The sequence below is a fragment of the Alexandromys fortis genome, unplaced genomic scaffold (genome assembly GCF_014885135.2).
Source record: "Alexandromys fortis isolate MF-2015 unplaced genomic scaffold, M_Fortis_MF-2015_v1.1 scaffold_0, whole genome shotgun sequence".
NCBI classification, from domain to species: Eukaryota; Metazoa; Chordata; class Mammalia; order Rodentia; family Cricetidae; genus Alexandromys; species Alexandromys fortis.
In genome coordinates this window covers 42878930-42951018 of record NW_026067949.1, presented here as the reverse complement: position 1 = coordinate 42951018, position 72089 = coordinate 42878930, and the positions used below count along the sequence as shown (strand labels likewise).

Here is a 72089-nt window from a genome sequence, read left to right as displayed (position 1 = left end):
CAAATTCATTTAGTAATTCCAGTCTAAAATATAATTGAACATCTATCCCACTAAGCCAGCATGATAATGTTCTCCTTTATTATCCTGATGTTTAGGTTCTTCTCTGCCTCTTGTCTGTCTGTCCTGCCTTTGTCCTCAGTCATTGTCACATCAGTCTTGTAGCTGTAGCTTCACAGCTGTCTGCTTTATGTCCTGCTTAAGACCATAAAGCCAAGAAAAGGCAAAATGAAACTCTCTAGATTCATATGGTAAATTTATTTACAATTCCAGTAAGCTTTCCAAGGAAGAAATTTACCTTCTAGTATTAGTAGCACCACTCATTTGATAACTGAGATGACTTAAATAACTTAGGTCTATTACTGTAAAGTCATTCTGCAGCTCATCAAAGACACTGAAACAGACCCCCATGTGTCTGGTACATACATTGAATGTACACTGACAGTAAAGCCTAAAGTCTGGCATGGATTGGCATTATCTTCTAATAACTACAATAATATTTCCCCTTTTAAAATCTCTTTATTTAATATTTATATTTATCAAAACAACATGCACTGAGATTATAGTAAAATAATAACATATTTTACATAGTAAAATATGTCTTAGCTCCATCCCTATTAATGAATTATTATTAATGCAAATATTTTCATGTTTGAAATGTTTCTGGAAGAACAGTATTGATTTTAATCACTTATTTGTAGGCCTTTTATTTTATTCTATAGTAAGTATAACCACAATATCTCTGAAATGTCACTAGAAACTCCATTACTAAGTGCTCAGTCTGAATGTGGGGGGGGGGGGGGACCAGTAGCTGGAATTTTCGCTCGAGTGCTTTGCTTGCTTTGCTTTGCTATAACAGTTTGGAGGACAAGGATGTGGGTAGAATGCTTGTGTGCAAGCTAATTTACATGTTTTAACCTTGCACAACTGTATGAGCAAATGGTCACGGGAAAGATTAAATAAAACTAAAACAGAGAGCGTTTTTCAAGGAAAATCACGTCTAACACATACCACAATTAAGAAATCAGCCTCAAAGTTTGCGTGCGTCCCTTTTGTGACTAGATAGTAGCATCAGCCTTTTAGCAAGAAAAACATGACTCATTTTCCTATGAGGCCATTGTCAACACTCCAGTATTCACCAACGCATATTGTAGCTTATTTGAAACAAATATTTAAAAGATAAAGGGTGGGAGTTGAATGACTCTAAACAATCAAGGATGAAGTGGAGGTTTGTGTTTCTCCTGCAATGACATGCTTTCAAAAGTTTCAATTTCTATAGCTACGTCAGCACCAGCATGTTAAGCAGAGTAAGATTATTCAAGTGAGTCACGAGGGCTTCTTCGGCCTCTGTGCTGAATTCCTAGCTGAGTAAAACAACTAAGACAACAGCATAAAAGTCAATAGCATCATCTGTATTATCATGTGGAATGGTATGACTAAGGTTCTCTACAGGTGGCATTTTGTAGTTGTGATGTCCGATTCCATCTGTTCCACAATATACCCAAAGGATTTTCCTTTGCATGTTATTTGATCCATCAGCAACTACATCTTGTTTTCAAATGTCATAAATGTGTTGAGCAGACCAACCTAATAAAAACATAGTTCATCCATATAAAATAGCACGTTACTAGCCCAAGAATGTCATCACAATTAATTTAATTATTTTGAAGAGTGCTGAGAACTGGAATTGTGTTAGCTGCTTGAATTATTTGAATTATTTGTATTCACTTTTACTCTCTTTTGTAATCAATAATGAATATTAACTAAGTCTATACAGACAGGACATGAGAATTAACAACAGGCAATAATAACATTTATCCATTCATCATGTTTCCCAATAGATTTTATCGATACAGTCTGATTTCAGGAGATGATGTGTTAGTGAAGCTTATTTTCTTACTTCATTTATTACACTGTACTTAAAGCCTTGGAAAGTTGAATTCTCGTGGACATAAATGTTTATAATTACAAATTACATAATCTCCAATGATATTGTAGGATATTGAAGGTCAGTGTAAGGGGGGGGTTGTTCTTGCTCACGAGAATACAATGGTAATAATAGTCAATAGAGTTCAAAGGTATTTTAAATATGATCTTGTACAACTAAGAGGTATTCTCTTTAAAAGGTATAATATTAAAGTAATAAAGAGGCATTTCCATAAGAAATGTATTTTTAGATAGCCTTTCTTGATCCTAGAGAGAGAACAGTCGGGGAAGGATTTACTCAGTGCGTAGCTCCACAGTTAGTGAGTCACTTCTCTTGAAAAATTCAGAAAGGTTATTTGAGGCAACTTTGGACTAATTAACACAACAACACAGGTCTTGGTTTAACTACCCAGTTTATGTGTTAAGATATTTCCTATTCGTGGAAAGTTCTCAGAATTTTGCCTCAAAATTGTCTACACACTCACATTCTGAATGTGTGGAATTGCTCTTTAAATTGAAATATGATCAGGTTGATTTCTTTGAGTAGAATGCTATCTTTTTTTTTCATTTATTTTCGTTGTATATTTGTTCTTATGTTAAGAATGGAAATATTTTTATCTAAAACAATCAACCGCAGCGGCACAGTGTCAACTAATAAATTATTTCCCTTATATTTTTATTTCAATCCCCCTTGTCCACTTGTGTCTAATGTATATATATACTTATATATATAATGCATAATATATATTTGAGTAAATACTTTTTCATTTAAAAATAACTGATACACATTATGTAAATTGTAACCACACCATCAGATGTAGGAGACTGCTTGTTTGTCTTGGTCTCCCAGAATCAAAATCATCACACAGAAACTGTATTAATTAAATCACTGCTTGGCCCATTAGCTATAACTTCTTATTGACTAACTCTTATATCAATTCAATTCATTTCTATTAATCTGTATATCACCATGAGGTCGTGGACTACCAGCACATCTACCTCCGGCGGGCTCATGGCATCTCCCTCTGACTCTGCCTTCTTCCTCCCAGCATTCCATTTAGTTTTCTCCATCTACCTAAGTTCTGCCCTAGAAATAGGCCACTGCAGTTTCTTTATTCATTAATGGTAATCATAGCACATAGAGGGGACTCCCACATCATCCAGAGTCTTAATTTACTGCAGTTTAATACTATTTCTTTTCGTTGGAGCAACAGGCCTAACACAAACATGTTATAAGGTAAAAAAAAAAAAGTCCTGTGAGTGTTTTCTCATATGCAAAGTCTTACCTGTTTGTGACTATGGCTCAGAGAAGCAGGTGATTAATGATATGGAGACCATGTGTCTAGATCTATTTTTTTCCAAAATCTTTTCCAGCTCTTTTCAGAGGGGTGGATATTATGAGAAACTGTTCTCTCTTTAGATTCTACATAGACCTCTGTAAAAAACATGAGAACCTATGGTCTGGCAGGACCATATTCAGGGAATATTCATAGCTGAGAGTTTCTACAAATCTTCAGCAACCCTTGTCTCATACAAGGCATTCTAGCAGATTAAAGAAGATAAAGAGTGCTGGAGTCATGATGACAGAAATGCAAACTGTTTAGTTTAGTGGTTGTGGTAACTGATATACATGAAGAGGGTGATATGCATGGTCAATCTCAAGGATTCCCTTGCAGAAGCTTAGGAGTCACAACTGCTCCCTTTGAAGCTAAATAGTTATAGGGGAAATTGAGAGAGACGATTGGGTATGACTTTTGTAACTAAACACAACTATGTAGTCAGAAAAATAACAGGTTAACCTAATACTCTTTCTAGATCAGATTTTAGTACCACTAATAATAAGTGTACTTGGTACCTGAGACAGGATCATCAGTCCACAGAACTCACTTTCCTGATAAATTTATATAATTTACTTTTAGAACCAGACAACTAAAATATAATGAGGCATTGATAGATTACCTTCACACACTGATTGGATTAAAGAATAGTTAGTCCACAAATTTAGAATCCCACAAATTTTTTATATTTGGTTTCTGAGGGTCAAAAATCCTATTTTGAAAACCTGATAATATATTAGAAAAAATAAAGATATCAATAAAATAGTCATGTGTCAACCAAAAAGGGAAAGAGAAAGTTCACTCCTGGAGAAGATGAGATGGTTCAGAAGGTAGGGGCACTCGTTTGCCAACCATGATGACCTGAGTTTAATCCTCATAAGCCATAGGTCAAAGGAGAGAACTGAACCAACCCTCAAAAGATGTCCTCTGACTTTAACATAAGGGCTGTGAATATATTCACTTCTCACACATGATAGGTAGGTAGGTAGGTAGGTAGGTAGGTAGGTAGGTAGATAGATAGACAGACAGACAGACAGACGATGGATGGAAAGATAGACAGACATGCAGACAGATCTTTTAAAAGAAAATTATTCCAACAATGGCTATATATGTCTATAAAAATTTGAAATATGTGTTTTTAAATAAACACAAAAAATAAAATTTGAAATATGATGTTTTTAAGGCTCTAAAACAGTTGTGACAATAGACCAGTGTGCTAGAACAACTCTAAGTATATAACAGGAGGAAATTAACTGTGAGAGAGAAGTCCGAAGCTCTAAGGACAATGACAAAAAGTGATCAGGACTATGACTATTTTGGACATTGTGAATGTTAAAAGACTTGAGGGCTAGTCTTTGGGGGTTGTGAGAAAGGTTTATGATATAATGCGATTGTCTCACATGTAATCAACCATGCTTCAACAAAGCACAGCCAGTAAGGAATAAATGAAATCTTTCACTAAACAGGCACAGAGTTGAGTGCGGCATCTTATTAAAAATCTGAACAAGTAATGGATCTAAGTAAATAAGATGCAAGTCTCAAGCATCTTCAAGAAACACCTATGGGTGTTTGTGAAAATCCACTGACTCACTTACACATCTTTGAAGACAAAAGTTGCACAAGGACTCTTTGAAGAATGGCTCTTCTGCTAGAACACAGTTGAATATTGTTAATAGAGTCGATTTCAGACCACTGAAAGACAGAAGATACATGGTTTTAAGGAAACCCAACACCCCTTATGGTAGAAAATAAGCTGATTTAAATCCCAAGAATCCTACAGCATTTCTAAAATCCATGTATCAAGGTTTATACCAGATAGCAATCAAATTGAATCCTCAGTCATCTTTGTATTACTCAGGCGGCCACTGACTGCAAACACTTCAGGCAGAGGTAATTTTATACATACTTCAGAAGTGTCCAAGTTGCTTAACCACCAAAGGATTGCTATCGCTTGAATCTGTCCCTGTTGAATTAACATGTTGAAACCAAAATCCCCAAGGCAATGGATTTTGGCGGTAGAGATTTTGAGAGATGGGTAGGTCACAAAGGTAAAGCCCTCACAAAGGCAATAGATGCCTATGTTAATCAGACCTTTAGTCACTGAGACAAATGGCTGAGGGAAAAAAAAAAACAGAACTTCTATTAGAGAACTATTTAGTTTTGATTTATGGGCTCAGGGATTTTAATATGTAGTCCTTTGCTGTGGCGAACTCCCTGACCAGCAGGAAAGAACAGCCACCAGAGGAGGATTCTTCCCAAATCACGCTTTATTGGAGCCTCTTGGTTACAGGGAGAGCAGGAAGCGAGGGGCCCCCGAGCGCTGAGCTGCAGCTGCTCATATAGGGAGTCTGCCTAGCAACCTTTGATACTTCAACTGCTTCTCTGGAGACCCACCGGCTGGAAAGAAAGCAAACATCCTTGTCAATTACAGACCACAAGGAAGTTCCCCTGCAGGTCATGGGGAGTTTGGGCAGCTAGATCACAACAACTCACCCTGTTTTCTGGTGGAAGAACTTCAATCTCTAGTATGGTATCAAGCGAGGCCGGGGCCAAATGCCATCTTGTAATGGCAACCACTCAAATCGGCTCCCAGCACTTTGCACCATTGATTCTGAGACAACAATAAGGCAGAACATCATGGCTGTAGGAATAAGTGGCAGAAGTACCTTATTTCATGAATGCTAGCCAACATGAAAGAGAGAGACAGAAAAGATTCAGGAACAGAATATAATCTAGGACCCATCCCTGGTGTCCTCATTTAACCTAATTCCTCCAGCTAGACTCGGTCTTCTAAATTTTCCATTACCTCCCAAAATAGAACCACCTTCCAGGTATCCAGACAACTGAAACTTTAAGGAATATCTCATATCCAAACAATTAGAGTATCCTTATAAAAGAAACCCCACAAACACCCCTATGTCTTCTTCCTTGTTAAGTGAAAGAGATCAGATTGTAGTCTATTAAAAAGCCAGATTCTGCTAGAGCCCTAATTTTAGACCTGCCACCCTACAGAGGAGTAAAGAATCCATTTTCTGCTGTTTATGACTTCCTAGCCTGTGATATCTTCTTATAGCATCTAGGAGGGTTAAGAGCTGACTGATTCATCAAAAGCTATGAAACCTCAAGCAGTTACCAAGGAATCCAATACCAGGCTTCACAGACCTTTTTGTTATATAGCCCAGTCTGTTTTCCAACTTTAAATCTGGCAGTTTTAGTCCCCAAGTGCTGGAATTATTGGTGTACACCACCATGTCTGGCCCATGCCACTATTACTTTCTGAGTTTTTCTTATCTAGTCTATAGAAAGAAATATTGAAATATCAGAATTTAATTTAACATCATACACAGTGAGTAACCAGGATATATGGTTAAGAAACCATCTTCTCTAACCCTTTGTGGTGCATTCCACATGGTATCTCAAGAATCCACAGGAAAATGGAGCCTCAGTTACCTGCAACAGAATCCTGACCATCTTGGCTCTGTCCATAACTGCTTTGCTGCAATTAACCACTATATTAAGCATGACTGTTCTAAGTTCTGGCTTTCTTTCCTTTCCTGCTTCTGTACATGTGTGTCCTGTGATCATCTTACAAGTCATAAGTCATCTACCCAGAGTCTTTATCTGCACTGCATCTGCTCAAACTAATATGCAGCAAATAAAGGATATGCCTAAAGAGGGAATAAGCATGTCTCTTCTCTTCTGTTTATCCTCGTCCATCTCTAGTTTAGGAAGATGTACATTATGTGAGTCAGTTCAGAGCTACTGGCTTTGAACTTCGATTTTTAAAAAACCCATTGCCTACGTTCTACAGACATGAAAAAAATGGGAGTCTGGAGATTGTCCCTGTGATGTTATAGGGCAACTGGTTCTCTCCAGATACAAAAAGGCTACACAGTAGGGAAAAAATAAGTCTTTAGCATTCCCCAGGTGCTATGTAAAACTCCAGTGCCAAGTATGAACCTTATCTTATGGAATATTTAGAAAAGCAGGCATGAGAGACTGGAATGCAATTGTTCTTATAACATGAAATATGTTTCCAATGAGATTAAACTTGTCATTTGTGCAACTTGTATACCAAAAATCAAAGTACTGGATAAGCCTAATGAACTGTGACTCTCCCTAGCTCATGACTGTACACCTAAACAGCAGATGTACAGTCATCTGGGTGTGGACACCTAGATATTTGTTGAGATGCTATGCAGTTATAGCACAACCAGACTGCAAATCATAGCTGAGTGACAGGCAGACTATATTACATAAAAATACCCACATACAAGCCATAATGACCCCGAGGAATGGCTCTGTCTACAATTGCTTTGCTGCAATTAAGCATGACTGTTCTAAGTTCTGTCATTGTCCAACTTATTATCGATGACTTAGGGACTCTGAGACATAAATTATATTTGTTGTTTTCAGAGAGCTAATAAAGCTAGGGAAACTTGTCACCCGTATTCACGGGAACTCTGGCTGAACACATATTCTTAACCTCCTAATGTAGTTATTTGAGTACTGAAATGATGTAGATTCTTAGCCTTCTGGGTCTCTAGGACTCTGATAAGAGGCCAAATCTCAAAAACAAACAAACAGACAAACAAACAAACAAACAAGAAAGCTAACCAACCAGTAAACAAAAACCACAACAAATCAAAAATAAAGCAAGCAAGCAAAACCAATAGTCATATATACTTAGACTATTTAGTACTTGGATAAATAATAGCACAAGAGAGAATAGTTACAAAAAGTAAAGGATATGCCAATGACTGCTGCATGATTAAAATGATACAGGATGGGTGTGTTCTCTACACACACAAGATGTGTTCTCTAAAATTACCCTAAGAGTTGTTGAGTGTGAACTCTATCACAGGAATGTTGAGAGCATATGAGCATTTCCCTCTGTATGCAGTGATTACCATTAATGAATAAAGAACTGCTTTGAGCCTATAGCAGAGTAGGGCAGGGTGGAGCAGAGCTAGATGGGGAGGACTGGACTCAATGCTGGGGGGAAAAGGGCAGAGTCAGAGAGAAGCCATTGTAGTCCCACCAGAGATGGAGTCTGGAATTTTATCCAGTAAGCCACAGCCTGGTGGTGATACACCGCTTACTAGAAATGTTTAAATTAAGATATAAAAGATAGCCAATAAGAACCTAGAGCTAATGTGCCAATCAGTGATTTAATTAATACAGTTTCTGTGTGATTATTTCGGGGCTCAGTGGCTGGGAACCAACAAGCGACCTCCTACAACACATATCTAAACAATGTGTTCAGGAAAGCTGCATAAAGAACAATAAATAACCTTGGATCCCCAGAAATACTGGTTTGAGTAATTTACTAAAATCTGAGGTTGGATGCTAGGATCCAGAACTAGAGAGGACTGTCTGAACACAGTTGGCCAGTCGTGCTCTAGGCCATTCTGCTTATGATGTCCCAATGTAACTTTTCCAATAAACATTTTGCCATATTTTCAAGCTAGTAATTGAAACCTAGTGTTCCAAAGGCCTTGAAGCTCCCTAGTACCTCCATGAGCATAGGTCTCCCATCCAGTAAAACAGAACTGACTTGCTATGGCCTCAAATTGGGCAAGAGAGGAAGGTGAAGGAAGGCTTGACCACCTCACTGAGTATAATAATAGCCCACATGTGTGGTTCATCTCAGTGTGAAGTCATTGGCCGGGGCGTGGCTGAGGGTGAGCAGTATGACCCTGTTGCTGGAAGGCTTTATAAGGATGAAGTAGGGGGAGTGTGCTGTTATTTTTGCTGTCACTCAAGCTCTGGCATGAAGAGACAATGATGACCGTATTCGCCACATTACACATAGAGGTGCATGTATCAGTCATAAAGGGCATTTTTAGATTGACTCAAAAGGATAATGTCTAGATTTTATTCATTTAAACTTGAATTCTACAAAATAATTATTTTTGAACTTTAACTTCTTGAGAATTTGAGAAAAGGAGATAAACTTTAATTCATAACTAGACTCAGCCTAGATTGAACAGTAGTTACTCTTACACAGTGCTTTATTGTTTTAAAAATTATTCCTCAAATATGTGTGTATCTGTGATATACATGTATATTCATGTTGTAGTCAGTTTGTATAAACACTATACACAGACTTGTAAGTCCAGCTTTTTTTTTAAGGTGGACAGTAGAAATCGAACTCATGTACTTATACTTACATGGCTGTCACTTGGGCAACTGAGCCATCTCCTCAACTCTTGTTTCTCTAATTTTCTACTTATTATTTTCAACCACATTCATTGACATGATACTGAAAGTTGTAGACAGTGAATTGCATGTCTAGAGGGAGTATTACAGTGAGGAAATGGACTTGGAGAGGGGACCCTATACACCACTCTCCTCCTCATCCAACAGACTAGCTCACACCTGGGTATGCTGTGAGCTAGCCCCTTTTCTCTGTTTTTTTTTTTGTTGTTGTTGTTGTTGTTGTTTGTTTGTTTGTTTTGTTAGAACAGACTGTCTTGTATGCATCACACTTTTAGTTTCTTCCCAAGAATGTTGAATAATTCTGGGGCTGGGCTACACCATTAACTCTCTTTCAGCTTTAGGACACCAGCCTTTTCGGTGGTGATGAATAAGACTAAAGTATCAGTGACTAACAGCACAAACACAGACACGGCCAAAGCCTGTCTGAATGGAACAATCCCTCAGTGGCCACTTGTAACATAAGGGCCTGCTTGTTGGGTTTTCTGTCCTGCCCGGTTCCCACAGCTGTTAGGTCCCAACGAATCACACAGAAGGCCTACATAAGTTATAAAACTGATTGGCCCATTAGCTCAGGCTTTGTATTAGCTCTTATAACTTATATTAACCCATTATTCTTATCTGTGTTAGCCACATGGCTCGGTACCTTTTTCATCAGGGCAGATCACATCTTGCTTCTTCCATGTCTGGACAGGACTACTGAGAGAGCTTCCTTCTTCCCAGAATACTCCTGTTCTCCTTGCCCTGCCTCTACTTCCTGTCTGGTTGTCCCGCCTGTACTTCTTGCCTGGCTACTGGCCAAACAGCATTTATTTAAAACATAATTGGCAGAATATAGAATTGTCCTAAAATGGCCATTCCCTCTTGCCAAATGCAAGCAGTCATGAAAGTAATACCGTACACTCTCTTTTTAAAATCTACTTTTTCATTTTTCAGTTTATACTACAATTATAGCATTTCCCACTTTCTTCTCAAAATCTAAATCATACTGTTTATATGGTGATTTAATCGACTTAGTGTGTGTGTATATATATATACTATTATATATATACTAAGCATATATATTATATATAAGTATATATATATATAATTTAATTTAATTATATATATTAAAGCAAGACTTTGCTTTTATTTTCCATAATGAAAACCAGTTTTCTTGGAAAGTTGAGGATTACCCTCAGACGTTATGAAGTTTTCACGTGTCAATGATCCTTTAATTGAATTCTTCAATCTGTTCCACTAGTTTTTCTTCCCCTATCCATGCCACATAGTTTTAAATGTCTTAGCTTTGTAGTAAGTTTGCTATCTCATAGGCTATGTGTTTTTTTCACTAATAAATTCTTATCTATAACTAAATCTTTGCTTTTCTAATTTTATTTTAAAATAAAAACTGCCACAAAATATTATTGATATAATCATTGAAATTTTATATTGCATATAGAGAGATTGGTAGAAATTTTGTGACATTATGATAATGTAGAATCACTTTCCATTTCACATAACTTTATTTTTTTCTTGATGGCTTAAAGTATTATAATCTAATAATTAATTATACACTTATTCCTAAAACATAACATTAATTTTATAATTTTCTTGATAAAGCTTTTTAATGGAGTATAAAATACAGCTCATATTAATGATATATCCAGAGACTCTCATTAAGTCTGTTGACAACTACAGATTCATTTATCACTTTTCTTTCAAGCTAGTTTTCTCTCTTCTCTTCTGAAGCAGATCACACCTTGACTGGGATTGTTCAGTCATGCATGTCTTTGGGCCCCATTTAAACTTTGACCTTACTTGAGGGACTAGCTGGATTTTCTTTTCCTTCTTCCCAATGTGACCAAGTTGAGTAAATCTCCCCTTTCTACTTAAAAATAAAACACAATAAAGTAAAAATTAGTAATGTATATTTAAGAAGAATAATTTTCATGTTTAGAATTTTACATTTTTTTTAGATTGGCTTGTTAATTGTGTCATTTAAATATTCTCTTGCCTACAGATATATTTAGACATATAACGTAGCAATTACTAAGAGAGATGCATTAGAAATTTCCGCAATCCTTTCAGATATGTCAATTTCTTCCATGCTACTTATTTTGTATTCCTATAATTAAAATTTTCATATTTTGACATGTTTCCACTTCCTAGTAAATTTTTCAATTTTTCATTTTACTTCTGTAATTACTTTTCCTTATCTATTTGCCCTGGTCTCAATGTGTATCGTGTATACATAACAGGTATCAATAACAAAAGTATTTCTGCCTGTGATCTGAAATTAAAATATATAAAATCAGTATTTATTAGCAATAAATGCAGGGTTCACCTTAAAATTAGATATTTGATCGTAGCATCTATAAGTGATATAGTATAGTTGACTCGAAACCCTCTTATGTATCAAGGATATAAATTTGGATATTGTAATATAAAATGGGTTTTCTTGATTATTTACTTACATGCTAATGCAGCTCTGGGAGTATAACCTAGGTACTTACAAATGCCACACAATTGTTTTACTTCTGAATCCCTGCCCTATCCTGAGACAAGGTTTTAAGGGAATGATGCTCTAGAAGTCTATTCTTCAGTCTGTGGAGAAATGATGCTTCAACTTAATTTTTGGGAGATGAGCTGTGATGTGATATAAAAATTTGGTGTGAATTTCAGGCACTATCTGAGTCACAGTGGACAAATGACATACATATAAATCAAAGGGGAAGGGAAGGGGACAACTGTATCTGTGAATGATAGAGGGTGTTGAAGCAAAGGACACACATGTGAATAAGGTGAGCATGATGTGGCTGGGCACAATCCTGGGATGCATTATTTAGATTCTATCCCAGATGACATTCAATAGAGCAATATCAAGGAAAAGAATGACTCAGTGTAATGATGTATGCTTAGATGCTAAGCAGAAATCAAGGGCAACTTAGCTAGAAGGTGATGCTGTGGGGTGGCCCCAGGTAATTGCAGTTGATAAATCCCAAGAACACGGAACTGCCTTTCTAGATATCTCATCGCGGAACACATAAGCTCTGAACACCCTTCAGACCCAGCGTGTACTACTGCTGAACCACCTAGCCATTCCAGAGGCCTGACAATGGGAAGGGAAGGGAGGGTGAGGGAAAAAGAGGGGCAGACTGCATCTCCTTTAGCACTGTCTGGTCCTACACCCTAGAAGAAAACCTGCTACTGTGTTCTCCTATATAATTTCTTGCTGTGCTCCAAATGCTTACCCTTATACACAGGTAAGTGTAGCTGCCCCTCTGTCTTTTTAGAGCAGTTGGAGGCTGTCACAGAGATCCATAGCTAGTAGAAATTAAGTGACTATGAGGTTATCAAGACAGTTGATCCATCTACAATATAATCCTTGCATCAGGGAACATTGTGGAAAAGAAGATTGTAAGAGTTGGAGTACCAGGACACCTGTTGCTAGATTGTGACTCCTAGCTGTGCCAGGAATGTAAACTACATGAAATCTCAACAATATGGTTGCCTGAATAATATCTGTATAATAACAACACTGGTCAACATGCCTACTCAGAAATGGACAATCTTATGAGAACTCACTCCTAGATGAAGAGCTACGAGTTCTCAATGACTGATTTAGGAGGAAGAGGGTAGAAATGATATAATCATCTATAAAAATATCTCAAAAAGGAAATTTTAAGTTAATAAATGTCATGGTGAAGCTCTAACCATATGTCAATTTTAAGATACAGTTTTGGAGCATAACTAGATCATGAGGACCTAGGTCTTACAAACAGGGCCAGTGGCATTGTGAAAGGGGTTTAAGGGAGAACGCTTGCCTTTTCTATCAAAAGACACAGCCAGAAGCAAGTACACTGTAGAGGAGAGACCATTGTACAATATGAGGAGGAAAATGATTTTAAAACAGAATTGTTAATAAAAGAGGAAGCAGAAGTAAAAATTTCAGGAAATTCTCAGCCTTTTCATAAGAGAAAATAATAGAAAGTTTATTTTGGAAAGAACACAGATGTGCCCTCTTCCAAGGGAGATTAGCATGGACCAGGCTTATACACATTAAGAGAATCGAAAGGTAAGTCATCCACCCATGCAGGAGCTCAGATGTACTATATGCATGCCAAAAGAAGAAGAACAACCCAAAGTCATCTGGGGTATTATTAGCTGATGTCCTTCTAATCAGAAATCCAGAGAGTAGGAGTCTGGAGACAGAAGAATGCAGAAGCAAGAACTATTTCTGCAGTACTACTTTGGGTCAAATAGTTAGTCCATTGGTGTTTTCCTCGGGAGCCTCAAGTGTTACTACCATGTGCCTCTGCCTGCTATTTGCTGTACCAAGAAAAAGGACAGGGATGTGGCTGGCTCAATTTAATTTTGAAAGTATAACCAGAGAATCATGGGATCCAGGAAGTAAACTAAGGGTAGGATTGCTTCACAAAGCCTCATTAGGACAGTCCCCACCTGGGCACAGAGATAGGGTTGCTATCAAATCGGTTATAGCCACCAGCATATGTCTCTTTGTAGGCACAAGAGTCCAGTCATGACAGCGGAGACACATTGCAGAGCTGTGGGGGCAGGGCTTTTCAAAGCTCTGAAAGTCTAAACCTGCACAGCCAACCTTCAGGGGCAGAATTTCCACCCTGATGAGACCAGAAGGCGAGACCTCTGCCCCGTGATCCTGGAAGGCAAAATGAAACAAGTCAAAGTTTTTCAAAAGAGTTGAGATTGGATACTGCTTGCCTTGCTGTGTTTGAAAGCTGCCCAGGGCACTCCTTCCCTCCTTTCTGTTTGTCTCCTTTGGAAGGGAAATGTTTATACCGGGTCTCCCCGATCACTGTATTTCTGGGGTACATCGCATGCTTCATTTCAAAGGTCCATGGCTGAGGGCAGCTTGCTGCAGGATAAATCATCTGCAGTCTTATCCTTATCGATTTATGTGATGTTCAAAAGAGACTTGGGGTGAAAATTGGTCTGAGTTAAGACTTCTGAGGCTCTTGAGATAGACTGAGTAAATTTTTTATGTGAGAGGACATGAATTTTGGGGGACCAGGGTATAATGCTTGGTCGGCATGATTATGAGCCATCCCCTAACCCCTAGGTTAAGCTCTTTGGGTCTGGAAATTGATTAGGTCTTGAGCTAAGAGTCCCAAGGAATAGAATTAGTATAAGGGACACTTGCCCCTTCTGCCATACAAAGACGCAGCAATTAGGCGCCAAATGTACGTCAAGTATTTCGTGTCTCAGTACACGCTTCATGGGCGATGGCTGTGATGTTGAACTGCGAGCAATGAACTTCTGTGGTTTATAAGTCACTATGTTATGGCATTCTGCTGTAGCAACCAGGGTGGAATGAAACAGTAACAAATATGATCAAAGCCCAAACCCAACATACCACAGAGTCCAGTTTTGTTTTAAATGTGATGATGGGCACCTTCATCTGCAGCTTAGTTTTCTAGCATTGGATGGAATACCTGGATGACTGACCTACAAGAAGCAAAGACGTATTTTTCTTTTGGTGGTTTCTGTTCATGGTCACTTGACCCTGTTGGTTTGAGGTTGTGATGTCACACAGTGTGTGGCAAAGGAGACCTAATCCCCCTGCGGTAGCCAAGAAACAAAGAAGGGGTCCCAATATTCCCTTTAAAGAGAAACTTCCGACTATTGTTAGGAAGAGACACCTTGTCTGCATGCTTCTTCCTTTGTAATTTGGAGGATGTCTTATAGAGATGCTAATTCAGGCCTACATGACAGCTAGCACACAGGTAGATGCGGACGTGACAGAAGGTCATTTCACCTGGTTACCTAGCAGACAGCCTAATGTATTTTCCCACTCAACTGAGGTGATGGTATATAAACTATTTGGAGAATAAACGCGGGAGATCGTCAGGAGAAAAGACCCTGAGCTGCCCTTCCATGAAAAAAAAAAAAGATAAAGAGAAACTTCCAATGACCTTGATTCTTTCATTGACCCCGGCTTCTTAAAGGTTGTGTTCCCTCCCAATAGTGTCATGGGGTTGCAACCAATTCATTAACATGCAGGCCTTTGAGGACAGTGTACATCCAAACTATAACAATAGCTTTATAGTAGTAACCTTACTCAACTGTGAAATAATGACAGGTTGGAAAACAGGTTTGGATCTAACATTTAAATAACTCTCATGAATGAATATTATGTAAAATTTATGTTGAGAACGGGCTGTTCCCTACCCTGAATTGCTTCATATTGTATAGAACAATGGTTTTTCAGTCTATGCCTTGCCATGGTGACTGCATTTTGCAAACAGTGCCTGACTCCATTGTGGAGACCCAGGATGACTCTACACCTAGGATACATAAGCAATGCCATTTGCTCAGCATCATTTGTTAGGCACAGACTGATGAAAAGCATTCCTAAAAATATAAAGGGTGCCATGGTAGGACTTATCAGAGTAAACTGGGAATATAGCAATATATAAATGCACTAAAATTATGTCAGAAAACCATGCTGAGGAATGACTCTGCGGTTAGAGAGAACATGAGTTTGAATCTCCAGTGCTCACACAAAAAGTTGGGCCGGCCAATACTGGAGCCTAGTCCTAACATATCAGTGAGTTCCAGGCTCAGTGAGAATATCGTGTCTCCAATATTAGATGGATGGTGACAGAAGGAGACAAGGGAAAGTGACCTTTGTCTTCTTCATGCATGTGCACTGTCTTCCTTAGAGTTTCTATGGGTGTGAAAAAATTTTTCATGACCAAAAGCAATCTGGGGAAGAAAAGGTTGTTTGACTTACAATTGCATGGTGCATCAATGAAGGAAGTCAGGATAGACATTGGCAGAAGGAACCTGGAGGCAAGAACTGAAGCAGCTGTGTGTGAATATGTTTCACCTGATGCCTCAAATTTCAACCCAACAGGTATTTTATTTATGAACGTTCTCTCTGTGTTGCCCCAAGCTGACCTCAACTTCATGATCACCTCATCTCAGCCTCCTGAGTAGTTGGGATTATATTTGAGTAACCCCACACCTACACAACTAGCCGGGCTTTTCTTTTCTTCTTTTCTTTCCTCCTTTCCCCCCTTTGCCCTCCCTCTGTTTTTCTGTCATTTTTAGTTCACTGGGCCACTTTGCTGCTGTTTTTAGCACTCACTTATTTGTTTCCCGGGGTCAGGTGACATGTCTGTGTTGATCTATGAATAGGACTGAGCAGGTACCACAGCCGTGTGTGGAGGTCAGAGAATTTCTTGCAGGATCCGTTCTCTTTTTCCACCATGTGGATCCCAGGAATTGAACTCAGATCACCAGGATGGGCAGCAAGGATCTTTACCCACTGAGTCATCTCTCCAGCCCAAGCTACTTTGCTTTAATTTAAGAATTTGATTCATTTGAAGTTATCATTTATGGGTGTATTAGTCTGATTTCTGCTGCTCAGATAGAATATCATGACCAAAAAGCAAAGTTAGGAAAGAAAGGATTTATTTGGGCTTTCAGCTCCAAAGAGATACAGTCCATCATAATAAGGAAGGCATAGCGGCAAGAGCATGAGGCCAGTCTGACACTTTCTCGACATAGTGAAATGTAAACCTATACTCAACAAAGTTAACAGTAGCTATTTAAAAATATTATTAAGTGCTCATTCTACATTAGCCTCTGTCTCCCGGAAGTTACGCTCCTATGCTGTATTTTTTTTTTTTTTTTTTTTTGCTATGTCACCTACACATTACTGGTGTATTATCTGTTACAATAATAGGTTGAGTATTACCATGTAGAACATGTTCAATAGAATGTTGAAAAGCCAACACACGACCAAGTCAGGGTTCTCTGACTCCAGCATCTGGTTTTTCCTCTATATTCATCACTGCTTTGTACAGTATTTATATGAACTTGTAGGTGAATTATTTATGGTAACTGTTTCGACCTCTTCTTGCATAGCAAGTGTTGTTTTTTATTACTTCTGTAGGCAAAGGATTATCAAAAGATGTCTCACTTCTCCCCTTGACTCCATCCAGCAGACTAACATGGGTCTACTTGCTTTTCAGGTAGTTTGTTTGGAATTTGGTGCAGAAAAGTATCAGTCATAATTTGGGAGTTTTAGATCACACAGACTTTGCACTAGTTCTATTGAAAATACCCAATGGTCTGGGTGGCTGAGAATAATTCCTTCTTCCTGGTGTTTGGTGAAGTTGAGAAACAGCATGCTGATAGATTTCTGTTGGAGGAGGCTGCTTGTTTGTTCCTGGCTGCTCGGCGGCTCAGACCCGAAATAATCACACAGAAACTGTATTAATTAAATCACTGCTTGGCCCATTAGCTCTAGTGTCTTATTGGCTAACTCTTACATATTAATTTAACCCATTTCTAGCAATTTGTGCATCACCACGTGGCTGTGGCTTACGGAGTAAAGTTCCCAGCGTCTGTCTACGGCACGGACTACATGGCTTCTCTCTGCCTCTGCCTCTCTTCTCCCACCATCAGTTTAGCTTTCCCTGCCTAGCTCTGTTCTACCCTATCAGGCCAAGCCAGTTTCTTTATTAACCAATGGTATTCACAGCATACAGAGGGGAATCGCACATCGGATTTCCTCAACTATCCCATTCTCACACGGTGATAGGGCCCGGGGGACAGCTTAAGCTGAGAGATCAGGCCAGAGGTCATCGATGTGGAAGCTATGAAATTTATCAGATAACTAAATTCCCTGAATCTTTACTTCTACTGTAAAATAAAAAGAAGTAGGGGCTATATTGCACTATTCCACATATGTGCTGTGAGCAGTAGCTGAGGCCATATCTATTTGTTCATAGCTGAGTCATTATTAACCACCAATCACCTGTTCATCTTTCGGGCACAATGAATACTTAAAGGTTCAGATTTTAGATCATTCACAAAACAGATCACTGTGAACTATCATGCTTTGAGTTATATAACAAAATACAGGATAAACTGTTACATATTAAAATTAAACAACCAATCTAAAATATCAGAACACTGGAAAAGATTTTTAAATGCGAGAGTAGTATCCATAAGGTGTCAAATATTTTCAAAAGTGTCCTGTTTGTCCTTATCACCCTAGTACAGTGTATCAACTGAGTATCGGCTTAGGAAAATGTGAAAATAGAAATTCATTGATAACTTTGTGGAATCAAAGGACAAATAACGAATGATGGATGAGTGAACGAAGAGAGGTTAGATGAACACAATTTCATGAGCAGTGCAATGTGTTATAAACACAGTGACTGTCAGTCAAATCTAGTGGTTAGTCCCACTAAATCTAGCCATGACAAAACAACACATACTTGAAAGATAAGTCAGAAAATACCCTAGTGTTTGCTTTTTCTTTGCTGACCTACACATTATTTATGTATTATCATTCTATTATAACAGATTGAATATAAACATGTAGAACTTGTTCTGTAGGAGGTTGCAAAGTCAATACCTGATAAACCCAGGTTTAGAAACAGGCTCTAAACCTTCCTGTCGTTAGAGGTCTGCTTTTCACGAAACCTTTGTTTCATTTCAACATAAACTGGTGTTCACAGTGGTGACCAAAATGACCTTCGTAAACAATAATCATCTGTCCACGCATTCTCCATACTTATTACAAAATCCTTTAGATACATAAAAAAATCTGTTCCTGAGAAAGAAAAACACGAACAATTCTCAAGACATGACTTCTTTTGAGAGACAATAATCAGATGTAAATGCTTCGCTCTTTGGCAAACAAAACCAAAATAGATTAGAGATGAGTTAACTAATGTAAAACAGACACAAGACTGGTGGTGGTGGTACATGTTTTAATCCCAGCACTCGGAATGCAGAAGCAGACAGATCTCTGTGAGTTCACGGTCTGATTGGTCTACAGCACTAGTGCCAGGGCAGGCTCTAAAGTTTCACAGAGAAACCCTGTCTTGAAAAACCAAATAAATAAATAATAACTAGGCATTAGCCGCATCAGTTACCTTTCACGTCAGTGGAAAAATGACTGACAGAATGACATGAAGGAGGCTTATTTTGGCTCAACTTACAGAGATTTTAGTTCATCAAGGTAGGGATAGCATGTCACTTTTACTCCATTCATGGTGGCAGGGGCTTTCAGTGATAGCTTGTTCAGATGTCACTGACCAGGAAGCACATTGCGGTTAGAACCAAGGACAAATATAAACTTCAAAGACTGCCCCTAGTTACTACTATCAGGCAAACTTTACCTCCTAAAAGCAACACAGCTTTTAAAATAGTCCCCTAAGCCAGGAATCAGGGGTTCAATACATGAACCTGTGGAAAACACTTCAGATCCAAGCCATAATACTTCCAAATTGGCAAGGAGGATGTGTGTACGGTATATGTAGCAACAGGACTTTAATGCCCTATAAAAAAGCACACACATGAGTTAAGAATGCCATTTGCAGGCTCTTCACAATGGGAGGGTGTAATTTAATTTACTATATTTGCAAAGGTTTGGGGGACAATGTAGATCAGAAGTTTAAAAGGGTTGATTTTGCTAGCTCAATGCTTTTCTACTTTGACTTTGTAATAAGGCCATGAAAAACAGACAAGACACTTATTGCAACATAGTAAGAGAAAACTATAAAACAGCATGTGTTTTATATGAATACAACATGAATACAACCTGGAACTGGGCCATCTTTCTATAATCTGTTGTTGTTTGGGTACGGTAGCTGGCATTTATAAGCATTCTTATTGACAAGTACTGCTTGTCATTTATATTAATGTAAAGACAAAATGCTGGCAGAGAGCATTATGTTTATCAAACACATACAGAAAAGAAGAGCAAAAATTAGTGTGCCGCTTCAAAGAATACTTGTGTCAATACTTATGATACAATCTACTAGTACACGTTTGGCTATTTTTATAATTCTTAGAGTCTCATCATGGTGATACTTCAATCCTGCATGAGATGTGTGAATACTGAAATTTCTTTTGTGGAAAAAGTGGCAAGGAAGATGTGTGTACAGTATATGTAGCAATAGGACTTTAATGACCTAATAAAAGCGCACACATGAGTTAAGAATTCCATTTGCAGGCTCTTCACAATGGGAGGTTGTAATTTAGTTTACTATATCTGCAAAGGTTTGGGGGACAAAGTAAATCAGAAGTTATTTTTAAATAAGACCTAAAGTGAATACAAATTTTTTCCACAAAAATTCCTCCTCAAGTTGACATTATGTAAAACTTATAGATGGTTTTCATCTTGCTTGGTATTTAATGATATTTTATATAATTTCTGAGCAAACAGTGTTCCATCAATTTTTTCTCTTTATCATCTTTTAATATTTCACACCTAATTTTCTTCGTGGTGAATAAAGTATATGTGGATGGAGGTATAAATTAATAAATTAACAAAATTAATAAAGAAATTTTAGATTTGATTATAAACTCTTTTGAGGGTATGTAACTTCCCTCAGCTTCGTCTATTAAACTGAGGCAAAAGTTGCAAAAGAAAGAAAGAAACTATCTCCTGTGCTGGGGAGATGGCTCAATTGATGAAGAGTTTGCAAGGCGATTCTGAGCTCAGTTCCCAGGACTCACGTGAACACAGGTTAGTGGTGTGTACCTCTGTGCCAAGCAGGGGACCCATACATAGTCAGATCCCTGGGACACTAATCAGGAGTTCGGGGCCAGTGAGAAACACTGTCTCGAAACCAAACACACAAAAAGAATGGGTGTGCAGCACTGGAGGCATGACATCTAAGGTCGTCTTCTGTGCTCCACAAACACTTGCATGAAGATCAAAGAAAACACCTCAAAAAAAAAAAAAAAAAAAAAAGGCCACCAAGTCCACGGGCTTGAGTTCATCCCAACCTCCAAACTCAGAAGGCCAGAGTCAGTGTCGAGTACTTCTCAGTCTTAAACCATTTAATCCCTTTCTGTAATTAGTGCTATTTAGTCTTTCTCCTGATGTAGTATGTGCAGCGTCTCTAGAGACATTCTTGACATATAGTAGGTTCTCATTGAAAGTTGGCTCTGCTGTGGATGTCATTTTTTTTTTAATTTCTATTAAAGCAGAACAAAATACATTTTCACCCACTCTAGATTTCCTGAATTTAATCTCTTTGGGGATAACAATGCTACTTTCTGGAGCCAACACTGCAAATACCTTTTTTGTTTTATATTTGGGGCTAGCGAAGCCCAAAAGGTCAGCTCAGTCAGATACGGTATCTTGACTATGCTGTGTGCCAAACTATAATTGGAAATATTCCAACTCTTCATTTCTGTTTTTAAAACTTGAAATAGTTAGTATGTTTCTGTAATGAGGTCTGATACCAAAAGGATTTGACTTGTAAATAGGCACAAGTGCAAAGGGGTATCCTGATTGAAACAAATAGGGCATTTAGGAGACAGCTTTGAAAGCTCGAACCTGAAAGCTAGAAGCCACCTCTTCTGAAAGAAAGGCAAACTTTCAAATGAGAACAAGTTTTTACTTCTGACCTCATAGCTTACAAATGGTGATATTAATTGTTCCATTGTATAATAATTATTTGAATCCCTGTTTCTCTTATAGACCCTATATAGTAAACATTGTATCTTTCAACACCTTCCCACCCTGAGCATTCAGGATTGTGCATAGAATGGTTGAAGCCTGTGGCCTGGCTCCCACGTCTACAAATACAGTCTAGCTCTTTAGTGTTAGTTTTCCATGGTTAGGAAGCTAAGTGTGAACCTATGAGACATACTTACTTCCAACCTCCTGGAGCAACAGGTTATAATTGCATACAGGTATGGGCGGAGGAAGAAGAACGTTTTGTTTTGATATCCTTGCAAGATAAAGAAATTGTCTAGGCTCATTTAGGTATTCTTTTAGTTGTTTTTTTTAGAGAGTAAGAGAGTTCATATGTCTTTGAAATTGCATACAAGACGCACTCTCTGTGTGCTTGGGAGGAACCCGGTTAATTTTGCCAGTGTTTTAAAATCAGGCATGTTCAAACTAGAAAGGAATCTGTTCTCCACTGGCTGTGTGCCTAGTGAGTCCAGAAGAGAGAAGGGTAGAGATGTAAAACAGAAACGTAACATTGACCACTGTAGAGCATCCCCTGCCGCCGGGGAAATCCTTACCAGATTCCACTGATGATGAGGATGGTGATGATGATGGCGATGATGATGAATTTACTTACTCCTGCACCTCTGATACTGTGCTTTGATAGATCTGAGAAAGGTTTCCCTGATATCTGAGGCTGCAACAGAATTTACTATCTTTCAACCTAGATTCCTATCCCTAAGACCTAAAGACTTGTGTGGATGCACCCAACTTCAGAGGAGACTTTGGATAAAAGAGATGCTACTTGGTGGGTGAAGAAAAGGGCTTTTAGCCACTCAACGATACTAATAAAGTCTTCTTTTCCATCCTCACAAAGGAGAATAACATCCCTTTAGTTTTTTCCTCTCTCTGTTACTTTCAATTTCTATTAAATGAATGATAGAAACAACGGGGTCAGTCCTGGGGTACCTGTGATCTGGCAGGTGACTTCGTGCTGTAGTGAATTCAGGGACTAATGTGGGAAACTGGACAGAGAAGGGACGATTCTGTTTTGTACTCTGGTGTGTGTAAAGAGAGTTACCCCCATGTTTTGTACTCTGGCGTGTGTAAAGAGAGTTACCCCCATGTTTTGTACTCTGGCGTGTGTAAAGAGAGTTATCCCCACATTTTGCTCTCCTGCCACAGATCTTATATAGGTATTATTGGGATAAAACAATAGTGCATACTTTTTAAAGTAGTTTCTCTAGAAAATCAGTCTAAGCCACAGGGATAATGTTTCATTCTTGTTTAACAACTGTAGCTTTATGATGATTTACACCAGTTTAGGATAATCCCAAGTTTTCTGATTCAATTGGATCATGCTTACGTACAGCTCGGGATGTAACTCCTTTGTACATATGGGATCGAGAAGCTCTAAATCAGTCTCTAACAACATAAATAATTGCATAACCTGGTGATGAATTTCACATGATGCATCACTTTAGTTGATTAAATTACCCCAAATTTTACTTTCTTTTTTTCCATTCTGTGATCACTGCAATTGATGCCTTCTATGTGTATTGTTCTAAACCACAGTTTGGGGGTTTCTTATTAGTTAGTTAGGCTCTACACTATCCAGAATGAGGCTGCCACATTCCTTTGAAGCAGGAGATGTGCTGTTTGGCAAGGATCACATCCATTTGATAGAAAGTATTTTGATGCCAGCAGGGCAGGTCTCATACTTCCATAAGTCCTTCTACTGCATGAGTACCTTCCCAACTTAGGCCTATGAGAAACGAAAAGCTATGCATGTATCACGAGTAGACAAGTGACAAATATAACCTGGTCAGGTAGCCTTGGCAATGAGTGCCTTGTAGAATGTGGTCTGGGCTTTGAAGAAAGAGGTGGTGTCACCATCTGCCTGTCTGGGGCAGCTCCTATGCTGTGGCTCCTGTCTGTATTCAATTCAGTCCTATTGTAAAGCATCCTAAACCACTTAGAGCTTCTTCTGGCATCTAGATAGGGCAAATTAGCTGTCAACAAAGGTAGGAAAATGAGGTATCACACCAGCAAGCATTTCTGGGAGAAAACCTAAGCAGAAGCACTGGGCCCTCTCCATGTCCTTATTACAAATGTCATAATTCTTAGCTCCACATCTTTTCTTGTTTTTTGTAATTATGTTTGGTACCCAAAGATCCTGCACATTGTACTCTTTATTTTGGTCAATTCTCACAATGTATATTATCACCAGTCAATAACTCCTTCTATATTAAGTGTCATACTTTATTGTTGGAGTTTAAATGTGTACAGTCTTGGGGGTTGGGAGAAATTTGACAGTATGTGTTAAAATGAGCAAAGCGGATCCCTTGGGTATGACTCAGGGAATGCCCATAAACAGCAGAGTTCTGGGGCCAGTCTGAAGCTCTCCATAGTACACCTTATACACGTCTTGATTCAGACCTAAGTACAAAACAGATAAAGTCCTGGGAGTGTGTGAAGATGCATAAGACAGTACTTAGATCCCCCTTCTGTGTGTGTGAGAGAGAGACAGACACAGAGAGACACAGAGAGACAAACACAGAGAGAGACACAGAGAGAGAAAGAGAGAGGGATTGTTTTAAGCTTATAATGTTACTAACTTCAAAACTTTAAAGAGTTCATGTATTAACACTTCATCCTGGTGACAAAATTAGATGCTATTATTACCACCTTCAGTAGCTGAATAGTAGACCGAGGTAAGGCAAATCTAAATAACTCCTTAAAGTCCTTCAGATGAGCTGCGGCTGGCTAGCACTGGAACATAAGTACCCCACCTCCTGAAGAACAGGGAATCAGCAAATGTAACCATTTGCTTCTTCTTCTCTTAGCTGATTTTCTCTGCATAGTTGTAGTATGATGAAAACTGTGAACAGGGTTGATTCTGGTCAAAAGATGGGAGTTTAGGAATGCCCTGAGATAGGGGCGTTACCACAGTCACGGGAGGCTAGCTTGCTGGAGCTGCTTGTCCTCACCTCTTCTCAAGTCTGTGCTGAGTGACCTCATGCTGGAAGCTTCAGATCAGCTGGGATGGGAGTGTGTTTCAGAGGAATCAGAAAACGCCAGGAGGCAGGCATCCTCGGGGCAGATGTTAATGCTTATCTGCCCGCCCCTGTTCTTGGGTCATTCCTATCATTAAGCTGGAAACTTGGCAGCTGTCCAAGGGTTTCCAGACCATACCACCTCCCTAGGGAGCTTCAGAAGGCTTGGTCCCTCCTCTGTCCTCCACAAAAGCAGTCACAGGAAGAGAGGGACACGGGGTTCTTCTCCAGGATGCTCAGAAGTACCTTCAGAACATTTAGCGTAATTCTTACTTTGCAGTCACCCCACAATGATGACAGAAGAAAGAAAAGATTCCTCTTTATGACTTGCACGGTGACTGAAGTTGAGGGAGAAGAAACTGGTGTGGGCAGATCTTCAGCAGACTCATCCAAGTGTAACTGAGCCCTTTTCCCTTGGAAACTGACTCCCAAGGCAGACCATCTCCCCCAGCTTTTCATTCTGTCTGGTTCAACATTAGCGAAAAAGGCCTGGCCGGCTTCTTTGGGGAGAAAACATGTGCAGGTCTTCTGTTTGGTTTGTTTGTTTGTTTCTAGGGCAAGCCAGAGGCAGCAGGAGCAGCCACAAACCCCTTACTCTGCATATTCAGCGAGAAGTAAACAACCTAAAACCAGCAGTGACAGCCACTGTGCCAGCAGCTCTTCTGGCCAAACCTGTCTGGGAAAGGAGCCTGGGGGGTTCCAGCCTGGGCACACCTCCACCCAGCAGTACAGGGCCCTCACTGCCAGCAGTGTGCAGCATCCTCAGCTTAGGCAGTCTGTCTACACTATGTTTCAGGCCTGAGCTATCTTTTAGGCATTTTATGTATAAGTATCACATGTTTGTCTTCTTTCTGCTTTCAAATTTCAAATCACCAAAGCAGATAAAGCCAGTATTCATTTTTCTGTTATTATTAAAAATGACCTTAAGTTGTTGTTGGTGGCACAAACCTTAATCCTAGAACTTGGGGAGGCAGATTTAGGCAGATCTTTGAGTTCAAGGCCAGCCTGGTCTACAGAGTGAGTAGCTAGGACAGCCAGGGCTATACTGGGAGACCCTGTCTTGAAAATCAAAAACAAAAACAAAAGTTACCTTAAATCACCTTGCAAAACATGGTGTTTTACAGATAAATGAACTGATGCAGAGATGTTAGGTGATGTAGCCAAGATATAGAGTGAGGGAGCAGAGCAGAGCCCCAGCCAGAATCCGGGACTTCAAACCTGTGCTGAGCACAAACAAAGACGTGTGGATTGAAATTCTCATCAACTTTCAAAGCTTCCTGGGAAGCCTTCTCTCTCCATTCCTTGGAGCCTAGGTACCACCTGGGACTCGGCTGACCCTCACTGCACCCTGTGTATCATTAGTGCATGCTGTCTGTCACTACAGTTCCCATTTTTCATCCCATTTCTCTTTCCCACTACAATATGCACCTCTTGAGCTGGACACACATCTTTCCTGTTCCCTCAGGAGAAACGAACTAGGGCCTGGAACTTAAGAGTTGCTTAAAAGTTATTTACTAAATGGTACTGGATTAACTTGAGCTTTGAGGTCAGTGCTGCTTTGATGGTTCTTAACTGCAGGTGGATCAGAAACTAGATGGTTTACTGAAACATAGATGCCAAGAATTCTGATTCAATCGCTCTAGAGAGGGCGAAAGGACCCGCATTATCAACCAATCAATCAGCTATTTCAAAGGTGAACTCAGTCTCTGTCCCATCTCTATTCTGACAAACACTACTGTAAGATATTTATAATGACATGGAGTGTCTTTGAGTTTCAAAAACTGCTTGAAAATACTGGTCTACCCTACGATTTATTTAACAAAGACTTCATTTTGTTAATAGGTATCTAACTCAAAAGTACTCAAATTCACTGTCAAGGAAGGAATCTAATTTTTTAGTTGCTGTAGAGCAATTTTTATACATTGTAAATGCGTATTGTTCTCATTGTTCATAAAAGACTGACTGGCCAATGACACGGCAGGATTTTTGGGGCAGAGAGAATGCTAGAAGAAGGGTGGAGTCAGTGGAGCCAGACAGAAAGGAAGCAGGGCATGCAGAAGAGGTAAAAGTCATGAGCCTCAGGGTGGCACATAGATTAATAGAAATGTGTTCATTTAAGTTGTAAGAGCTAGCTAATAATAAGCATGAATTATGGCTGATCATTTATAACTAATAAGTCTCTAAGTGGTTATTTGGGAAGCAGCTGATGGAACAGAGTTCACCCCTGGGGTCTATGAGCTCCTCGACCATGGGTTTTTGATGAGATTTACAGTAGCAGGCATGCATTTCCTTCTGTGGAACAGGTTTTAATTCCAATCAGAAATCAGTTGGTTACCCCAGGACATTCACATCACCATTTGATCTATGGGCATATGACTTCCCCTGCCTAGCAGCCTGCAAAGCACCTTCTACCACCACGGAAGCTAACCAGCAGGGAGGAAGCATCCTGCTCAGTAGCAACTTGATTCCTACAGTTCCTGTAACCAGTGTGTGTGGTGTCTTCTGCAATGGAGTCTTACCATTGAGCTCTGGGGAGTACCCAATTGGGGGCAGTAGCAATTGCCTGTATCATTGGGTGGGGGTTGAATAGTCTCTCAGACGTCCCTGACCACAGCTCAAGGGGAGTACCCCACACCCTTAGTCCTTCTTAATCACACTGCAATCAGTTCTCCATGCCCATGAATACCACATCTGGAAATTTAGTTAACTAAAGATGCACAATAGGTTACATATCTTGTATACTAAACCTCTGCAGAATTTTCCAGTACTCACTTGCTTTTACATCGGACATCCTTTTGATTGGAATAGTGATCTTCATTTTTTTTCTTGCTTATTCATTTCTACTTACTGTTTTTTTTAAAACAAGTTTATTCATAAACCATGACAGTCTGGATGAGTGCACTTTAATAATGCTGTACATATGGGGTTTTTTTTCTTCTACGTATAATTCACAAAAAAAAAACGGTCACACTCACTATTTAGGTAAATACTTTAAATAAGACATTTGTGTATAAATATTCATAGCTCAAATGCCCCTAATAAAGCCAGAGAATAAAAACCGTGAAGCACTCCCAATAGAACTGAATTTTTTAAGGCAAAAGCTCCCTAACCATGGCGCAGACTGACAGTTACCATGAGCAAATGAAATCTCCTGTTATCTGTATATTCTATTTAAAGAAAATAACCAAATGCTTCCATTGTATGTATAATTTCTGAGTTTTTAAATGTTGGTAGATAACCCTCTAGCAAATTTCTAAATAAGAGTTCTGTAGACCGGGTCCAGCCAGCTGCTGTTCCTTTGGACCGCAGCTGCAAATTCCCCGTGGCGGATTCACTGCTGTCTGGGAGCTTTTACCGTCCTCTTTGAGCACGCTCATTTTCCTTTTGCATTTTTTTTTGCGTCTTTCTAGTTTTTCTAATCCAGGGGAATCAAACGTTTTTTATATGTTAGCTCCACAATAAACATTCTTTTCTGCTTTCTTGGACAAGTACCACACTGTGGTGATATCTTGTTTGTACAAATAAAGCCTGCCTGAAGATCAGAGGGTGGAGCCAGCCTCTAGCTAACCATAGAGTCTGGAGGTCTGTAGAGACAGACAGGAAGCCATATGGCTGGGCAGAGAGAGGAAGTGTAAGGCGGGATGAGACAAGAGCTCAGTCAGCTGGGAAGTTGTGTTGCTAAAGGTGGCTGTGGTTTGCTCCTTTAATTCTGTGATCTCTCAGCATTTTCCCCAGTATCTGGCTCCAGGCTTTTATTATTAAGACCTATTAGACCTCATGCTACACCACCTTATGGGACTTCCCACCATGGTTATATCAGCATCTTGTTCATTCTTCCTGCGAATCAACTTACAGGATGTGATAGGATTTACAGGGAACTTTAAAAGCAGTTTGTCTATATGACCTCGGCTCTAATACAAAAGGGATTTGAAATGGGGCTTTCTATTTTATTTCATTATAAAAGGCTTTTAATTGTTTCTTTTTCTTTTCCTAGCTGTTGCGTTAATGTTAAAAGTTCATTATGTTAATCTCAAATTTATTGCCAAAAATACTTCTGTATTTTACCAACAAAACTCATCAAATCAGGATTATATGTTCTCTTCAGGAGATGGTAAAAGGAGCGTGGCTAGGCCTCCTAGAATTGGCAAGCCCTGACGGAATCTCCTGTTCTAATATGCTCAGGAGAAAAAGCATAGCTCTCAGAGCTTTCTGCCTGTAATTTTCTTTCTCTCTCTCTCTCTTTTTGCAGTCTCATGACTCTCACTGGGTTTACAGGTGACACACCTTCTGTCTGAGCCAGCCTTGCATCACTGTGCCCATGTGCAAACGCACAGCCCTTTGATGCCGGCCGGCTATCCTATGATTCCACCTTTGTGAACTTAGTACACTCCCCTATGGCCACACCTTCCCTGGCAAAGCTAAGGTCCCAGGCTGTGAGCAGAGACTGGAGCTGAAGCCGCTTAGCTGACAGCACAGCACCCTGTCTTAAAAACCTGTTAACGGCTTAAGGAGAATTGCAGAACACTTTGGTTGGCAAAGTAAAGTACCATCCTAAGCTGCCAAGTTGCCTAGCATTAGAGGTGTCTTAATTATATAAATAAAATCATAAAGATTCATCTCCCCACCTGCGCTTCCAACACCCCTCCCCCAACTCCCGGGAGAAAGAGTGAATCTTGCAAAAGCTTACCTGTTTCCCATCATTCATATAATTAATGTTAAAAATCAATGCCAGAAAATGTGAATGCACAGACATGGCTCCATCCAGAGAATAGCTGTTAAAAAATTAAAAGATAATAAATTGAAAAAAAAAAAAAGAGTTTTTGATTCCTTTCCTGGAAGTGTGAAGAAACTTCATCAGAGCTGGCAAACAACACCAGGACATTTCCTAGAAAGACACAAAGGGGCCTCGAATGCTTTGAGACCACTTACTGAAGTAACAGTCAGGATAAGACATTTTGAAAGGTCTCTAAATAAACAGGCTAGAAATAATTTCTCGTGTTCATTCTGTATCACTGTTCCAGCTCCAAACTTCATGGACAGACAGGCCAGGGCTAAGTTTTCAAAATGACCCAGCAGCATTGCTCCAGGCTAAACTTTTCTGACAAAGGATTCATCTAAACGAGGAACTTCCAGGGGTCACCAAGTGCCATGTAATAGTAGAACTCTAAGAGTCAGGCTTTCCTGAATACACAGAGGAAACTAGGAGGAACAGGAAACCTTGTCTATATGTTTATATGTAAGAATTGCACGCCCTCCTTACCGCGTAGAAGTTGCTGTTCTATAGAAGAAGAAATAAAGGTGGGGGACCTTGTGCACAGGGAAGGAAGAAGGTGCATACTGGCCGAATTCCATCCACAGGGAAGGAAGGGAATTAGAGAATGGGGGGACCTGATCCAGAGGGGAGAAAGAGGGTGCAGAGGTGAGCAGCCTCACCCACAGGGAAAGAAGAGGGCAAGTCCAGTGAATTTAGCGTGTACTCCCAGAATTATCTGTTTCCACCTTAAATCAAGGAAAGGATGTGTTCAAGATCTTCTAAGACAAAGACTATCCAGAAATCATTCAGCACTCAGAAAGTGTCATGTCCGGGGTTTTACACTGAAGTTTAGTGTAAAGGGGGAAACACAGAGGCTGCACCTGTGAGAAAATGAACTAGAATATGTTAAACAACATAATAGATGAATTCTTTCATGCAAAAAGATGGTAAGTTCCTAATACACGCCACCACTCTTGGTCTTTCTTTATTGTGTCAGTGTGCAGCTAAATAACCCTGGGCATTGAGGAGACACACTCGGCATAGTCGGGTTATGAAAGACTGAGTTGTGCAAATGGTCATGGATTTCAAGAATTTTACAGAGAAATAAACAAACATGTGCTTTACCAAGGAACATGCTTGTCAATTCTCACTTAAGTCATACATCTTCCTAGAGTCCACCAAGCTAGCATCTACCTGTATGGAGAGACAAGTTGATGCTTTTGACATCAGCGTAATTGCAAGATGCTGAGCAAATTTCATAGTTCTTTGTAGGAGCTTCCTTTGCCCCTGCCTCACCCATCCACCCAGGCAGTGTTTCTCAGATAACAAGTGGGCTCGAGATCTTGGTGAAATGCGGCTTCAGACTGAGGAGGCCTTGGGTGGAGCCTGAGATTCTGTGTTCCTAACAAACTCTCAGGTGTCACAACCACAGGTTGAGTAACAAACACTGTAGCTAGATTACAGCTTCTGTTTGGTTCAAGTGGTCAGGTTTTCTTCAACTACCCTTTGGAGTCAACACATTTGCCCCTACTTCTGCCCAGTCTATTCCACCCCTTCCATAGAGAAATGGCCTTGCCCAGATTCCTACTGCCATCATTTTTGTCCAACCCTCTAGCTCCACCCCAGTATTTTGTTACCCAGTAAATGCTGGATGTGCCTCTATGCCATGGGCAATGTCTGCATTTGAATAGGAAGCTTCCCTCTCTATCTGCACTTCCACCCCCATGAGCTTTTGTTACCAGTGCTAGGCAATCTAACTAATCAGCCTGCCCTCCCTGAGCAAGTTCAAGCAGTTCTTTTCCCTGCAATATCTTGCTGGAGACCTTGCCTTCCCCCTGCAACTATTCCTCCCCTGGGAAGTGTGCCGGTTGCCAACTATGGTTCCATGATCTTTCCTATCTTCAGTTCCTAACCATGGAATAATGAGAAAATGCCACCAAATAAGAATGAGAAATTGTTTCCAAGGAGTTACTGGTAAAGTCTAGGAAACCGGACTGAACTGGTAGTGGAATCTGAACTGCCTCATCTCAGGGTTTTTGCCTCTGCCTTCTGAGTTCCTGGAGAGAGGCCAAAGCAAACATGGACATGCATGATCCACTGTCCTTCATGTTTACTGAGAAGCTGACCTTCAGCCTTTCATCTGGTACCCAAGAATGAAGAGAGCTGGGATGTGGCAGGACCAGGGAGCCTCATCTTTCCTGGTCAGTGACCACAGATCCTGACCATGATGCTCCAGTGAATAGGCACCCGTGTCTACTATAGAGTAGGGAAGCCATGCATATTACTTCAGAGAAAGTGGTGTGGATTTGGACAGCTCTCACTCTATTCCTGTGTATCTCAATCAGGGGTTCTTTTTTTCACAGCTGGGGCAGCTAAGCACTCCAAGATCCTGATGCTGGAATGTTTAAGTCTTTGTGCCAGTGAAAAACCTGGATAAATCCAGAACCCTCTAGCAGAAAAAAATAGAGCCAAAAATCTAGCAGGAAGAGAAGAGCCAAAAATCTAGGTTAGCCGGTTCAGTGACTCTGTTTCAGGAACTAGCTGAAGATAAAGTTAGATTATAATCTTGAGAATAATCTTGAGAAATAGGGAGTTACCCCCTTATGATTATCACTGGTATTTTCAGAATTTTCCAATGATGTCCTCCCTACCCCTTTTGGATTATTGGGTTGTGGTTTCTTCCCTTAAATACCCCTTCTTCCATCTACTCGGGGTCAAACTCTCTACCCCTGCATGGGAAATGAGTTTCAACCCTGGTGCACTGGCTCCTGTCCTGTCAATAAACCTTGTGTGACTGCAGCAAGGACAGTCTCTAGTGAGTTCCTGGGGGGTCGTGCTATCCTGAGACTTGAGTGAGAGTCTCCGCGCTCCGGAGGTCTTTCGCCAGCCTTCTCCCTAGACAGCAAGCACCCACCTTGTCCTTGTGTCTGCAGCTGACAGAGAAGAATGTGTGCTCTTTCCCTCTTCTTACAAGAAGTCCCGACATAAAAACTCCATTCTCATGAGTTCATCTAACCCCACCTAAAACTTCACCAGTACCCGCTAAGGGCCTTACCTCCTAGCAACATCACAGTGGGGTGAAAGGCTGCAATGTAAAACACTAAGGAAGCCACAAACATTAGTTCTATCACAAGGGGAAGGGAGAAAATAGAAATACTCCATTATGAAGGGTCAGTCACTTGCTGTTTTGGAAATACCCTTGTAGAGTCAGCCTTCCTTGCTAACAGGAAGTGCGATGAATGCCTCTTGCCACGTGTTTTCCCATGAACCCTTGGAAGTATATCCAGTAAACCTGAAAATATAGCCTTTGCACTAACCATAAGCGAAGGTTTCTTGTGTCTGTCCTTTATCCCCTGAGATCTTGGTCTCATGCCTCAGAGAGCAGTCCTGTGGTGCTCCAGAGGACAGAGAAGGAGTTTGACTCCAGACTTGCAATCCTGAGTCTGCCACTGTGTCCCTCAGCAGCACTGCAAGACCTGGGCCTCAGAAGCTTCATGCATGACAGTTACTATTTAACAGAGTTGTAAGGAATAAATGGATTTATACACAGATGTTGATTACAGCTCATTTGACACTCAACGTTAGCTGTTCTTTACCAAAGCAAACTTCACTGTCCTAGCCATAACACTTTATTATATATGTATATATCACAAGTACTATTTAGAAAATCGTATTCACACTACATCCCATAACTTTCTTGCAAAATTATCTAGATTTAGATAATTAATGAGATACACTACAGTATTAAAAGTTGTATTTTGGAGTAGTATTTAATAACATGGAAATCATATATACATATATGCAATATAGTTGTTCAATGAAGTAGTCAGGGTAATAATTATTTCAAAACAGATATATGTTGATAAAGTATTTGAAGTAATATACATCAAAATATAAGTGATATGTTTATTTGGTGGAACTGGCCTTGACTTTTATTTTCTTTCTCCCTAAATTTCAGCATTTACTGTTGCTGTCATTTGGATGTCTCCCAAAGGCCTGTGTGTTAAAGGCTTGATCTCTAATCCATGGCTCTACTGGGGAGTTGTGGCATCTTCAAAGGTGAGGCCTTGGGTGAAGTCTTAGGTCATTGCATCACGCCATAGGGAAGACTAGAGAGAATCTGAGCTTTTGGCATCCCTCTCAGCATCCTTACAGGTATCACAGGGTGTCCTCTCCTACTCATCACTATGAGGTGCTGCCTTGCCCCAGATACACAGTAAGAGAGAACATTTGATAAGGACTAACACTTACCGGGGAATTTTTTGGTAGCATTGGAAAGCTGACACAAACATGAGCTTGTATAAGAATAATTGAAGTTACTTGATAGAAGGTAATTCAAGATGGAGTGCTTTAGGAAGATAACTGGAAGCTGATCCCACCCACCACAGCTGTAAGCATTTACCATAGGAACCATGCCTTCGTGTTTTACTCCCTTGTTTTAGCAACAATTGAGGTGGGTTTTTTTTTGTTGTTGGTTTTGTTGTTTTTTTTATTTTTTTATTTTTTTTGACAGGGTCTCACTAAGTTGGCTAGGCTTGTCTGCCACCTAGGCTCCTCCTAGGGGACTGACCTTCTCCAGTGTTGGGACCACAGATGGGTGCCATCACAGCTAGGATCCTCCTGGGGGCCTGACCTTCTCCAGTGGTGGGAACACAGATGTGTGCCATCACAGCTGGCACTGCCCACTGATTTTATTGAGTGAATACTGGCTCAACTTCGGAAGAGATGATAAGGGTTATTTAGTCTGATGTCTCCACATCTTACAGATGCTGTCCCTGCTGCTCACTCTCTTATGAAACAGATTGAGTCATGCTTGTAGTTCAAGTGATTTTCCCGACTGAAAATTCAGAAATTCAGGTTAGTAATGTCTACTGTTAGACACTCTCAAATATTTCTTATTTAATAAAACAAAAGTCAACCTATAAAAGATTGGAAGAGTGGAAAGATTTCATTTTCTCTAGAATAATAAAATAATTATGCTTTAATGATGTATTTGAACATTTTGAAACACCCAACTAGAGTTATTGATTTTCCCAAATTCCCTGACTTTGATCAGGCCCTTCTCATTCTTGTGGTACTTCCTATTTCTCTCCATTGCCACTGCCACCACCCTAATTCCAGCTACTTCGGTCATCTCTTTACCTGCTGAAAAAGTGGCCTCATCAACTGGTCCCTTTGGTTCATTCCTGTCCTTCTCATTTTTTCCCAGGGCATCATGGTATGTTAATTACACCTTGAAACATTCTTCTCTTATATCAATCTGTTCTTTTCCGTTACCCTAATCCAAAATTCTAAACATTTTCAAGTCCCTTGCAAAGTCTTGCCTTGTCTTCTTTTCCTTACCCCAACCTCATCATGTATTCCAAATGGGTCAAGCTTCTTTTCACACCAGCATTTTACCCATAGCCCCATACTGTGATTGTCCCTTTGACCCCAGGCTCAACTATTATTAAACGGTACCATCTCATTGAAGTCAGCTACCTAGTTTATCTATGAAGGTGGGTGCAAAGGGGTGAACTGACATTGTCTCAGTTCATAACACACTGCTGACATTGCTACCTTATTTAGCTGTTTTTCTTAACTTTCCCTTTACTTCTCTGTTCCTAATGCCTTTTCTTTACGATCAGACAGCTGAAGTATTGTATTCCAGTGTAAAGCTGTAATGCTTATTTAGTTAGGATAAGTAAATATGAACTATATTGGCTTATTTCTGACCTACTTGGTTCAGCACCATTTTTTTAAATGTTAATCTAAAAAATAAGCCACCTCCTATTGCCATGAACATACATTCTTTGCTTCTAACAGTTGTGTAGTGATGTGGATGTCCTTCTGTATATGTGTTGCTCTTATTGGTTAATAAATAAAGCTGTTTGGGCCTATCACAGGGCAGAATACAGCTAGGTTGGAAGAGATATAGAGAGAGAGTAGGCGGAGTCAAAGAGACACCATGTAGCTGCTGAAGGAGGAAGACGTCAGCTGCCAGGCAGAACCATACTTGTAGGCCATGGCCTTGTGGTGATACATAGATTAATAGAAATGAGTTAATTTGAGATGTAAGAGTTAGTTAGAAATATGCCTAAGCTATTGGCCAAGCAGTGTTATAATTAATACAGTTTCTGTGTGACTATTTGGGTCTGGGTCAGAAAATGAAAGAACAGTCTTCTACTACAGTACAATACTTTCCAATGTACCCATATGCTTTGCTTTTGAATTACCCAGGGATGGATGCACAGATTGGATTTGAACCCCAGTCACATGAACATTGCTGCAATGAACATCCTCATAGTGGCCTCATTTCCAGCCCTCATACCTCCATGGAATATTCATTCTGAAAAATACAGTATATTTGTGACTGAGCTGAAGTTGGAGGCCACAACCTGTGCTCCTAGCCAGGTTCAGCTACCTCTCTTCAATTAGACAATTAATGAGGCAAGAGAGATAGAGAGAGAGAGAGAGAGAGAGAGAGAGAGAGAGAGAGAGAGAGAGAGAGAGAGAGAGAGTTTTACTTCCATAAGAAAGATGAACAAGAAGATCCAGTGATGGTAATTCCTGGCTTAGCCCAACAGCAGCATTGAAGGGTTCTTACAATCACAATCTCTGCCAATGTTTTGCTGCCACCTTCATCTTCTTTGTCCTTCTCCTCTTTTTCTCTTATCTCTAATGGCTATAAAGTGACGTCTTGTTATTGTTCTATATTTCTGACTTGTCTTTCTGATTCTCAAAAGTTTGAGCATCTGTGTATGCAAAGACATCTTGTGCAGATGTGTGAGGTGTATTCACAAAGGAATACCCAGGCAAGAATGTGAGTGGAAACAAAAATCCCACCCATGCTCTGTGTTCGCTAGCTTGGGACTAGAGTCATCTGGAGGAGGGTGTCACCATTTCTAATCCTCAGTAAAGCGACACAGACCCATCCACATTCCTATCAATTCTCAGACTCTCTTCTTTATAGCCTTTCACCCTTAAATTAGAGATCATATATTTTATTGTTGATCTTTTTAGTCATCCCGTAAACATCACTATCATTTTTTAATTGTATACATAACTCTTCTTTCCTTATATTAACTGTTCAATGCTTCTTTTAATCGAACTTACTGATTTTTATATAAGTTTTAAAGCAGTGGAATTTCCCCTTTAAGCCTTTTAGATGAGAGGGTTTGATTTTAATTTCTTCCCACTACCAATTCACACCTTGACACCCCCTTACATTATTTTGCATTTTACTTTATGGTTTCCCATTTGGAGCTTTCTTTTTGTGGAACCCATTTGGGGCCATCCTGGGCCATAGTCACCTGCTTTCACTTAACCCTCTTTGTAAGACTTTTCTCTCCAGCATTGGCTGAGCAGCTGTTTCTTCTCTATGCTCCCCTAGGACTTGTTTTATCTTGTGATTATTGCCTCTGAGTTATCTGTGTTCTGCTTCTTCACACAGAGGCTACTCTGCTCCATTCCTTCAGCAGCTGGCCAAGTTCCTACCACAGTGGCAGCTCCAGAACAACTGACACCCAGTAATGTTTAAAGACACGGGGAGTCAAGGATCCTTCTTGATTTGTTCCTAAGAACACCAGCATTTGTGTATATTATTTTCACATGCAAATTTTAAAATTATGTTTAAGATTTGTGCTGACTGATCTCATGTCCAGTTGACACACAAACTAGAGTTATTTAAAAGGATGGAGCCTCAATTGAGACAATGCCTCCAGAAGATCCACGTGTAAGACATTTTGTTAATTAGTGATTGATGGAGGAGGGTCAAGCCCATAGTGGCTTATGTCATCCCTGGACCAGTGGTCCTGGGTTCTATAAAACAGCAGGCTGTGCAAGCCATGGGGAACAAGTGAGAAAGCAGCACCCCGCCGAGGCCTCTCCATCAGCTCTTGCCTCCAGGTTCCCACCCTATTTGAGTGCTATTTCTGACTTCCTTTGAGGATGAACAACAATACAGAAATGTAAGCCAAATAAGTTCTTTCCTCCCCTCCTTACTTTTTGGTAATGGTGTTTTGTTGCAGCAATAGAAACCCTAATTAAGACAAGGTTCTAAAAAAAAATCCACTTGCAATTTTATTAATATTTTATTAAATTTAAAGATCACTTATGAGAGATAGTTTACCTCTTTACAGCATAAAAGTTTGTTCAAAATAATGTCTGTCCATGACTGACATTTTCTGTTTCCCTTTAATAGGTTTCTAAAATATTTCCTTAATAATTTATTAAGTTTTCTTTGTGTGTGAGTGTTTTGCTTGCATGCTTGTCTGTGAACTATTTGTGTATCTATCCAATGCCCACAAAAACCCAGAGAGGGCAGGGATCCCCTAAGACTAGAGTCACAGACAGTAGTAAGTTGCCCTGTGGGTGCTGGAAATTGAACCAGCTCCTCTGGAAAAGCAGCAAGTTCTCTTAACTGCTAAGCTGTTGCTCCAGGCTTAAAATATTTTTAATAACATTTTTGTTTATTGTTAATACACAATGTCTTATAAGTTCACTGAAATGTTTTAATGCTATTGTGCTTTTGTTTTCTTATTGAGGTAATTCATCATTGTGGAGAAATTAGAAATTTTGGATCTGGAAATGTCATGAGATTCTACGATGGCATTAAATTGGTCTGTTAATTCTGTCAGGCCTGTTTCTTTTCTGCAAAATCTTACATGTCTTATGTTCATTTTCTTTCTAAATTATAGTAGTGACAATGGCTATCCCTGTGGTATGTATGTTCGTGTGTAGGGGATATGCTTATTCATGTGGTACATGCTTCCACACATCCACATAGAGGCCAGACGGTGACATTGGTCTCCTATCTGATATTTGACAGGGTTTCGCACTGAATCTGAATCTCATTGATTAGCTTAAACTGTCTGGTTATCAAGCTCCAGGGACCTGCCCGTCTTTGTCCTCCACGCTGGGGTTACAGATGTATGCTGCCTGTCCAGATGTTTGGTGATTGCTAGGAATGCAAACTCAGGTCTTCTTGCTCACACAGTAAACACTACACCCACTGAGTCATCTCCCCAGCCCTCCTCCCCTCATTTTTCTTAATCTTACAGAAGCAACTATTGGTTGCTACAAAGTTTAAATTCTTCAGTAGGTTATGGTTCTGGTGTTAAGATGCTTAGGAAATATGTTAACTTTCTCCCAGCCTTTAAAGTATAATAGGTTTTGCACATAAACACTTTTCTTGACTGTAATAAGAAAATCCCACTCTGGTCTATTTTATATGAAATCGTATACTTGCTGGTAATGAAATCACAGGTAAGATGCTGACCGTCTTTTGTTAGACTAATTCATCTCCTCTGATTGTCTTTAATGAGTTGCAGCTCTTAAGGCACAGACACATTATTCTTGCAAGTGAACTCAACAGGCACAATGTATTTCATGTGGCACAAGGGTATTTTATGCTAACAAAAGATATACTAGTTGAACAAATGAAAGAAACAGTCATTCCTAGTGGCAAAGACCATTGCAGATCCCAGAGACTTCCCCTGGATTGAATAGCAGCCTAAGACCCATGAAAACTGATTGGAAATTGTGTATAATTTTACAAACCCTTAGTTCCACTGGGAAATTATTGTTAGTCCACAATCCACAAAATGATTTTTTTATTGAGCAGTGTAGACATTATCAATTTAGCCTCCATACAGTTCTCCTGGGGGCAAAATGCTTTCTGTAATAATGAGAATTTTACAAGGTAGTGATGTGATATTCCTCACCTTTTAATTTGTCAATTAAGGCATATTCATTGAGGAGTGGGAGAGATTCAGTACCTGCCCTCAGGATTTAATCTTTGAGATCACTGGCAGGAGAAATATTAATTAAAGAGCTACAAAAATTAGAACTTAACTGGAAGTTTTTGGATATTATATAGTAGGGAAAGCTTACCTCCCTGGGGGCAAGTAAGAGAGTCGAAGGTAGACATACTGTCCAGGAGGAGGGCTTCATGCAAGTAAAGTAAGCTCAACAAAAACTCATGATTTTTGAACTGCAGTACACACACACACACACGTGCACGCACACACGCACGCGCACACACACACCATATGAAATTAGGGAACTTACTAGATGTGAAGAAAGCAGAGAACCTAGTTGATATCGTACTTAACTCCCATGGTGCCTCAGTGCTGGAGACACTCAGGGATAAGACAGCAATCACTGTAGGAATTTGTTTCTTATTTATCTGAAACTACATTTAGCCATAGACTTAGCTCTGAGCCTATGCACTGAAGTAATGGATTGAATTAAGTATTGAATCCTAGAATTAGTAAAATTTCACTCCAAGAAGGAATAATATTCTAATCTAATCCAAACTATTTTTATCTTGGGCAAAACATGCACGTAGCTGTTATCCAGTTAATTGAATGGCAGCCTTCTCAGAGAGTGGAGTCACTGTTTTGGCTAAAGTGGAACATCCAGCATTAACTGTGTATCTCCCAGATTTATCTAACTGACACGTCTTCTTCTGTGTTTGCCAAGTAGTGTGTGCACATCATAAACAAGAGATCAGTCATCTTTTAAGAGATGATGGGGAAGGGAAACAACAGGGAATTTTTATAGAGGTAACACAAGTAGATCCAACAAAAAATCATCTTATTTAGGTTTTCAAGCTATAAACAGGCTACTTAGATATCTTATATATGAGTGAGGGCACTAACAACATGCCACATGATCTGATAGAATCTTCCCTGCTCAACAAACACCTTGACTACAGGAGACTGTAGAAAGGGAGACATGTTCTTCTGCCAAGGGTTCATGGAATTCTTGCTTGTATTCTGAAAAACTTAGTAAGCCATTCCAAGGGATTTTCTACTTTTTAACTCATAGAGTCCCTAGTCACCTGACCGCTACATCCAAAAACTTGGGGTATCATTTCAGGATCAGTTCTTGTTTCCCTTACTACCTCATTGCTTTCATATTTTTTTTTTTATAATGAATAGCCTTGTTTTTATGTTCAATCTAAATAAACAAAGCTTGAAATCCATGTCAAGTTTCTCTTCTTCCCAGGTGTAGACATTAATTTTTCACATAGAATATTTTCACCGCTTTCCAGGCTGGTCATTTGACCTCTGGGTTTGGATAAGTCTCTCACCAAGACAGTGCTTTCATGCCCTATCTGGATTGTAAATCACCCTGATTTCTGTCCAGTTGTGTTCCACATCTTAGCTTAAGTTAAAAGTCCTGTGTGACTCTGCCTTCACCTCCCTCACCGTTTCTAGACCTCTCTTGACTCCAGTTTCAACAGTGAACTATATTCTTTGCCAGAGCATACTCTTTGGTGGCTGTCATTTCTTTGTTGTTGTAGTAGGTGATGCCTGAAGCATAGCTTCCTACCTATTCATTCTTCAAGGACAGTATCAGGTAGTATCTCTGGAGGAAGGACTCGCCTGACTCCTCCAAGATGGGCTGGCTGGGAGCATGGATTCCTGGGGCATGTCTCAGCTGGTTGCTTCTGAAACTGCATTGAAAAGACACACCGCTCTCACCAGTGAGGTGGGAAATGTGTCCAAGCCATTACTTGGCTGTCCTGCATCCCTGGCATTGCACTGCATCCAGCTGGAGTGCATATTGGGTGAATAAGACCAAGAGAGATGTATGCTAAAGATGATCAACAGAAGTAAATCAAAGAGTCAACATTGGCGATATATAATAAACATTTACGAATCTTTTATAAATACAGATGACATAATTCCCTCCAGCCCACTCAAGTCAGCAGCATGGAGTGGGAGGGGTTATCTGAGTGCTCAGAGACTTTCAACTTCTTTAAGTGACATGTGTAGCTGAGGCTAGGAACCAATGGTGTTGTGATCAATGGGCAATGATTTGCTGGTACGTCAGAGCTGGATGAACTATTGATGCTTACGGCACTTCTGTTCATGACAGTCAATATGATTACTGCTAAATGATGATCATTCCATTCTCAAACTGCCACCCCATTATGGAGGTTCCTTCATTTTATATGCATATAACTACCAGCCAGGCACTACATTGTTTATGGCCCCTTAGCTTTAATGATCATAAAACAGCACCATCCAAACAAGCACACAAACTATGAGAACCCTAGCAAGTGGAGGGAAGAGATGGTGTTGGATTTCTATGAATATATACTGTGTTAGGAAAGGAAGTCTCTTCTGCAAATGTTTGCTGGTTCTCTTGAAAAGTGACTTTTGTAATTTTCCAGGCATTCCTGTCTCTTTGTCTATGCTGATCACAGCAATGAACAGGGAGCGTGAACACGGAAATATGTGTGCACACATGTGTGCATGTGTATATGTGCATATGTGTGTGTTCATGTGTGTTTCAGGTGTTTATATAATTTCATGTAAGTCCTACATGGAATAGGAAAGGTCAGTTTGGAATCACTATTATCACAACTGCTAGTGTTTGTAAATGAGGGGACTAGAGTTTTCTCCTTTAGAGTACTCTTTGAAGCCAGGTGAGGCACCCATATCTATAAGCTGGAGAATCATGACTTCAAAACTAATATTCAAACTCTCAATCTGTTTGTTTAAAAAAGTTTAATGAGCTATAAAATAAATAACACTTAAATATTAAATAAATTATTTACAACATGAAAAAATACTTCATCTCCACACAGCTGTTTATGTACAGAAATAAGACTCTCATGAAGAGCGGTGATTGAAAGACTGAAACCATCGGGAGGCTCACTTCCTTCATCAAAAAGAGGACCGATCTGTGCTTGTGACTTGGCAGTGACGTGACTCTTACCCTGTGAGGAAAGAAACATATCAAAGATAAGCTCCAGTCCAATGCAGCTTCAAGACAATTTCTAAGAATCAGAATTTCTGTCAGTTTCGCTTTTCTGGGATGTCCTAGGAGACATGTTGGATGTTCTCATAGAAAACTGCCACTTTGGTTGGGGACTTCATATTTCATTTCTTCTTAAAGTGTATGACTATGTGGAAACTGCAAGTGTTCACGCCATTTAAAACCTTGCTTAATAAAAGAGGCAACTGGAGTTAAGAAAAACAGTTTTCCAAACCGAATATACACTGTTAGACATAATTAAAAACTAAGATTAAGTGTCTCAGTGTTTATGATAGACAGTTAATTTAGGATAATTGGTACCAGGGCTATAATAACAGTAGCTACCAGTTAATAGGCAGCCACCACATGCCAGTACAGCATGTTAATGTCCTATTCCACACTTCTATATGCATCGAGTTGTAATTTAAGCACATAAGTGAAAGATTTCTCGAAGGGGCAATGAATACTGAGTATAACATTGGCATGAACAGTTAGTCATTTCATGAGTTATGATCATCTAGAATATTCATTAAAAATAGAATTTATGGCCAGGCGGTGGTGGTTCACACCTTTAATCCCAGCACTCAGGAGGCAGAGGTAGGTAGATCTCTGTGAGTTCGAGGCCAGTCTGGTCTACAAAAGCTAGTTCCAGGACAGCTAGGGTTGTTACACAGAGAAACCCTGTCTCAAAAACAAAACAAAACAAAACAAAAAAACAAAACAAAAAGTACTTATGATTCAGTAGACTTAAGGAGCATATAGGAACATCGTATTTACAAATCATCTCAAGTAACGACTTCACCGAAGGCAGAAAAAGTGGGTTGGGGCAGAGTGTTATCTCTCCTAGTGTCTGAGGATCCGAGTTCTCTGCCTCCCTCCTCTCTGACATCTTCATTAGCTCTTTACTAAGCGTACTTAGCTCTCCCTGCTTGAAAATCAAATTCTAGATTTTTACCAAACCCCTCTCAAATGTGTGCCCCTCCCTTTCCTTAAAGGAACCTTCAAATTCTTGTCTCCAGAAGGATCTCCTCTCATGGGATAAGCTCCTCTTGGTCCTCCCTGGTGTGAGCCCACCCTGTCATTACTCCCTTATCTCACCCAACAATCAGCGGAATGAGGCCAATTCTATGTTCCTAAAATGACCCATTAATCTCTCAGTATTGCCAATCTTTCTTCATAATTGCTCTCCTGATTTCATAGGTTCTTCCCAACTCAGAAGGTCATTTTGGGTGCAGGACATTTCCTAGCAGTTCCTTCCTTCCTTCCTTCCTTCCTTCCTTCCTTCCTTCCTTCCTTCCTTCCTTCCTTCCTTTCTTCTTTTCTGTCTCACAGTCCTCAGTGCTCTGATCCTTTACAGCTTTTCTCCATCTATTAAGCATTATGTTCTTTAAGAACAGGACTGGAGTTCCCCATATCTACATTCCTTTGAGCAATGATTAAACACTTAGTCTTCACAAGGCTGAAGTCAGTCTTCCTGAAAGCCTAACAGTGTTCGTGTGGACTCATGGTTAAGAACAGATTCCTCCTCTGTCTTGAGATAAGTGCTGTGATCATCTAACGGGCAGGTGAATTCTAATGGCCAAACCTGGACTGTCTTCAGCTAGGCTATGACGTGCACATTTCCCATTTCCTGTCGAAGCTTCTTCCGCTCCTCAGCTTCTCCTTCATATTCCTTGAAGTATCGTTTTCGAAGCCTTTGGAGAAGACAGAACCCCACTGTTAGCACATCCTACCAACCTATACAATAGGGATTTTCATGATGGGGACTTCCTTCCTGTGACTCTTACAGACAATCACTAAACCGAAACCTAACACGACTCGGTATCTGGTCCAATATTCTTTTTCAGAGGGACACTCGGGGTGTCACTATATAAACACATGTCTAAAACACCAAAGTGTAAGTGTGTATTCACAATGAAAACTTTCACACAGTAGAACATAGCCATGTCTTTTGTGGTTACTCCTGAAGGATTAAGCATTGGGGGGTGATTGGTGTACAATAGAAGGACCCCATGAACATAAATGAATATATAGGAATGAATTTAAGGTTCTATTAAGTGAGTTTAAATTGCTAGAATTTTTGAATGTTTACAAAACAATATGTGTTTTATTTCCAAATATAAATGTTTCCTTCTAATTTTATTTATTACTGCATTCTATTTTTAAAAGCCCACAGCTTAAAATTGGGGGTGGGGATGTTGTCCACTACTTTCAGTGGTTCCCGGGTCATCCCACCAAACATTGCCTTTAAATCCAAAAGAACTTTGTTATGTTTAAGAAAAATTATTCCCTTCATTTATTGGGAAAAAATGCTCAGTAGACATGGCTTAAGATTAGTATTGTTTGTTTCAAATATAATAAGAATTTGAGAGAAAAGAGAAAAAAAATCACTTCTTAACAGTGATAGAATAGAGCCAGGCTGATGGCACAGGCCTACTATCCCAGCTACTCCAGAAACCACGACGGGAAGATCACAAATTCAAGGAGAGCTTGGGGAAACACGGATCTTGTGGCAAAGAAGTAGAACCTGTCAGTCTCTGAGTACTTGGCCCACATGTGTGAGGTCCTGAGCTCTAGCCCCATCACAGCCACAAAGAAAACAGAGAGCCAACATAGAACAATGGTCATTCTCCATCCTGCCAGAGGGTTAGCAGGCACTGAAGGATGAACAACTGCAAGCTGAACCACTGGGAAACATCTTTAGCTGACATCTTATTTTCTATTTCTCCATGACAAATATTAGTGATTCGCTGGGGTTTCACTCCTAAATGCATTTGCATACCTGGCTTGAGGCACTAGAAGACATTCCAGGTGTGCAAAACAAATCTAAACTGCACATCAAACTCCATGTGCTTCATAAAATAGCTTTTACCTGTTATTTGATCTCTATCTGATCTGAATTTGATATAATAATAAACAATGGCAGGAGATAAGTCCCATATCCTGAAGAACGGCAGTGATGGATTGTGTACACAATCCAGTTGTTAGAGTAATTTACCAAGACCTAAAATTAGAATAATGAACCCACTGCTTTTCCCAAGCCCCAGCAGCGGTGAGTCATTCCAGAGCCTCGCGGGCCCTCCTCCAGCTTCCCCTACCCAGAGACTTTTGTCTGGGGGACAATACCAAGCTGATGTACCCGTCAGAACAGGCTAGTGGGGACATTCTTTGGTCCTGAAGCGAGGCGTGTTGCCCAGGGAAGATGCTGTGGGAGGACCACAGTCACAAAGTTTGTCCTTGCTGCCCACACCATGGCATCAGGAGGAAATGTTTCGCTTTGTTACTTAATGCATTCCCACACTATAATACCCAATAAGGACAGAAACAGGTCTAAGCTACAAACCAATGAGCGCATGCCAAGAAATTACAAGCTCAGAGCTTAGCATTGTGCTGTGAGAAGGGACCTAACTTTCCCCGACTGCTGCTCTGAAGCCCTCTAGAACTATGTTTTTAATGCTGGAGAAGTGCGTTTGGGCTATGAGCCTAATGTGACCCTAATTACTTATGTGACCCTAATTAGTTTCTGAGAAGCTTTATGCTTACGTTAAAAGTCGTCACAGACAATACTAGCATGTTTTGAGATTAAGAAATAACCATCACTAAAAGTATAATATGTAATAAAAATATCAATTTTTAAGATAAAAAATTCTAGCTTTGAAAAAATGGTTTTATATGTCATTTCAATGGTAGGCAAAGTAATGCAAAGTTTAATTATACTCTGCTCAAGGGTCACATGCTATAAAATAACTCACGTAGAATATGACAGTAGAGCCTGGCAGAAATGCTGCCAAGAGTTAACTCTTGAGTGGTGCTGTACTTACTGGATGGTGACAACGATGCCAATAACTGCGAGGATTATGACGGAGACAAAGACGGTTATGACCACTAATGCGATCTTGGATAGGTCGCTGTCGTTCCCGCTGTGAGTCTTCATGTATTTCTCTCCACACCGCTCACCAAAGTAGTCTTGATGACAGCTGTGACATCGCATTTCATAAATACAATTATTGAAGAGGTTCAGCATGTTCCAGGTCTACTACTTAATGAGAGGCACCTAATGTAACCTCGAAGGGCCACGCCTTCATCTATACCGCAAAATCACGTGACATGAAATGCATTCTAGCTAAGGGTTTTTAAGAGCAAGTGTGATCAGTTTGAGGGTGAGTGTGATAGGCCAAGAAGACACAGTGAGTCATTCCTTGTGCTTCCTTTGACCCACTGACGACATGGCTTCAATGCCTAGTTTTGCTGCTAATACATTCCACTCTCATTTAATTCAGTGTTAGGGGATGAAGGACAGCATGAAAGACTCTGCAATAACTACCTTAAGGATTTAGTTAAATTTTTTTGCAAAAGAGGCTTAAAATAAATACATACTATATATATATATTATATACTTAATAAAACAATGGTTTATGCCACTAGTCAGAAACTACAGCCTCTTTGCCCTACTTTTTACAGCCTGCAAATGAAGATTTTTTTTTTTTCCTATTTTTAAGTGCTTACATTTTAGTTGGGTACACAGACACACTTGTTGGCCCAAGAAGCCTACCTACTTCCCACCTAATCTTTTAATGAAGTTTCCGGTCCTTGGTTTACACACAGGAAAAGTCAACAGTTTTCTCTGGGGGTTTCAGGCCTGGTGGGGGAGAGGGAATTTCACGTGGCTCTGAACCTACTTGCAGGTCACAGTCTTTATGTTCTCCATGTATCTGCATTCACCATGGATGCAAAAATTCTGGAACTCGGCATCACACGGGTTCTTTTTCTTCTTTTTGTTTCTTCTGCCCTTTCCACTTTTGCCTCCCTTTTTCTTTCTTTTGGGCTTGTCTGAAGTCTTGGCCTCTTCTGTCTTGTTTTTCTTGGGCTTAATTACCTGTTCAACTGGAGGAAAAGAAAGTTTGGCACGTTAAGGTCAGACTTACTGTCAACATTCTCTTTTCATCTTGGGAATCCTTTGAGACGCCCGAGACTCAGAAATCCACAGCACCGAGAACAACTTTTGCTTCATTATTTAACACAACACTCACATGCTAAACCTGCAGAGAATATCGATGTCAGATAGTACTTGCTAATCTCTGTCCCAGGCAATTTTTATGTTACCCAAGCATGTACATAGTTAGGTGCACTGTGCTTCTCATGATATAGAGGTAAATAGTTCAGCGAAGCCAAGCCATGTATGCCCTAGGATAAGCAGCTGGAAAGCACAGAGCGGACACGTTTAAGACTTTGTGCTTAAGACTTTGCGTCTGTTTGTGTGCTTGTTTGTTTACATTGTACCGAACAATGTCTCTTGGAAAAAGACAATGCCATTGACTGAAATGTGGTTTGAGACGAGTCTGCCCATGTTCCTTCCCCACCCGTGTCTTAGGCTCACTGTCTTAAGCTGGAAGTTAGTGGCCGCTACTCGAGGGTGGTATTGAACTGGAAAATGAGTATTATTGAAAACAACAGCAATAAATACCTTCCAGGGGGGGAGGGGGTCTTTGTTGTGTTCAACCTGTTTAAAATAGTACTGAAATATCTATGCCTGATGCTTCAGAGTGTCACCTCAACTTATCAGACTATGAAAGGTGTAGCTAGTTACGTGCTAAAGACAGGGAAGGGAAGGTTTGAGATGCCTATTGTTGTACATTTTGTTGTGCTGCCTCTTGGGCAGGTGTGTACGATCACTTATTTAGCAAAAGGAGCCCACCAAGAAGAGAAAGCGCAGCTAGCCCAAAGGCGGTGCAAGCGCTCACCACACAGAAGACAACAGAAATGTTAGCAGAAGGTTGACAGCGGTGTCAAAGACAGGGTTTCTGTCTGAAGGAAACGCTAGTAAGAATTTCTTACAGCAGTCCGCTTTCAGTGCATTACCAAAGGCTAAACTGGGCATAATGTTTAGTAGGTGGCCACGCAGTGTTTACACAGAACCTTCCTTCTGATTATTAAAAGCGCAAGTTAGAAAAGCCCTCGAGGAGAACTGTTTCAAACGAATATCACTCCCCTTCATCAGGGAGATTAGAAGGCCAAGCCGAATGCTAGTCATTCTGCTGAAGTGCGGCCCCAGCAGCACACCCACCACATTTAGGTAAACAGCCTTCCAGACGAATTTAACCATCAGTCTCAACTTCCGACACTGAGCTGCAATTCTAAGCCCTGGGCGCTGGCTGCACTAGTAAGTGATTCGAACTCCAGAAGTGTTAATAACTTAACACGTCTTCAAGAGGTCACCTCCTGGGCACCTGATGGTCTAATCTAAACCCCTTTCACATATTTAAAAAAAAAAGCAAAAACAACAACAAACAAAACATTTAGAAGCAAGGCACTGAAGCCAAATGGTCATTGAGGTTTATCCCTCATGTCACTTGCTCCAGACCCTGTGTTAGGGCACCCACTCACTCTTCCTCAGCTCTAGGAGACTCCAGAGGAGGAAGGGGGAAAAGGAGAGGCTTCTAGGAAAGTTTCAAAACACCTTACAGAACTCTGAAATCACCTGGTCCTGCCTCTGATGTAGACACTCCTAGATCTGATTTATCAATGGTCTCTTCTGCCCACAAAATGCAAAGTAAAATGAAGGTAGTGAGCTTTTATCTCTCTCTCATTTCAAAGAAAAGTTTTTTTTTTTTTTTAAATCTGTATGATAAGAGCAAAAGAGAGAAAACCAGGGGTCATTAGTTTGGATAAAAATAAAAACTACACATACTTGTGTTTCTCTAACATTTCTAGAGGTCAATGGTTATGTATTCTGTTCGCTTATATGTGATAAATGCTTGCTATTTGAAGACAGTAGAGTGGGGGAGAGGACATAAATGTTGAGCTATAAGGCCCACAGGAGTGGCTAGTGACTCCTTCTGCTCTCAGAATGGAGGGCACGCGGCACATATTGGAAAGAACATATGTCCTGGAATCAAGCAGACTGAGAGGTTCTGTCCTGGCTCAACTGCTCTCTGGGCCCTGTAACCTTTCTGGACTTCAGTTACTGTGTAACAATGAGAATACTAATTTCTTCTTACCAGAATTGCAAAGATTAGCCTTGGACCTATAGGATGCAGCCTACAATAGCTCTTTAAAGGACATGCAATAACCACACCTACAAAGCCAGCAGAAAGCCGGAAAGTCGTGTTTCTTCCGAAATCACATCACTAAGATTCAAGCACATCTCGTAGGTGACATTGTCCCGGTCTCCTCCACTCACCTCTGACTGAATCATCTATCACGTAGCCGGGTATGTGCGGCTCGTTGTCATATTCCTCCGAGTAGTCATAGTCCCCCGTGGAGAGTTCACTGCCAGAGGGCATTTCACTGACAGCAGAAACCGCAAGTCCACTGGCATTGTGGTCCCCAGAAGATGGTTCACTTTTCCCAGAGGTGGTGTCATTGAGGTTCAACCCAGCAGCATAATGGCCTGCAGGGAAGGAATAAGTAGAGAGATGAGTTGGGCTGCCTTTGTCTCACTAAGTGAGCGGGGCTGGGAAAGCTGTCTCCTTGTATCAAAGCGGCTATCGGCACGCGTGCTTTTTTTTTTTTTTTTTTTTTTTTTGGACTGAGTCACCCACCCTTGGAAGCAACTTCACAGTTTGCCAAGAAGCAAACTCAGCTGCTCCACTCCAATTACAGAGTTCCTTTTATCTGGGTTTTCTTTTCCACAGACTGCCTACATTAATTTCCACAACTTACACTGCCCTGCCAAGTCAATCCAGGAGAAGCGCGTTAACAGGCAATGGCTGATCGCCTCTCACTGAAGGTCCGTCCAACTTGCATGCCTTTGTGTCTGTGCGCTCCTGCCTCTTTTTAAACCCCGGCGGGGTGGAGAGATACATTTGAACGCTTGTTTACTCCTGTTGAATCTGTGCGTAAAATCTAAAAAGTAGTGCCAGTGGCATCTAAGAGCAAGGACTTTCACTGTCTTCATCCACTACTATGATCACAGAGAAAAGGTTGGACACCTGGCAACGTTGGGGAGCCCTGAGTTCCAGTCCTTGCCTTTTCTTTCTATTCTTTTTAAACTTTATTTATTAATTTTTTTTAAAATCTCAAAATGACACTGAGAGCAGAGCTTTTAACTTCTCTCTAGAGCACTTTGAGTTTGCTTTAGGAAGGTAAAAGTAAAATTACTAGACACAAGAGACGGAGACAGAAGGCAAAGAACCCTGCTCAAATTCTCCTGGATTAACTACTCTTGTGGAAATTACTTCACCTGTCTGGACTCCGTTTCCTCAGTTGTCAAAGGAAAGGCTGGCCTAAAAAAATGACCTCTTAGGTCTCCATCAGCTGGATTTTAGTGGTCCTTGGGAAATGCTAGAGACTCCTGTCTGCTTCTCCCACCCTCCTAGCAGGAGCAACTTCAACCGAGCAAGTTATGGGGGTTTCTATCCCCCCCACCCCGGGCGGACAAATTTCTGGGCATCATTTAAGGGGCAGCCCAGGCGGCTGCTGGAGGCGGCGGGTGCTCACCTGAGCCTAAGATCAGCAGCAGCGACAGCACCGGGAGTGCCCATGGCAGCAGCAGAGTTCTCATTGGTCCCGCGCGAGCCGGCAGAGACCGGGTCTCTGCAGCGACTCGATGGCGGCACCGGGCGGCGGGAACAGAGGGACCACGGAGCAGCGAGAGAGCGCCGGTGCGGGGATGCCCAGCCCGCCGGGCTCCGGGCGGCAGGAGCGGCCAGCGCCTCGGGCTTGGCTTGGGATGTAGGGGCGGTGGCCACAGGTCAGGAGGGAGCGGTGCAAGCAGACTGAGGGTGCGGTAAGCACCTGCTGCCTTTATAGGCCCGCCGGGAGTCACCGCCCCTGAAGTCATAGACTGTGGGTGGAGGTGGCAGGAGGTTACTACCCCAACCAAACCCAGCAGACAGACAACAGCCGGGAAGAAGTAAGAATTGAACTGTCAACGCGGAAAGAAACTGTTCTAACCTGGAGTGATGCTGGAGAGCTGACAGCCCAAAGTCCCAGTGTCACCGAGTCTGAAAAACCTCTGCATATATGTTGATGTTAGCAAGATAACAGGCCGGAGATTGAGTAACGATTGAGTAACAAAGTCCCACGTTAAGGACATGGAGCTTAAAGAGCAGCTGTGACTTAGTAAAGTTAGCCTTTGAGGAGGAGAAAGGAAGCTAAGGGACAGCACCCTCTGAGGAATTGGAGTGTGGTGGGTTTGTGTGGCAGCCTAGGGCCCTTTCCACCTGGGCTCTTAAACTCCAAGTCTGGGATGCCAAACGCCCTCTCTTGGGCCTAGGGCCCTTTCCCATCTGTATTCTAAAATACTGCAAAATGACCAGCTGTCCTCAGGGCCTTTAAAAGCAGTTCTGGCTGACCTTTTACAAACAATATCAGGCACTTAAGATTTTAGGTGAACATGGCCAGACCCTGGCCCTTAGGAGATTAAAATAAAAGGTTGTAGGGAGAAGTCAAGCTGGGCTATATGATGAAACCAAAACCCCAACAAAATTACCTCTTCAGCCTCACTATTGCCTTGCTGGGGTCCCCGATTTTACAGGCCCGTACAAGGCAGATGGAGAAAGCAGAGAGAAAAAATGGACGCCAGGCAAACCCACACGGCACATAGATTTGATTCAGTTTAGTTTTTCCTCTGAAGTCTGCGGCTTGGCACTCTGATAGAGACTTCTGTTGGGCACAAGAAAGTTTCACAGGAGAGGAAAGGGGATATGCATGGGCATTTAGGAGGGCCGGGCCTCTGCTGTCCAAATTCAAAGGATCTAGGGAGGCCCCATTTCTAGCATGAGAGGGGGCTCTAATGATGACAGGTGTGTGTCCAGTCCCCAGGCTAGAGCATCTTGACTTCCCGGCTACCAACATACAGAGCAAGCTTGAGGAGTCCTTGGACTAGCAGAAAAGACTGACTCAAAAGAGAAAGAAAATGAAAACCCAGAAAGCACCCACGGGGAAACCAGGAGGGTATTTAACTAGGCAAGAAGAGAAGGGAGGGGTTGTTGTTTCATTGATTGACTTCCATGATCTAGCTGCCCAGACTGGATTTTTCTTGATTTAATGAAAATAAGGTGTCTTCTCTAAACAGTTTCCCACACCTGGAGATACAAGTGACTCTCCCTGATTGTGCCACAAACAACAGCCTTTTCAGGAATGTTGGTCTTCATGAGTTCTTCCTAATTCTGAGAAACGTTTCTCTCTCTCTCTCTCTCTCTCTCTCTCTCTCTCTCTCTCTCTCTCTCTCTTTTCTCCAGCATTATCACAGGGAGTGAGTTCAACATTGACATGGGCTTTATGGGATAAGATACACAAAAATCCTGAACTGTGTGAAGATGTATTTTGTGTAAACCTTCCGTTTTACTTTGGGGGGGGGGGAGGGTGCCAAAAGTGAGATTTGGCGAGGGGCTCTCTTTTTGCTAGGGGCCCAATGGTGTGGGCTCAGCGATTCTACAAAGCAGATAGGAGGGACTGATTCTTAGTGCCCTGGGAAAGGAGGCTGCAGGTTAGTTTGGTTTGTGGGTATCTCAGACAGACAGTTCTGTGGGGGGATGGGCTGGGCCCTGGGAGCCCTTCTGAGCAGGAAGTTTGGATGGAAAGTTGTGATTTAGGGTGGGCAAATGTAAGGATGAGGGCAAAGATGATCCCGCCCATCGAGGTGGAACAGGAGCCTGCTCTTTCATCTGTTTCGGCGGATGAGGTGACTGTATCTCAGAACGATTTAGTCTTGCCTGCAGAGCTCAGGCAGTCTGCTTATACAGCCGCACACATCCCTAGTCGCGTGGGTTTCATTTTCTCTTCTTGCTGTTCCATTCATTTTCTTAAATTTCCCTTAATTTTCAATTAGCCAGTAAATATCACTTTTATTTACAATGCACAACAGTGACTTGAATTTGCTTACGAGGCAACTAGATGAAGTAGTTCGACACGTTTGCGTCCTATTTTCCTAACTTTTCTTTTTCTTAAATAATTTGTTGCTATTTTATTTTATGATAATGCGTGTTTTGTCTGAATGTGTGCTGTGCTTAGTGCCTGGTGCCTAGAAGCTGAGAACCAGCAGTGAATCCCCTGGAACTGGGGATACAGACAGCTGTGGGCTGCCATGTGGGTGCTGGGAATTGAACCTGGGTCTTCTACAAAAGCAGTCAGTGCTCCAACCACTGAACAGTCTCTGCAGCTCCTTACTTATTCGTAAGATCCATACAAGTTTGGGAAACCTATCATTAAAACCAATTTGCTTTCTTTTTGAACTCAAAGTTGGCTGTTAATATAGAAATTCCTTGGTCATTTTCTGGCTAGAAATTGGGAAGGGATCACTAACGTTTCTGCTACATAACCTAGTCATGGGGCAGAATAGTTCTTAGAATAAATCTAGGTTTTCACACACAAACTCTACTACAAGTTAAGTTAGATAATGTATTAAGACCCAAATCCCTCCTCCAAAAGCAGGAACAAAACACCTGGTTTTTGTTAAATAGACAAAGGCAGAAGATCCACAAGAGAGTAGCATAAAGCCTAAAGTGCTGTGAACATCTAGTACAGGGCATCCTTGATGTTATGATGGTGACTCCAGCAACACACTGAAGACCAGAGCTACCCACAGGGCATGCAAAGTAAGCACCTTCAGAGTTTTCAGTCTGTGAACTTTGCCCTATTTCCCATGAAGACATTTGGGGCAGTTTATGATACATCAGATAGCAACCCGGGGGAGATGCCAGCATCACAGAGCAGCACCCATTGATGCGTCATACATTCTGGGACATGTGAATGAGTAGGGAACCAATCCTATGTAAATGCAGGACTCTACGGTCTGCGAGGCAGACTGAGAACATGAGGACCAGTGTCGACAAATCCAAGTGAAATAGCACTTTCCTATGTCCCGATACACTGAAGTTTCTGTGAAGTTATGTGAGGCTAAGGGCACTCCTGGGGGCAGATGCTCCTAACCAACTTAGCGTCTGTTATCTGAATCCCAATGCAAATGGATAGAAAAAGAAATTCACTTTGATTCTGCTAAAAGATGCCCCGTGAAACCAAAAGTATCATGTGCCTGTCAATAAAGTTGACGTTGTGTTTGTACAGATAGGGCTGAGTATTATTCTTATGAGTCAACAGATGAGCTAGCCACAATTCTCCGTTGTAAATACCATTTCATACATTGTAATATACTCCATTTAGCTCCATTAGATATTCTATAATTTTCCACTTTTTACCTTGAAATTTATCCAAGTCTAAGAATGATTCATTTCTATTTCCTTAAAACTTAACCTGGCTTTTGTAGTTGAGCATCTAAACAGGTAAAGATGGGATGAGCGAAACCAGCAATTTGATAAAATAGATACAACAAGAGCAACAAAAAATGTAATATACAAATACTTATCAGGCCCAAATTTTGGCAGTTAGACAAAAGCCAGCATTCCTCAGGAATCTGTGAGGTCAGTCTCCTCTACCAAAGGCTCTCCTGTGCTGGCTATTAGCATATCAAAGTGCATGCTGGCCTCTGGGTTCCATCAGTATTGCAAATACCTGTTATACTTTTCAAAGTCCATGCTGGCATCCAGACTCCTCTCTGCTCTTCTCACCCCACCCCTTCAGCTCAGAGGCTTCCCTCCCCACAGCTTCTCAGACTTATAACTCTGCTGTATTTCAGCTCTGTGCTTCCGTCTTCCTCTCTTAGTTCTCTCTCTTGCCCTCTCTTTGTCTCCTTCTCCTGCAATCTCTCTTTGTCATTCTCTCTCCCTTTCTCCCCACCTCTCCTCTCATGGCCTGGTTCATTCCCTCCCCGACCCTGTTCAGCCTACTACTTTCTGCTCTGGACACTTCCAGATGCCTCTGTCTCTATTCTCCCTTTATATCTACAATAAAAACCTTCCCCTCAACCATGTATTGGAGAGGCCATGTTGTCAGTTTACACCATGCCCACATTTACATAAAAATGTAAAATGAATTTGATATGCAGTTTGCTTACTCAAATATATTTTGAGAATGTAGCAGTCCTCTGGGCACGGAGGCTAGAACTTCAAGTAATTCACACTGTTCTTGACTTTAAGGAGATTTAGTTAATGGGGATTAGTTAAACTCCAGAGAAACAATATGTAAAAATAAATTGAAGTAGCGAGACAAGTCGTAAGTGAGGTAGAAGACTTAGAACGGGCAATGATCCTCCCACCCTGTGAGTGTGGATGCTCAGGGACGCGGAGACAACATGAGTAGGAGCAAGAAGCACAAAGGCCATGGAGCAGCATGCAACTTGAATTGGACTTTAAAACAGCAGAGGATTTGAGGACACTGGACTTAGACTTTTATTTCATTAATTGTTTCTGTTCGTTCTTTCGAAGCATTGCTAGACAAGAGCTATTTTTAGCCCTTAATCGAAGAGTGAGCTAGCTGCTGAATTCACTGAGAACTCTTCAAAATGGACTCTGCCTTCTCCCCTCTTGATTTAGTAGATTTGGATGCTGTCCAAGCCTGTGCACGTTTCTTTTTAATAGACCTCGCACAAAAAAAAAAAAAAACTGTGACTGAAGCCAGGTGCTCTCAGTCACTTACCATGTATGGGTTTAACCTTCAACCCCAGATGTGGGGAGAATAGGAGCAAAGGAAGAAACGGCTGGTGTGCATGTATGATGAAGAACCAGTCCACTAATGGAATGCGTGTGTGTGTGCGTGTGTGTGTGTGTGTGCGTGTGTGTGTGTGTGTGTGTGTGTGCGTGGGGGGGGGTGAATCAAGGTTTCCACACAGAGAGAGGACCAGTTACAGAGCTTGCACACTCGCATATATGCGAGCTCTGTCTGAACCAAGAGAAGGGTGAAGAAATTATAACAGGAAGCCGAGACTGACTGCGATAGCAAGTGATCCCAGTAAAAACCAAGTCACCCATTTACCTCAGAAACATGCTCCAGAATGACTTGGCACTATTCCTTTTCAGGACACGAAATTATTTTGGAACCTACAAGGGAACAATCCACTTTACATATGGTTCATAAAGAATGACTGTGTTGAGCTGGATGTGGTGGCACACACAACCCTTTAATCTCCACACTCACCTGGCAGAGGCAGGAGAATGTCCATGAGTTCTAGGCCAGTCTGGTCTACATAGTGAGTTTCAGGTTGGCCAGGGCTGTGTAAGGAGACCTTGTCTCAACACAAACTGCAGTCTACCCATTATAGTCATTAAACAATTACATTCTTTTTACTTCTATTTCCCAAAACCACTTCTTATGTACTTAACTTTTCTGTAGTACATTTCCATGTTCCTTGTTTTCTTATACTTTTCTTTATATTTTATATTTCCATTTACTACACAATCTAATATTGTGTTGTGCCCGATCTTTCATAGTCCCCACAAGACCTCTGTTGGCTTTTTCTAAATCACTAAGAGAAAAAAGCAGTAAGAGATCTGTGGTCATTTTCTTGATGACCTGCACCTGCAGATTTCTTCAATGTCTGTGTATTTCACACCACCTAAGCTTTCTTGTCCAGGTTTTACTGCCCCTTTCCTGCATGATCCCAATGAGTTTTTGTTTCAGAGTCCAGTAAGAATATGCCTGCTTCAATACCTAAAACATGAAGCAACTATATCCCAAGTTAAGCATTCTGTTGTTTAGGTAGGACATGCAATGCCTACACTTTATACCAAGCACCCTGTAGACAGTCACTCCCTGAGTAAAACCTGGAATGGATCCACTTCTGTGGGATCTCACAGGAAATGGGGCTTTGTTTATCATTGGATACCATGAATAGGTTAGCAAAATTCTCCTACTAAGTCTTACATAGAGGCTAACGCTACAATAATTAAGAACTCTTAGCCACCTGCTAGTCAGCTGAATGGGAAGCTTGGAGATGGTTGTGGTTTGGGCAATGATCCTGTCTGTACAGTCGTGACTGTGAGGATCTTGCTTTCGCCTTAATCCTTCATGGCTGTAAGTGGTCTTGTGCAGTGTTAATTTTCAGAGAAAGTGTTTATGGTGGTAGAACATAAAGATTTAGACAGTAGTGCCAGATCACTCTGCAGGCCAGGAGCTGCCTTTTCTTCCTCTGCTCTCACGGTGCTCAGAGCATGGTATATTCTCAGTGTTCACTGAATGAACTGAAAAGAGAGTACTTAGTAAACAAACTAAGAACACTGAATTGATGTCTTCATTCCATATATACTATTTTTGTTAATTTGTATTCATTATATTGTCTTTATTTCATAGTTGTCACTTGAATGAGTTTATGTCCTTTTCAAAGTCAAATTTACATGAAAAGATCAGGTAGTGTGAGGGTTTAATATAATTATCAAAACTATGGGGAAAGATACTGAGAACTCTTGGCTATAGGAAGGATGTTACATATCATGACCTCTGAAATATCTCATGTCTCATGGAACCTCCACAGCAAAAGCTCTTGGTAGCAAACAGTCTTTCTGAAAACATGGACAAACAAAAGCAAGATGAGGTCAAAGGATGAAGACTAGGGAACCACTCACTTCCTGGGCATGGCTGGTGAACTCTGTGTGTGGCCAGTACCAAGAAGAGATTTCATAAAGGGAACATTTCCTGCTGTGAAGATGGGACTTCAGATCTATCATATGAATTAGATGCATTTTGTTCAGGTTACTGACTACGGCTCAACAGAACTCTGTCAGTCACTCTTTCCTAGCTCCTCATTGGATGAAGGCCTTTGCAAATGTGACTCCCTCCACATGCAATGCTAGCATCTTCTCTCTTTACACTTCCATTAAATTTATTTGCAAGGTCACCTAGTGTTCTATACTAACAAAATTTGCTTTGCCATAGAAATTGTATCTATCTTTGCATTGTAAAATGTTAGATAGTATTCTGCTCTCAGAAATTCTGAACAATAAGGTTGCCTAGCCGAAAAAAAAAAACTATAAAGTGGTACCACTAACTGACATGTCAGTGTGGATAGGGACAGTCTCACAAGGCCCCACCCCTAAATCAAGAGCTACGAGCAGTTAATAACCAATGAGAATGAGTATTTTCCAGGGACAAGGTCCTTGATATGGATCTTGTTCTAAGTGGTCAGCCCTAAACACACACACACACAGACACACACACACACAGACACACACACACACACACACATATATATATATATATATATAACACTAAATTAACTCAGCAGATTATATATATAGATATATAGATAATCTATATATACATATATATAGATTAGATATATATATTAAAGATTAAGAGGCAATGAAGTTGAAAGGCAGTAGAGCAGGGAGTGATGTAATGTAAATATAATATTCATATTCAGAATTCCCTCAAATAAACGTCCTGTTCATTACTTATTCCTATGCCTTCCCCAGTACCTGGGTGTAACAGGCACTGAAGAAATGCCTAGCAAACAGAAGTGAAGGACACAGCATGGCTCTTGGGGGGTGGGACACAGACTTTAAGAAGCATCCTAGTCAGACTTATACAGAAAGGGATGGAAATAATCTAACTTAGAAACGTCTAGTCAGAACGATGACTTTCGATAGGCCTGTAAGCATTTTTCTAGCTTTCACAAACCTGGGTCGACCAGTAAGGGCAAACTGTGAGCTGGATTCACAGTTCAAAAATTATGCAATAGCTGTTGGCTTCTCTAGGTGATAGCCCTGTTTATGGGTGTGGACATAGCTGACTTCGGCCTTCAAACCCCCCTTCAGATTTTGTATGTGTTATAGACCTAGGAGCAGCTTTGCTCTTGGATCTTCTCTACTGGTTACAGAGTCATTTCAAGCTGTCTATACTACCAGCAGGTTGTCAAGCTTTAGTTTCCATTTTAAGAACACATTGAGCCCCTATTGTGTGCCTCATGTTAGTTATGTTAGCTGTATTGACCATCGAGATCAAATGCATGAGGTTTGGTGTTGTAAGGAGAGTGAGCTGCATTCCACTGCCTGGCTAGCTTAACCCCCAAAATAACCACACAGAAATTGTATTAATTAGATTAGTGCCTGGCCCATTAGCTCTAACCTCTTATTGGCTAACTCTCACATCTTGATTAACTCATTTCTATTAATCTGTGTTCACCATGAGGTTGTGGCTTATGGGCATGAGTCTAACCAATGTCTTTCATGGGCAGGAGAAGCATGGCGTCTGCCTGTCTCTGCTTTCTTCCTCCCAGAATTCTGTTCTGTCTTCCCCGCCTACCTAGTTCTGCCCTATCAACTAGGCCAAGGCAGTTTTCTTTATTCAACCAATTGAAAGCAACATATAGACAGAAGAACCTCCTACATCAGTTTGGGGGCAAGAAATCGGGGCTTAGAATTTCTTTCTCTGTATGAAATATGTGACCTCCATAAAGCTACTTCATCACATGGTTTCCGGTGTGAAACAGTACTAAAAATAGCCTTATGAGGTTTCATGGTGATCACAGGAGGCAAACTGATTAAATGCTTAGAACCTGGACTCTCATAAATGTTATCTAAATTGTATGATAACATCTTCTACTTAAAGCGATTCTTTCCAGTCAGAGAAACCTCTTACTGTAAAGTACGTGTAAACTTAAGCTACTGGTTTGTATGTGTCCTGTTTGCAATTACCCACAATCCAGTGATTTGGATTTAGAGATTTTTTTTTGGAAACTTAACGATGTTAATATGTATAATTTCATTCAAGGAACCAAGAAATGATTTTCAAATGCCAGCTGAAAAGAACATTCTAAGGATTCCAACATGAAAACTGTTTGAATATGAAGAAGGATATGATGTTTAGAATAAATAAATAAAAAATAACTAGCTTCTGGGAGCATTACCCATTTGGCATGGGCTTTTTGAGATTCATCTGATTTTTAGCCATTTTTCCTCCTGTAAGTAACCTCTCACCAATACTGTTGTAAGTAGGTCCACTAACCTCATTTGTCCGCCAAGCTGGACTTTGGTGGTTTTCTTACTTTAGTCTGTCATGAGTTACCTATCAAGGGTGAGTAGACATTTGTTCACATCTCCCCAGGAATAGTGTTGTACAATATAATTAGTATCTAAATAAGTACCAACAGAGCACAAGATGAGTCTAAGAGTCATTGCGTAATACTAGGGATGAGTGGTAAGGCACGAAATTCAGACTGAACAGACTGAGAATGCATAATTCTGAGGGAAGATTCCTATATGGCCACCTTTTCCTCTATGTTAAGGAAAGTGTACCTTCTTGCTATGTCAGCAATTGTGTGGGCCCTATGATGTGGGCCAAGACATATAACCAAGGCTGAATCCTCAGTCTAGAAAAAAAAAAATCTTTGTGGGGATTCCATGAAAGGGGGCATCCTGGTGAGACTATAATTCTTTATGTAGCACGAAGGGACCTTCCTGCTTAATGATCAAGACTCTGCAATAGGTGAAAGGTTTGGGACAAATGCTTTGGTACATGAAAGTCATGCAGAAGGGGTGGCAGTGTGAACAGACAGCCACAGAGGCTGTGGCCACTGGCAACATAATGACAGATGTGTCTAAAGTCAAGAATGCTGTTCACTGGGAATTTCCATCTGTGAGAGAGGAAGAAAAATGATGATGGACGCTATAAAATAATTCCACACTTTGTGAACAATTAGTTCACAAAGGGGCATGATGTCTCTGTAAAATTCTTCAGAATTTCAAGTTAGGCAAGACACATGGTAACTACCAAGGTGACTGAAAATTTTCACAATACCATGGGCGTATAAATTTTAAATGTTTCCTAAAGCAACAAGATTGGTCATTGAATCCCAGTGCTAGGGCTTGGTCATCTCTCCAGTTGTTGGTCATGGAAAAACCTAGAGACTTCCAACCCAATAAAGGTTATTGCTGTTGGCTGGATTCCAAAAGTGAAAGGTAAAATCTTATTGCTAAAAATAGCCTCTGCTTTGGTTGCAGGACTTGGAGATATAGGTTATGACTGAGCAGAAAGTGTCTTTTTCCTGCAGGGTATCTGCAATAGTATCAGACACTACTAAGGATTCCAGAGGAAATTATGGCTCCGAATTCTACTCGGGTATGGGTTCTGGGTTCTATTATCTTCCTAGTTGGGGTGTCATAAAGCACAGGACAGTGGGCAGTCGATAGAATCAGCTTCGTCACTGGACTTAAGGACCACTGCACATGGAGAAATCTGTTTCTGGTAATTGGAACTTAGAAAAAAGCCTGTGGTCAGAAAAATGATAGGGCATAGTGGAAAAGTCATTTGTTTTGCTTTGCTAAATAAATATTATGTACTGACTAAGCAGTTTCCCCGATATCTGTGTTTATTACTGTGGGTTATTACTGCTGTGAGAGTCTCATTGGAGATTTTCCTGTTTGATTTTCTGTCTTCTCTTGTGTTCTGTAACAGAGAAAATTCCACTGAGATGTACCACCAGTCATGTTCCGGAACAGAAATAAATAAAGAGATGTGAACACGTTTCTCCAGTAGAGTTTTTTTAAAAAATATTATTTCTTTCTCTCTCAAGATACGGAAACATTGATTAAGAGAGGGCAGAAAGAATGTAAGAGCAGGAGAAAGGGGTGGAGTGTTGTGTAGCAATTTCCTCTGAGCTAAAACCTTCCATTCTGCAGGGCATCTCTTTAGACTCACTGTGTTATAAAGGGAGATCAAACATTCCAATTTCCAGGGAAGTTCCTTAAGACTCAGGATCTTCTAAAGGGAAGCTCCTTAAATCAATAGGCAACAACACAGAAGCTTCAGGGAGTTCCTGAAATTGACCAGATGCTTTAGGTCCCTCCTTTCCCAAGCTTAATAAGTAGTAAGGACTGCCAAAAGGTACTTTTGAACCATCCAAGCTGCCTAAAAGAGACAGATACAGACAAACTTCTGAGAGAAGGATCAGACTGCCTGAGCTGCCTGTAAAAGACATCTTTCCACCTACTGAGGTGTTTGCAAGTCGTTCTGTGAGAGCTGCAGGATTCCAGCTTCTGTGAGTTGTTATCCATGCTGGAGTGGGCTTTAGTGATGCAGCTGTATTTGAGCCATTCTGATCCTATAAGTAACCCCTTGCCTATACTCTTATAAGTAACCCCAGTAAACTCATTGTTTCACCATGTAGAACCTTGGTAGTATCTTCTACCTGGCTCTGTCGTGGACTGCCTATACGGGATGGGTAGACCTCTGTTCCCATCTCCCAGGAACAATGTCACACACCAGCCATTCAATGTAGATCTGCTTTGCAGAAGTAAAAAAGGTCAGTGATGGAGTCACGGTGTCTCTGGCCTTTCTGGAAGGATTGATTGTGGTCTTCAACTGTAGGACAATTTTTAATGCTATGTTCCTGCTACCTTCCCAAATACTCAAATGTTCAAAGTACATCTTAGAAAAATTCTAAAATGCTTATAAATAAGGAGAAGAGAACTATAATAAGTGTAGAGCCAAATAAAGTAAAACAAAGTTCATAAGCATAAACTTCCTTAAATTCCTTTGAACATTTGAAGCTCCTGCAGCCTCCAGCTCTGGTGGAACCAGAGAGAGCAAGGAAACCTACCAAGAGGAACAGGGGTAAAGAGTGACAACCATGAGTAACCCATATCTCGTGTGTTTTTGAACGTTGTAACAAAAACCATTATTTGTATACTTCATATATTCCCAAAATAAAAAGGAAATAATAAACCCTTATGTGTTGAGTCTTGAGTGACCTGTGAGGACATCACTTGAGGTGGATTCGCTTCAGGTGTAGCAATTCTTTCACTTGAACAGTTGTCGTTTCCACCTTACTATTGAGAGTATTGCTTTCTCCTACACGTCTCTTAATTAGTTTTCATCACAAAGCTTTAACTGACTTCAACAGGAGGAACTATGTGGGATTCAAACAAAGAGCCAGCCTGGGATTTCTATAAACATGCCCTGTGTTGTGTCTGGGCCTTGGCCACGCTGGGGACTGTTTACTCTCTCTGCTGTCAGCGCTGTGGCACTAGAACCAATGACTAGGAAGTGAGCTGCCTGCTAGTCTTAGGTTATTACAGCCAGCTCCTGATGGCTTGAGGACTTATTGTGCTTTTTGTGGTTTCCTTACCACAAAGTAACCTAGGAAATGGTCTCATACAAGAGTCTTCAGTCCTTTCAAACCCAAACTTTTATCATGGTATCAAAGCATAGGGAAGGAGAAAAAACTCATTGAGACTGTAGGTGGGTGGTTTGATGAGGTTAAAAGGTCTGCACATTCTTTGTGGATTGAATTCGGCAACTTTTGTGGTATATGTTCACTGTTGAAGATTTTGATGATATTATTAAATGAGAAAGTTTAAACACTTATTTCATTTCTGTAGCTAACTGTCTGAAAGTTTGTATTAGAAGTTAAGAACATACCTATTTAAGAACAAACATTCTATTATGTATTTACCAAAGATTGTATAAGGGCCACGCATTGTCATCTTCCCCACAATGACCCTAAACTGAAAGAATTTTAAATATAGATTAAAAATCAAAATAGGAAAACAAATTGTACAGTTCTATGATTGAATAGTATTTAGAAAGAAGAATGATATACCCAGTTACAGGTGGAATCTCACATGAAATGAAAACAGTCAGGAAAATCATAAACACAATATATTCTAAATATATAGAGTTGAGGAACAGGCAAAGTGAATAGATAGTAGAAAAATTAACAAAGTGCTTCCTATGACCATAATAGGCTGCGTAAGTGAGGGGACTGATTGGAGACGTGTGGGAACCTGAGGTGACACAAACTCTTTCATATCTGTTTTGGAACGATGATAACATGGGTGACTATCTATGTCAAAAATTCACACTGATGTCGGTGTCCAGTACTAAGACTCTAGATGGGAATACATCCCAAATCGACTCAAGTTCTCAGTAGAAATAACAGCGAGGCCACTAAGTGCTAGAACTGTGCAAACTTGTGTTTTCCATATCATCTGAAAGGGGAACAGAGGGGCTATGGAGATGGATAAGATGAGGAAATGCCTTGCATGTAAACATGAAAACTTGATCCAATCATCCAGAAAAAAAAACTGGTCATAGCTGCACATGCTTATAATCCTAATGTTGGGGACAAAGAGAGAGAAAGATCTTTCAGGCTTGATGGCCAGTCAGTCTCGTTACATCAGGAAGGGAAGTTCCAGGTTTAGTGAGAAACTGTGTCTCAAAACATAAGGTTGAGGGTGATTAAGGAAGACACTCAACATTGACTTCAGTCTTCTAGATACACACGTGCATTCACACCTACAGAGAGAGAGAGAGAGAGAGAGAGAGAGAAACTAAGATGGTTCCTGGTGATGCAGATAAAAATGTTTTCCCTGGAGAAGAGAAATGCGTAAGGAGCCAAAAGAGACACCCCCAGAGCTTATTTATCATTTGAGTTTTAGTTAATAAAACAACTAAACTACTTTTCCCAAATTTTCTACTTGCGTTTATGACGGCCTTCAACCGCCTGGTTAGATAGCCACAACACGTTAAGCTTTTTTTGTTGTTTCTGATAAAATAATGTTATCAGCATAATATACAACTACATGCAGCCATAGCTTACATCATGCTTGCCTCACTGGTACGTTAATGCAGCAAATACCAACTGAGTACCTACTATATGCCAAGAACTTTTATAGATGGATATGAGTGGAAGGATGGACACTATGGTCCTTGTTCTCGTTGTGTGGACAATGGAAAGTGAAAGACAATAGTTTCAATTGGTGACCAGACTGAAAAGTTTTGATCTACTGACTTGCAGGGCTGAAAGGATGGTGGCTGGGCTTGCTGACAGGGAAAGGGAGCTCTCATGGGCTGGATGAATGACAAGGAAGACAGTCATGTGATGGTTTTGGAGGACAGCATCCAATGTGGAGGAAACAGCAGCTGCAAGACTTTGAGCATGGGATTATTTCAGTGTACCTGTGGTTTCTTAGGAACCTTAAGAGCATACATGTATGGAACTAATCAACATGGACTTCTACAAGGAGTGGGAATGTAGTGTTGCAAATGCGGTGTCACCTATGCTAGGTAGACAGAATGAACTAGATTCCTTCAGAAGCTGGGGAACAGCTACTCCGTATTTCCCCATAAGAAAGCTAGCAATTCAGTTAGTGAGTTCTGAAACACTGTGCCATATGGATTTCCCTGTCACATAGGAAGTACCACAAGGACTGAAGGGATAACGGGGCTTTATGCATACGTCTTCCTTTGTTCTCACACACTGGCCTTCCTGTCTCCCTGTCTGCTGAGGCAGCTGTAACACTCTGAGTGAATACGGAAATGATGTCTGTCTTCTACGCCCACTTGAGAACACTGTGATGCCATTGGATTCTGTTGTTTTTCTCTCATCCCTTCTCCAGTCTCTGGTCCTGCCCACCAGGGATGAGAACATAGAAACCCAGTTTGGAAAATGTGACCGTTGTAATCCCTAGAGCTAACTTTGCTCATCTCTGGGTGGGTTTTGTTTTCTTCCCTGTAGTTAGCTGTGCTCCTATTTTGGCAACCAATATAAAAATTTACAGTTTTTAATTAACATGTGGCCTCACAGAAGTAGATAAATCAGAAAATAGCCATCATTTTCACCCAGAAATAAACCTCATAACTGTATTCTAATAAAGGTACACTTTATATTTGATATGTCCCAGAAATCGTCTCTTCTATAGGCATACGCATTTTAGCAAATAACACTAGTAAAAAAATTTTTACTTTGTATGCCAATGGTTAGGTAGGAATAATTCTTGACTTCATATTCTGTATTGTAAAGCATTCTTCTGAGGACAGCTTCATTACCAAGATGCCATAGTGCATTTAAAGTTAATTTGATTCAGTGACAAAAGTTAATGGCATCTCTCTCATACAAAGGGAATTAGACTAGCTGGGTGCATCATGCATGAGGGATAAGATAAACAGTTTTGGAAAAGGATATGATATCACTCTTCTCTTTAGGAAAGCATTTCTCTGTCTTGGAGCCAGAGCTCCCGGCTGAGGAAATGGGAAGGTGGGAAAACACGGACCAGATCCAGAGGAGACAGTGGCTTCTGGAGGATGAATGAGCCAACTGGCATCAGAGGGCACGATGCCAGCAATGGGGGCAGAGGGCAAATAGCACGCCATGGAGCTTTTAAACCCTCTCACTCCCACATCCATGGATACACACCAGGCTACGGGGGAGCTGAAACAGTCCTCAGTGTCCTGACAGAGTGACTGTGTTCCCTAAGGACCAAATCGTGGCTAGAAACAGGTTTGGTTCTGGGGGAGAACACAGCATACCGAAGTCAGAGAGGAACGAAAACATAAGAACTTCTCAGGTTGAAGAGCATTGTTCATTGTCTGAAACTGGGTCTTCTTTTTAGAAAGGATGAGAAGGAAGAAGGTGCCACCGGAAGAACAGAAGTACAAAGCTAGTAGCATTAATTTATCAGTAAGCCGAAAGTTGCTTCTTTGAACTGGTTATAGGATGTCATCGTGTTAGCTGCTTTAGGAGATCCAAAGTTTCTCTATACTGTGTGAATTGTTTCCATTTTTGCTAAGCAGACACCGGAAATGCTTCCCTGAAGAATCCCTTCTGCACAACATGCCTCTTCCACATATACCTGACATCTTCCCTAATCCTTCACTGTGTCTGAACTCAAAGTTTCATCACTGGTGTTAAAAATTCTTTGAATTTATATTGTACTTTCTATACAATATACAAATACAAAGTACATTAAAATAAGGGAAGGACTTATAAATTATTAGTGCACATTAATTATATAGAATAGTGGTTTCCTTATGACATTCTGTACATGTATGATGCGCCTCAGTCATGCTCCCTGCTACCTTGTCGCTTGTTCCACCACTGCCCACTACTTTCTTTCCCAACTTATCCCCACTTCCACTTTTCTGCCTCTTTTCATATATGTGTGACCTCGTGAGTTTCCTTAAGGCAGACTTCAGGGCCAGTATCTTAGCAGATCTAGCTACATCACTGAAGGAAATATCTCTCCCATCCCAATGATGTTATCCGCGTATGAATCCTTAAAGAAAGATAGAGCCTCAAGGGGCCTTCTCCATAAAGGATTTTTAAATGTAATGCTACATCCTTTAAATTAAAATAAACAGCAGCACAGCCTGAATTTGCACGCCATGTAAAATAATTCAGTCGTGTGTGTCCACATGTAATGAATAAATGAGCAGGATTAGATATGGATTGAGTCTTCCCCAAATTAATATCTGTCATTTAAAACACTTAATTAGCATACAAGCTATTAGATATCATTGTGACCATTTCAAAGTTTGTCTTATTGATTCCCTTTCTACTTCATTTCTCCCTGTTCGTTGCTACCCCGCCCACTTTGCTGCTACCCCACCTACGGCCCTGCTTTCCCTGTTCCCTTTTTGTATTCTATCTCACTCAGTCTTTTCCTTTTCCATGGCCCATGACCACCTCCTATCTTTTCTCATAATTTTTACCCCCTCGTTGTCTACTTTTTCTAGTTTTAGGTTTCACCCACAACTAGCTCTGTTTATCCAGACACAAGTATATCTTTCTGAGTTCAGTCACCTCATTTAATATATTTACTGGATCCATCCATTCATAATAACAAGGAAATCAAACCAGCTTAGATGTCCATTATTGGATGAGTGGATAATGAAATTATGATGTTAGACACACTGGAATTTTATTCAGTTGCAATATCTGTGTTTTTAAAAATGCTTGTTCTAAAACAATCCAAAAGTACTTATAAATAAAGCAAAAAACCTTTATTTTCAAAATATATATCTATAACCTCCAGAATATTATATTATAATTAGGATAATGTTACATTAGTAACTAGAAGATTTTTCTATAGTATGAAACAATAACATTTTAACTGAAAGATTTGATGTTATTTGGGTTTTAGCTATCCACAATAAAGAGGCTACCACACACCCTGGTTGTGTTGTGCCCAAGTTGAGAGCCCCCCCCCCCCAAGAGACCACCACCGGAATCCAGTCAAGTCCAGAATGCAAAAGCAAGGTTTATTCAGCGTGCTCTCCAGCCAGTCTGGGGGCTCGACCACTACTCAACACAGTGCAGTAGAGAAGAGACCCCCTCATCATTTGGGGTTGACATATATAGGCAAAAACTGCAAGCCAGGTTTACTCAGGGTCAAGAGGGTTGGTTTTGCTGAGTACAGGGTATGGACTCCTGAATATCCTCTTCCTTCTTTAAGCAGCTACTTCTGCTTCTGTGAATGCCCCCCAAGCAGTTATTTCTGCTCTTGTCTAGACCACAAAGCTGGGTGTTGACAGGGGGATAGCTGCTAGGGACAGTTGGTCTGCACTTTTGCAAAGGTTTCTGTTTCCAGCTAACTCTCGATGCTGCAAAGTTTCTTAAAGTTTTCCATGTCCTTACATTTATAAGTATCAGGAGACGGCTGTTCACTCAGCCCAATCTCGCCTTTCAGCTTCTTTTATCTATTTTCACTATACTTTAGCTACACTTGCTACCTTCCATTTTCAGGAGGGAGTTACACCTTGCCATGTCTCTGATCTCTGCCAGAAACATCCCTTCTGACAGAAAGTGCGTTTCTCCCCTCATCTAGTTAGCATGTGGGCTCCTCCACATATGCTGTGACTCTCTTCTCTTGCAGGATTTAGATGATATTAACCTCATTGGAAACTGTGACTCTCCTCCCTGACACTGCACACGGAAGAATCTTGAATTCTATAGCTACAATCTAGACATGGTTTATCTGCTGTAGCTTCATGTGTTGGAAATTTGGGCCTTGTTGAGGCAGTGGCACCTTTAAAGTATTGGTTGTATCTATAATCTCAGCAGCTGAGAGGTTTAGGGAGGAGTACTGCTATGAGTTTGGGGCCAATCTGGACTACAGAGTGAATCTGTGTGTCAACACAGAAGGAAGGAGGGAGGGAGGGAGGGAGGGAGGGAGGGAGGGAGGGAAGGCAGAGAGGGAGGGAGGGAGGGTGAGAGGGAGGGAGGAAGAAAAACAAGAAGCAAGAAAGAGAAGGAGCCTAGGGTGAAAAAGCTCTATTATTGGGGCAATAGCCTTTGAAGAATTAATGCTTATCTTCTGTAGCGCTTGTTTTTGTCCTTAAAGGAGAGTTCCATCTATTTGGTCCTTTATTCATATGACCACTCTACTTTCTACCTCTCTACCTTTGTGATACAGAGAGTGGAGCCAAACAGACCAGATGGGGCTACTCGACTTTAGATTTCAATCTCAAAAATGTTCTTTACAGTGTATTCAGCCTCTGTATTTCGTTATAGAAACAGAACTTCTGACACCCTACACAGTTTTATCACTATCTGGCCTCAAACAACCGAGACAAGGGCATAGTTACTCTTTAGCAGATTGTAATGACTGTACAGGCTCCGACGTGTCTTATTCATGATGGACATCTAGGAGTTCAATGCATCTTTTCAATAAATGAAAGTTTCATTCAATGCAGCCTCTGCTGAACTCTCACCCTCTGTAAGCCATAAGTACACTGGTTTACAGCCTGATACCACGAGCACTGGCTACAGCTGGAAAAAAAGGCCAAATGAATCTCAAATCCAAACCCACTGAATCACTATGTATCACAGGATACACAGGAAGTCCCAATTATACTTCTAATTAAAGTCTAATTGCTCTAACTTAGTGCCCATTTATCTAATAGGCCCGGAAAAATTAAAGAATAATGACAACTCATGCTCTTCACTTCTGGGCAAACTTCATGGTCACTTATTATTTTTAATAAAAACTGTTGGGAATTTTCAGTTATTCTAAGCTTCAAATGCTATCCCTTTCTTGAAGATCACGTAGAAAAACTGATTTCATCTCCTATTAAGCTCCTGGTTTTCCATCTGGCATAGCTCTCCAATCTAAGCAAGGACTGTCAGAATTGGAGCCTAAATTAAAATAAGCAGAGAAACACAGAGTGTGAAAGCTTCGGAATGATTTCAAAATGAACATAATTGTTCTATATAAATATAATAGCAGCTCGAGCTGGGGATGTAAGCTCAGGTGGTACAGTCCTTGCCTAGCAATCATGAAGCCCTGGGATCTACTCTCAGTCAGCATAAACTAGTGTGGAAGCACAGTCCTAGCGGCACCCGGTGGAAAGGCAAGATGCAGACATCCAGAGCCATCCTTGGCCACGTAGTAAGCTAAAAGCCCACCTGGTCTCTATGAGATCCTGTTTCAGAAAGCAAAGTTCACGAGAGAAGGTAAAACTGCAGCGATACGTAATGAACCCGTTCCCATTGCTGACTCATTTTTCAGGCATGCCTTCAAAGGGACAGTGGACTTTCACACAAAACCAATTCTTGCCTTTCCCTGACCTCTACAATTAGTTTCCTGTTAATCAAGCCTATAAACGTCACCTGAGGTTTACTTTACACTAGACAAGCACAGCGAAGAAGAACCAAGGCCAATAACCAGAACTCCAGAGCAGGCGGTGAACTTTGATTCAAAGCAAATAATGTCATAAATCCCGTAGCTGATTTGGCCTTCTCAGGCTTGAGAGCCGTCTTATCAGCCTGAAGTCAGAAGAAGGAGGACAGAGAGAGCAGATTTAGGGTACATGTCAAGGCATGTCTAAGCCTAGCACTTCAAGGGGCAGGGCAAATGTGGCATGTTAAGGCTATAGATATGTAGTTGCCACTGTAAGAATTAGACTCATGGACTCAGAGAACTGAGAAAATAAAGTCAGACATAATTTGTCCTGTGAGGTCTAAAAGCTGGGGCCTGGTGTAGAGGGGCCTTTTAAGTCTTTCTAAATTGAATTTGTGGTAATTTAATGATTTAACTTCTTTCCAGTGACTGATAAACAGACAATCAAAGCAAACTCAGGGACCCCCAAGTATAGATAGAATTGCTCATATCTTCAAGAAGGAAGGGGAAACGTAAAGGGGTTCTGACAACGAGAGTTGTCCGATGTGAAGGATTAGACTTGGGAACCCATAGAACACAATACATATCCCAGTTCCCACGATGAGCAGGACATTCATGGATAAGTAATAATAGTTATCTCAGAAAGGATTAAACCAAGCAAGCAGGTCATGCTTGAGAGTTACAATTAACAACAGAATGAGAACAACTGAATTAATTAAAAAAAAAACTGTTTTAAAAGCATCAAGTTTCTGGCAGTTCGAAGCCACTCATAATTGTGTGTAGTAAATAATTTGCCACCTTCTTGCTAGGATTTCATTTGAAACAGTTATTTCATTCAGACCCTACGTCTTGATTGACCATATTATGTAATTATCAGGGATACAAAGAAAACCCCACAAATGTCCTTTTAATGAAACTGAAGACTTTACCAGGTGGCTTTAAAATTAATAATTGTATCACAAAGCTAAATGAATTCTGTGTGATAAATGCTATGGACTAAAATCTTAGAATGCTACTCAAATGTTTCAACTCGAGCTTGTCAATATTCCAAAGTCAGGGAAACTTCTGAGGAAACAATATTTCAGTTTCAACTTAAAGACCAAGGAGGAGTCGCCACAGCAGGGTGAGGGAACAGTCCCCAAGAACAGCAGCATAGACGTGGCTTTGTGTCTGGTAGAGTTTGCTCCACTGAAGAAGATGACCAAGCAAATATCAAAGTGGCAACAAGAGTTCAGGTGGAGCTAAACCATGCAAAGGCCTGGGCGTCCTTTATCTAGGATGCCAAGGGCTGCACTAAAGGGTTGGGAGGTGATGAGTAATTTGATGTCATCACCTGGCCCAGTCGGGGTGATAAATGCTAATGCGTCTGTAGTACAAGCACAGAGACCATGGTTTTTGAAGTTTTCTTACAGGTTTAGGTCCATA

General features: G+C 40.7%; 1 protein-coding gene across 1 annotated transcript; it reads right to left on the bottom strand.

Annotated features, from left to right (window-relative positions):
• Positions 1-42225: 42225 nt before the first annotated feature.
• Positions 42226-51304, bottom strand: Areg (amphiregulin). Its single transcript, XM_050150030.1, has 6 exons — positions 50932-51304; positions 49673-49882; positions 47172-47376; positions 46314-46469; positions 44078-44186; positions 42226-42454 (listed from the first exon to the last, which is right to left on the bottom strand). Exons 1-5 carry the CDS (start codon positions 51272-51274, stop codon positions 44093-44095), a joined length of 1008 nt encoding a protein of 335 aa, XP_050005987.1. The 5' UTR covers positions 51275-51304; the 3' UTR covers positions 42226-42454; positions 44078-44092.
• Positions 51305-72089: the final 20785 nt, after the last annotated feature.

Excerpts from the sequence above, each read along its gene's own strand:
- Areg (XM_050150030.1), bottom strand. The coding sequence starts at position 51,274 with ATGACTTCAGGGGCGGTGACTCCCGGCGGGCCTATAAAGGCAGCAGGT. Across the intron at positions 49,883-50,931 it reads GCTGCTGATCTTAGGCTCAG|GCCATTATGCTGCTGGGTTG; the intron begins GTGAGCACCCGC and ends CCTTCCCTGCAG. Across the intron at positions 46,470-47,171 it reads ATAAAGACTGTGACCTGCAA|CTGTCATCAAGACTACTTTG; the intron begins GTAGGTTCAGAG and ends GCGATGTCACAG.